At 44.2% G+C, this 72,089-nt stretch overlaps 1 pseudogene; it reads left to right on the top strand.

Moving 5' to 3' along the window:
* Positions 1 to 32,271: 32,271 nt before the first annotated feature.
* On the top strand, positions 32,272 to 32,424 carry LOC120942171 (annotated as a pseudogene).
* Positions 32,425 to 72,089: the final 39,665 nt, after the last annotated feature.

Genomic DNA, 72,089 nt, shown 5'->3' on the forward strand with positions numbered 1-72,089 from the left:
TTATGCGGGCGTAACGTATCTAATATATGCTACGCCGACGCAGCGCAGAGAGGCAAGCACTGGATTCACAAAGCACTTGCTCCCACTCGCTCTTAAAGATACGCTGGGTTTCCTTGGTGTAAGCCAGAGTAGGTGGAAGTGGGCGTGAGCCATGCTAATGAGGCGTGACCCCATGCAAATGATGGGCCAAGCGCCATAGAAGTACTTAAAATGAACGGCGCATGCGCCGTTCCGTGGCCGCATCCCAGTGCGCATGCGCAGAATCACGTCGGAACTACTCCCTAAGATACGCCGGATCACTGCCTACGACGTGAACTTAATTCTATGCCTAGTCATATTAATGTACAACGTAAACGACAAAAGATACGACGGCTTGTGTTCCCTGGTCCATACCTTTGCATGGGTTGCACCTCCTATATGGGGAATAACTTTACGCCGGATGTACGACTTACGCAAACTGCGTATATTATGCGCCGTGCGCAAGTACGTTCGTGAATCGGCGTATCTCCCTCATTTGCATATGTGCATAGAAAATCAATGGGAGCGGCAAATGCACCCAGCGTAAATATGCGCCCACAATACGTCGGCGTAGGAAAGTTACGTCGATCGGATGAAGCCTATTTTCAGGCGTATCTCAGTTTATGGGCACGGCGCATAGATACGACGGCGCATACTTACACTTACGCGTTGTATCTCGAGATACGTCGGCGTAAGTGCTTTGTGAATCCTGGCCTTACTGTTTAGAATGTTCAGATCGTGTTAGGAAATTTTCTCTTCCTGTTTAATACTGAGTGTGATGTCTGGGCACACAGCCAAGATGGCTAACATTGCTGATTGGAGGAAAGGCACACACCCCCTCTCATCATAGGCAGAGACTCTCAGAAGTGTTTTGTAACAGGGCCACCTCCCTGCTAATCTATTTATAGCAACCTCCCCTGACAGAAATTTCAGGCTGTTTTTATCTGATGTGTCTGAGAATTTGTCAGGAGTTACCAGGCTAATAACAGAGGAATTGTTCAGGAGAGAGCTGAGAGATAACAAAATACTGCAGATATATGTGCCCAGCTCAAATTTCATGAATTGGGTTTACATCCACTTTAAGGTTTTCAAATGCCAGTCTGTACCTGATCCACTTATCTGTTTGTTCATGATGTCGCGTTACAGTTTTCCCAATGTACCTTCAATGTTTTATCCTTTACCATAAAACTAGAGTTGGCTGACAAGTTTTAATCCCGCTAATGCAGTTTCTGTGATTCGGCATCTGTCCTAATAAGTTATTTCTTGTAATAATATTTTTTTAAATTGTGATCATTGTATGTCTAAATTTTTGAAGATTGGCTTCCCACACAGCCTTAAAGGGGTTGTAAAGGTAACAAACATGTCATAGTTACCTCCACTGTGCAGCTCATTTTACACAGAGTGGCCCCGAACCTGGTCTTCTGGAGTCCCTCGGCGGCTGTCTCGGCTCCTCCCCGCAAGAACTAACCACCATCATGCGAGCAAGCTCACATGGTGATTAGTTTCTTAAGGGCGCGCTCCCGTGATACAGCCGGCGGCTATAGCCGCTCAGTGTATCACCTGGTCCCGCCCACCGGTGCATCGTGTCATTGGATGTGATTGACAGCAGTGGGAGCCAATGGCTGCGCTGCTTTCAATCAACCAATGAATGAGCCGAGAAGCCTGGCTGAAAAGGCAAAGTGTTCACAGTGAAATGGAGGGAGACACATGTTTGGGGAGATGGAAAGGCTGCTCGCCCCGGAATTGCATGGAAGAGAGGGTTCCCCATTGGGGCTTTTAGGCAGCAAGAATTTTTTTTTTGTGAATAACGTTGTTGTATAAATGATTAGAATATTAATAATAATTATTATAAGTGTTCACAGTGCGGGACTTTCGAGGGGTCAGGTAAGTAAACGGCGGGGCTGGGGGGCCACTAATCGCCGGATGTTTTTTCACCTTAATGCATAGAATGCATTAAGATGAAAAAAATTCTAACTTTACAACCCCTTTAAGTATTAAAGGCAAAATTATTTTTTTGTCAAAAATAACATATAATAATGTCATACTTACCTGCTCTGTGTAGTCGTTCGTCCTGGCTCCTCCCTCCTGCCCCCAGAGCAAGGAGGTTGCTATGGGGGCACCCAGAAAGACTCGCTCCTGAGCCGCTGCTCTGCATGTCCATTCAACCATAGAGCCGAGGCTCGGCTCAGCCCTGCCCCCTCTTTCTCCTCATTGGCTGTCTGGCTGTGATTGACAGCAGCAGGAGCCAATGAGGAGGAAAGTCCCCGAGAGCCTGCTCTCATGCACATCACTGGATCGAGAGGGAGCTCAAGTATTAGGGGAGACTGCGGCACACAGAAGGTTATAGAATGCATGAAGGTAAAAATCCTTCAGCCTTTAGAACCACTTTAAACCCCAAACCAAAAATGTAATTGTAACGAACCTATCAACTATTCTGCCTGGACATCTAGAATAATCCTCATGCAGTGAGGCCTACAAAGGGTAAATTGTAGAGTGACTCTTTGCCTCCTAAATTCTAATGCCCCCCTTTCTTCAGCTAATTGACTCTCCTTTGTGTAGTTAACAGCCTCCTGTCAGGTGTATGCTAATGGGATTGTCTGTGAGTGTGTAATTGTTCTAAAGGTTAATTGAATTCTATTGAGAAAGGAATGTGTCTGATCAGGTCATGTTAAGTGGGTCTCGGGTCCGAAACGTCTAGAGACTGATTAAGTGATTAATTCAAGGAGATGTCATTATTTCAAAGTATCTGTATTGAAGCCCCCACACTGTGTGAGGGGGGGCGGAGATTGTCATTGTTCCTGTAACAGTTTGTAACCACATATAAGCTAGGTGTTGTACCATTAAAAGTTTATTTTTTGACCCTTCAAACCGCAGCCGCGTCTCGTTCTTGAAAGGGGACTCTCTCTCTCTCTCTCTGGATCTTGGGGATGGGATGATACCGGCAACTTGCCAGGGAAAAGGACGTCTCCAACGGCTGATACCCTCTCACTAGTCGGGTAGCCGTTACAGTAATGTAGCGCTACTCCTGCAGGAGCCTCTTGAATAATTGTGCCCACTCACCAGATCCCGCGATCAAGGCCCAAAGGGAGATATCCTGGTAGGCAGGTTCTTCAAGTACACCAACGACTACCTCACAACCGGAACGCTTCACACGGTCTGTACGGTGCGCCTGGAGATGCACCTGGAATCCCCCCCAGGCAGGATGTCCTCCACCGGCCATGGATTTGTGGGAGGATTAGCACACCTACCCGGGAAGGCAGCCCCTCTCTCCTGGGTCCGGTCTTCTCCCTTGCCTCATGGTGCCTCCCTGCTCCCAGGCACCCTCTAGCTGGAAGATTTCTCCTCTTGTCCCTGTGGGCTGCTGGGGTGTGTAGTTTTCCCTCCATAAATGATAGTTGGGCTGTCTGTGTTAGGGACTACATGCTCCTTGATACTTTATTCCTCCTGTGCTGGAGTCCCGTTGGTTCCCTCCCCCTGCCAATGAGGAAGCAGAGGAGGAAGCAGAGTGAGCTGCTCTGTCTGGGAGTGTTCCTCACTCACTGCACAGTGGGAGGAGGAGAGGGAGGGAGGAATTCCCCCGCAGCTGCTGACAGGCACACTCTTCCTGCATGGAGCATAGGAGTGTTTGTGCCAGCCCCGCGGCAGCCGGCGAGAGGTGCGGGGCCGCGGGCGGGTTGAGTGGCACCAACTACAGTAAAATATTGCAGCTTACCAGTCAATAGATGTGGTGGCTGTGTTTGTTTTCTTTTCTTCTTTTACTTTTTTCCTGTTTTCACATGGTGATCTGGCCAGTAACACACCTCCTGTATTAGAGTGCCTTTACTCTGGATGAAGGAGAACAGGGGACACCATAGTCAGCAGGAATGAGTTGTATTCTGACATGTTTTGCACTAGGCACAGCGATCAAATAATCTCTGAGAAAGCGCTGTGTCTAGCACAAAACATGTCAGAAGAGAACTTGTTCCTGCTGGCTATTTTTAATAAAGGAAAAATATTATTTGCATCTCATTGTGTAGTATTACTGTTGCTGGTACAGTTAAAGATATTCAAGAGGTTTTACTAATGCTTTATACAGGGGGAGAGATTATATGGTTGCCTTACTAAAGTCAAATAGGCTGTTCACTTTGCAAGAGAATTTTCCCTTAGCTTATTTTTACTTGCACATGATTAGATGATGGAAGTCAGCAGAGCTCATTTACTAAGCTAATGGAAAATCATCTTGCAAAGTGAACATGCTATGTACATTTATCAAACCAACTCTTATGTCTCTCTCTCTAGTACAAGGGTCTCCAAACTGCGGCCCAAGGGCCAGATGTGGCCCTTTGCTACTCTTTATCCAGCCCTTGGAGCACAATTCCTCCCACTGATATAACGCATTTGTCCCACTGACACCAACAATGGGGCACTATATTTTCCACCGATCCCAATGATGGGATACTATACCTCCTACTAATAGGGGGAATACACCTCCTCCTATTGGCTACCAACCCTAAGGCCATAATTATTCTCACTGATGCTGGGCCCGTGACATTTTCTGCCCCTGCTGGCCACAATCCGGCCCTCCTAAAGTCTGAAGGACAATAAAGTGGCCCTTTGTTTGAAAAGTTTGGAGACCCCTGGTCTAGGAGGTAATAAAGGCAAATAGGCAGTTTTGCAACAGAATTTTCACTTGACTTGGTGAATAAGTTGAAACGCTGCTGATTTTCATTATCCAATCGTGTGCAAGCACAATGTGTTTTTTGTTTTGCTTGTCATTGGGCATTCTTTACAAAGTCAATTTTAAGGAAGTGCACTGCAGCATGTCAATGCAGGTAACATAGGTTACTGTGCATGTGTTAACAGAATGGCCTGGTTGACCCTGTTTAAAAATGTGTGATTTTCTCAGTTACTCATTAGCCTGCAGCATTAGGGACAATTTGGCATTGATAAAAATAAAAACAAGAAGAATAGAGGCAGACCACGGCTTTGTGACTAATATTCAATTGGTTCTTTGTTGAGCAGAACGTCCTTATGACACCTCCATCTAAGTATGTCAAACACATGCACATGACTTCACTTTCTCATATTACTCTATAAAGTCTTATATGAGACCTATACTCCAATAAATGTTGTTGCTTCTCACAATCTTTTGATATGAGTCTAACATCTTGAATGTTATGGTCTAAGTTTACTCTAAGATAACAAATGTTTGCCACATCCTCCATGTAATATGATAATGATTACTCAGAAACACACATTTTCTGTATAATGTCTTTCCTACTACCAGGACCAGAAAATAACATTTTAATAATAGTTTACAAGAAATGATTGTTTTGTTTTATCCACCAGCAGGTGGCGCTTTAGATTTGTTTTAACATTTTACTGTATCTCCTTACCTCCTTTGTTGTATAAAGCCTCCCGATCCCTATGAAATTCTCAGTACCTATAAGTATGGACAGGGCCACTGATGAAGGGGTAGCACCTGCCCTCCTCAGGGCCTTCTTTAACCACTTGACCACCAGGCACGTAAACCCACTTAATAACCAGACTAATTTTCAGCTTTCGGTGCTCTCACAATTTGAATGACAATTACTTAGTCATACAACATTGTACCCAAATGAAATTTTCGTCCTTTTTTTCACACAGATAGAGCTTTCTTTTGGTGGTATTTAATCACCGTTGGGTTTTTTATTTTTTGCGAAAAAAGACTGTAAATTATGTAAAAAAAAAGATTTTTTCTTTGTTTCTGTTATAAAATTTTTATTTTTTTTATTTTTTCTTCATTCTTTTGCATAATGTGAAATATGAAGTTACGCCGAGTAAATAGATACCCAACATGTCACCCTTCAAAATTGCACACGCTCGTGGAATGGCGCCAAACTTTGCTACTTAAAAATCCCCATAGGCGACATTGCAGGGTATTGTGGGGTATTGCAGAGTATTGTGGGGTATTGCAGAGTATTGTGAGGTATTGCAAAGTATTGTGAGGTATTGCAGAGTAGTGTGGGGTATTGCAGAGTAGTGTGGGGTATTGCAGACTATTGTGGGGTATTGCAGAGTATTGCACAGTAGAGTAGTCTTAGTATGGGGCAGGGATGGTTGAGCAGGGATGGATGGCTGGATCTGTGACTGCATTTGTCACAGATCCAGCCCACAGCACTCGTGCTGCATCCGCTCTCTCCCCTCTCCTTTCACACTGTACCTTTCGGTACAGAGAGGGGAAGGAGGAACCGGCGTCATCACATGACGCCGGTTTGTTTAAAAGTGATCGCTCCATCATTGGACAGAGCGATCACGTGGTAAACCACCGCTATCAGCGGTGATTTACCATGATCCGTGATGCGGACCCGGCAGTCACGGACATTCCCGTGTGCGCGCCCCAGGGGGCGCTCGGGAGCGGGATTCTGGGAGGACGTCCACGGACGTCCTCCCAGAGTTAAGGAACCGCCTTGTAGACGTCTTTTGTCTATAGGGCTGTGAGTAAGTGGTTAAAGTGGTGTTCCGGCCTTGAAAAAAAAAAAACAGATACTGCAGCTGCTGGCTTTTAATAAATGGACACTTACCTGTCCTGGAGTCCAGCCTTGTCGGCACCCGCAGCTGCTGTTTACATCAGCTGTCAGGTGCTCCGTCGCCATTGTGGGTAGGGGAACCCGACAGTGTAGCCTTTTGACTTCACACCGGGAACCCTACTGCGCATGCGCGAGGCCCTGCTCCTCTCTCCTATTGGCCTGGCGGCCAGGAGAGAAGGAGGGATCACGCAGTCACATCACAGCCCTGCGGCAGGGACTCCTGAAAGTGGGAAACAATACCTGTCATAGACAGGTACCCTCCCCCCCCTCCCCCCGAAAGGTGCCAATTGTGGCACCGGAGGAATAAGATGAGCGGAAGTTCCACTTTTGGGTGGAACTCCGCTTTAATGTTCATTGGATCCTGGGCAAAAAAAATCTTGGGGCCCCCATGCAATTTTGCTCTCCACCTGCTCTGAGACATACAATAAATATCAGCTAGACTTAAAATCAGTTTACTATATCAGATCAGGCAGTGATTGTGATTGGTTGCCAGCATATCATTACCACATTGGTTGCTAGAGGTTACAAGGACACATTAGGCCTCACTGATTAGTTGCTAGAGGTTACAGCACATGATTTCTTCTTGTTGATTGGTTGCTAGAGATTACTGTACAGTAATACTGCCCACTGATTGGTTGCTAGAGGTTACAGCACATCATCTCTACACTACAGAGGGGCATGATTTATAAATGAACGCCGCCAGCCTCAGTTATTTACATATGAATGCTTCCGTTATTTACAAATGAATGACGGTTATTTACATGAAAACACAGGGTCTGCAGAAAAGTCATCTGTACACAACAATAGGACAGCATTAGTAGCAGCATTCACACTGAGATGTCAGGACACAGAAAAGGACTAAAACTTCAAGGGACAAGGGAATTTAAACTGGGATAGTTGGCAAGTATGAGGCAGCTGCCTGAATCCAGTGATCACTGGAATCAATCTCCCTGTGTTTACACATTCTTCAGTTTATAAATGAACAGGGAGCCTCTGTATAGAGTGCTTCTTGTCCATTCACTCTGCACCTATCGCTGCAGAGAAAGGATTGAGGAATCTGTGTCCTCAATCTTTCTTTGCTTCAAAAGTGAGGCGTTGGGTGTCTGTTATAGACCCCTGATATTTCACAAAACTCCACAGGGCTGTTTAAAAAATGTAAAAAATAAAAAACAAAAATTGTTAAAAAATAAATTAAAAAAACATAATTAAAGCGGCGTTCCAGCCGCTAAAAAACTTTTTGTAAAGAAGTCAGCAGCTACAACCACTGTAGCTGCTGACTTTTAATAAGCACACTTACCTGTCCAGGGAGCCTGCGATGTTGGCCCTCCGAGGATCGGAGGATCGGATCGGCTGCCGGCACCATCATTCCAACTAAGAATGACCGGCAGTGGAGCTTTGCGTCTTCACTGCCAGTTTCTTACTGCCAATGCGTGAGTCGAGCGGCACTTTGTGAATGGCAAGCTTGTCTTCTGGGGGACACACAGGTCCCAGAAGACAACGGGGGAGCTTGCTGAAGAGGAGGATGTGACTTTGTGGGTCACGGCCCTGCTGGATCAGAAGTACACTCGGTACTTCCAAAAAGGGAAGAAAAAAAAACAAAAACATTTTAATAGCAAAAAACAAGTAGCCAGATTCAGGTAGATGTGCCTAACTTTAGGTGGGCATAGCGCATCTCATATACGCTACGCCGCCATAAGTTAGAGAGGCAAGTACAGTATTCACAAAGAACTTGCGTCCTACTGTAAGTTACGGCGGCGTAGTGTAAATGGGCCAGCGTAAGCGCGCGTAATTCAAAGTAGGCTGTAGTGGGCGTGTTGTATGGTAAAGAATCGTGACCCCACGTAAATGACGCACCTAACGAACGGCGCATGCGCTGTCCGTGGACGTATCCCAGTGCGCATGCTCATAATCACGTCGCAAATAGTTAATGTTTTCGACGTGAACGTAACCTACGCCCAGCCCCATTCTGAATCGGCTTACGCAAACGACGTAAACAACGTGAAATTTGGAGGCTGTTCCGACGTCCATACTTAACATTGGCTGCGCCATCTTTTTGGTGGTTTATCTTTACGCCTGCAAAATGCCTTACGTAAACGGCGTAGCTTACTGCGACGGGCGTACGTACGTTTGTGAATAGGCGTATCTTGCTCATTTACATATTCTCGGCGTAAATCGACGTACACGTCCCTAGTGGCCAGCGTTAATATGCAGCTAAGATACGATGGCGTAGGAGACTTACGACGGTCTTATCTTAGCAACAGAGAAGCGTTTCAATTTGAGCATACGCTTAAAGATACGACGGCGCGGATTCGGACTTACGACGGCGTATCTACTGATACGCCGTCGTAAGTCTTTGTGAATCTGACTAATGGTGTTGAGAGGTGGTCTTTCATTTAAGAGGCTCATTCCCACAGGTATTCTGGCTGCATGAATGAAAGGTTTTGGCTGGAGCTGCCTGTTATGCCTTGTACACACAATAGGTTAGTCTGATGAAAACGGTCTGATGGATTTTTCCATCAGTTATCCGATGAAGCTGACTGATGATCAGTCGTGCCTACACACCATCAGTTAAAAAAAACTATTGTGTCAGAACGCGGTGACGTAAAACACAACGACGTGCTGAAAAAAATGAAGTTCAATGCTTCCAAGCATGCGTCGACTTGATTCTGAGCATGCGTGGATTTTTAACCGATGGACGTACCCACAGACGATCGTTTTTTTCTATAGGTTTTTCATCCATCAGATAATTTTAAAACAAGTTCCTATTTTTTTAACCTATGGATAAATAACCGATGGGGCCCACACACGATCGGTTTGGTCTGATGAAAACGGTCCATCAGACCGTTGTCCTCTGGTTAACCTATCTTGTGTACGCGGCATTAGGCTTGGTTTGCAGTTCCTGTTGGCTAGGCTGTATGGGGTCACATGATTTATAACAGTAGCCCAAAGTATGGAGGAACATGTGGCTCTCTCTGGGCGCACAAACAACCAATCGCCAGGTCTGCGTGCCATCATGGGGAGATTATTTGGCAGTGTGTTATTTGACTTGGGCAGAGCTTTTTTTCTCAGAAAATAGGTGCAGGAACTCAACCACCACCCCGTTTAGTTTTTACAAACAGTAGAAGGGTCCTCAAGGGGCATTAAATACCAGGATTGCATAACATACAGAGTGCAGAGTTCAGGGGGTTACACACAGAGTGTAGTGTCACTTGTAAACACAAAAACCGGACTTCTGTGTTTACAAGTGATTGTGGTGAGCAGGCACCAAAGGGTCTGAGCCAGAGGTGGTGGAACTGAGTTCCCCCAAGTTCCCCCTAAAAAAAAGCCCTGGACTTGGGGCTCCAGCAGACAAACAATGATGCAGAGGAGAATTAGGGAGGTGAGTATTAGCAGCAGCTGCTGTCAAGTGAAAAAAAAATTAAAAAAGTTTTTTTTATCAGTTTACTGGACAACAGAACTAGCTAAGCAGTGATGGAGAAATATGGTTTGTATTCTGGAAAAGAAGCAGGCTCATCTGATAATTTCCAGGTGACCCCAAGATCCATGGAAGGGATCCTTCCTAGCTACAGTAGCCAACTAATTCACTTGCAGCCTGGAGTCGCTGTTTATAGACGGTGAAGCCTTGGCATCCATAGCAGGATGAGAAGCCATCATTCATAGTTATGAGATTTGCACTGTTCAAGCTCTCCTTGGTATATTTACATCATCCATCTAGCACATGCAGTGATGAAACAGACATATTTTACCATTATCATAAGGGGATGTTTATTGAAGCCGTCCATTGTTGAACTCATGAAGTTGGCAAACATTCAATAGCTCTCTCTAGCTAGAAGGTACTACCATTTAAAGCAATGAGTTCTGAAAGTCAGCCTTCTAAGCATTCTGTGCTGCCTTCAGATTTCTTGGTTCATTTGAGCAGCTCTAGTCACTACATGCAATATAATTATTCCAAGCCATTGAATTCTTAAACTACCAGTTTCATTAAATGCCCCTTGTCAAACACTTTGGCACGTCATTTATTTTACTAATTTAGTATTGTTGACACTTTTTCCAGTGTTTTTGCAGAACTCAGCACCATTCACATCAGTTAATTCCCTAGCAGAATTAATGGCTTATGCCGCGTACACACGATCATTTTTCGGCATGAAAAAAACGTTGTTTTTCAAAAACGTCATTTAAAATGACCGTGTGCATTTTTTAACGTTGTTTTAAACAATGTCGTTTTTCGGGTTGTAAAAAATTATCGTGTGTGGGCTAAAACGATGTAAAAAAACAGCGCATGCTCAGAAGCAAGTTATGAGACGGCAGCGCTCGTTCTGGTAAAACTACCGTTCATAATGGAGTAAGCACATTCATCACGCTGCAACAGACAGAAAAGCGCAAATCGTCTTTTACTAACACGGAATCAGCTAAAGCAGCCCCAAGCGAATGGAACTTCCCCTTTATAGTGCCGTCGTACGTGTCGTACGTCACCGCGCTTTGCTAGATCATTTTTTAAAAACGATGTGTGTGGGCAACGTTGTTTTAATGAAGAAGTTGGGAAAACGTTGTTTTTTGGACATGCTGAAAAACAACGTTTTTTGTCATGCTGAAAAATGATCGTGTGTACGCGGCATAAGAGCTCATGTACAGTACATAGGCACTTTTTAGCTACTACAGAGATAGCCGCTGTCTGCTGGGTCCCATGTAGAGCAGCTGCCCTGCTGCAAAATGAACAGAGGGGGGCGCTGGCTCGGCTCACAGAACACCTTTTTGATTTGCTCAATGAGCACAAAGCATACTCTGAACAAGGTGGAGATAGTGATGTCACCACTCAGCCTCTCTTTAGCATCCAATCATGGAACGCCTTGCATTCATTGTAAAAAGGATTTCTATAAATGCACTCCCTGCCGAGCAAGCAAACCACTGTGTTTACTATGCAGCCGAGTAGCCATTCAGCATTGGACCCGGAAGACAGCGGCGAGTAATGTAGTAGCGGTGACCGCTTTCGCAGTGGTCCCACAGGTATGGCATATTTACATTGGTCCATTTAATCTTTTCCCACTTAAAGGGTTTGTAAAGGAATTTTTTTATCTTAATAGCTTGCTTTACCTTAATGCAGTGCTGTTTTCATGTCCTCATTGTTCGTTTTTGCTCTCAAGTTGCTGTAATTCTTCTCTGATCTCCACACTTCCTGGTTGTCTGTTTCCTGATAACCACAGTGCTGGGAGCTTTCTCTCTATGGTCACTAACTTCAAGGAGGTGTGATTACTGTGTATATAAAACCCCTCAGCACCAATCAGTTTCATTTTCCAAACCATCACTGCCCTGTATTGGCTCTGTGGCTCTGTACATCACAGAAGCAGGAAACAACATGCAAAAACAAAAAACTAGAAACTGCAGGTACATTATATGATTGATTTGTATCTATTTTTAATAATTTTTAAAAGGAATCAGTTAACTATTATGTCTCTATACCCTGTAAACAGTCATTTCAGCAAAAACTGACATTTTAACAGGGGTGTGTAGACTTTTTAAATCCACGGAATATGCATACGGTTGGTGGGAAAGGATTAAAGTTATTTGAGTCCCAAAAACTAAATTAAAATAAATTGCACCAGTCCTTAGATATGAAATAGAGAGAACAGTGCGCATACCCCAAATTGATAAACCAGAATAAAGCTGCGACTCAAAAATGTTATACAACATAAATAGTACAAAGAAAAAAGCTGGAGTCGCGCTGAACAATTAGAAATATCTCAGTGAAAAAATATTATGTGTAGAAAAATTATTTCTGTAATGATGTAAAGATGCAGTCCAAAGTTAGTTCAAAAAAACAAAACTTTTCTTGCACAGAAAAAACGATGCTCAGTCTGTGTAGTGTGAGGCCTAGTACACACGAGAGGATTTATCCGCGGATACGGTCCACCGGACCGTTTTCGCTGATAAATCCTCTCGAGGATTTCCGAGGATTTAGATCCGATGGAGTGTACTCACCATCGGATCGAAATCCGCGCCGAAATCCCATCGCGATGACGTGTCGCGCTGTCGCCGCGATGATGACGCGGCGACGTGCGCGACGCTGTCATATAAGGAATTCCACGCATGCGTCGAATCATTACGACGCATGCGGGGGATTCATTCGGACGGATTGATCCGGTGAGTCTGTACAGACCAGCGGATCAATCCGTTGGGATGGATTCAAGCGGATAGATTTTAAAGCATGTCTTAAAATTTTTATCCGCTGGAAATCCATCCCAGGGGATAAAAATCCGCGGAAACAGATCCGCTGGATTGTACACACCAGGGGATCTATCCGCTGGAGCCGGTCCGCGGATCAATTCCAGCGGATGGATCCTCTCGTGTGTACGGGGCTTTAGAGACCACTGCTGCAGTAGATGAAACAATAAGCAGGTCACCCAAACAACAATACTGACCCTTACCAGAATCAATGATCCCAATGGACCAAGTAATGCAGGAATAGTCGCAATGTAGGGATGGATGTATCACACCAACCGACGGGGTCCTCAATAGCCACTGATCGCGTCACAGGGCATCCAAAGAAAAAAAGCTCACATAGTGTAAAACCATAAATCAAAACACATAGGACTACACCCAGTGATTGACTGACGGACAGTGTGAAATGAATAAACCACCACCACCAAATACACTGACCCTTACCGAACCAAAAGATCCAAATCAGGATCAGATAGAGCAGGGAAGGTACACTCCAGCATGGGAGATAGAAGGGTCTTGAATATGTGGATCCTCAAGGTCACCAATGGAGTTGCGGGATAGCTATAAATAAAAAAGACTCATATAGTGTAATATCGCCAGATAATTTAATAAAAAGTAATCGGATACACTTACAGTTAGGAAGATTTAAAAGAGCATAAAAACCAAACAGCCGGCCGGCATAGCAGAACGAGGATTCGTCCTCAGCGTGCGGTGACGTCAGAACGTCGCCTCCCAACGTTTCGTCTGAAGAGACTTGGTCAACTAAAATAAAATAAATTGCACCAGTCCTTAGATATGGTTAAATTGTTTTTTTTTCAGGCTTTTTTCACTTACTTACGTAGGGTTTCATGGCCATACAGCATGCAGAGCCTATCTCAGAACCCGCTGCTGCTGCTGCATATAGCTACCCATTGAAATGAATTCGAAGATGTGGCTGTATGCTGCTTTGCACCGGGGGTAGTGCAGAGCATCTGCCTGTCCATTAATGTATATTTGCATTCAAAACATATGCTAATGCAAGTGTGAGTGCTTTATGCTACCCTGGTGCATAACCATGCACAGGTGTACGTGGCGCCAGAAGATGCCAAAAAAGGGATTATGCAGGCTTTGCACACTGTACGGTTCCTGTACACCTGTGAACATGAAGCCTCATCCTTGGAATAACAAACTTTCTGTCCATGCCTGGCTACGCTCACTACACTACACTACTGTGTCTATGGAGGTAGCTGTGTCTATGGAGGTAGCTGTGTCTATGGAGGTAGCTGTGTCTATGGAGGTATCTGTGTCTATGGAGGTATCTGTGTCTATGGAGGTAGCTGTGTCTATGGAGGTAGCAGTGTCTATGGAGGTATCTGTGTCTATGGAGGTATCTGTGTCTATGGAGGTAGCTGTGTCTATGGAGGTAGCTGTGTCTATGGAGGTAGCTGTGTCTATGGAGGTAGCTGTGTCTATGGAGGTAGCTGTGTCTATGGAGGTATCTGTGTCTATGGAGGTAGCTGTTATCACCAAGGCTGGACTACAAACCTATCTCTCCATTACATGGGGATGGGGAGAGTAATCATTTAGCAAGATAACATTGTTTTTTCTTTCAGTTCAGCTCACAGGATGTGACATGGACCTGACATTTCTGGTAAGATCACCAGGTATTTTTTGTACTTGTTGAAAATGTTCTTAAAGCGGGGGTTCACCCTTGCGGTGTACTTACGGTTTAATCCGTAACTTTCGTTTCAGACTCCGGCCGGGAAATGGGCGTTCCTATGAAGAGGGGTACATGATTGACGTCCAGCTATGGCGCGTCATGCCTTCCGAAAAAGCCGAAATAGGACGCTGACATATATGGCGCCTGCGCAGTCAGCTCCTAGTCTGTGCGCAGGCGCCGTATAGCGCCGTGAAGAGCCGAGTCCTACTCCAGCTATTTTCGGAACGTGTGGCACGCCATAGCCGGCCGTCAATCATGTTCCACTCTTCATAGGAACGCCCATTCCCCGCGGGTGTCTGAAACAAATCTTACGGATTAAACCGTAAGTACAGCACAAAAAAAATAAAATAAAGGCATACTTTAGCTGACGCTAGTATGCTGGATGGCATGGTAGAAAGTTAATTTTTAGGGTGAACCTCCGCTTTAAAGGGGGGTTCCACCCACGATTTATTTCTTTTTTTAAATTAGCAGCTGCTGACTTTTAATAAGGACACTTACCTGTCCTACTCGCCCGCAATGTCAACCCCCCTCCCCCCCCAGGCCGATCCCTCGATCCTAGCAGCTCCTGGCGCGGCCATCCTCAGTAAGGCTTCACTGCCCGTTTGCTACTGCGCATGCGCGAGCCGAGCGGCTCTTTGTGAATGGGCGGCTGCTCCCTGGGATACACACAGTTCCCAGAAGGCAGCGCGCCCCATTCACCAGAAGACACCGCGACTAGGACGGAGGAAGAAGATCCACCGCAGATGATGAAGAGGCGGATTGCGGACTTCCGCATAGCAACCGCTATTTCTGGTAAGTATATATAAAATAAAATCTATTTTTTTTAGGATTTTTGGTGAAAACATTTTTTTCAGGGTGGAACTCCACTTCAAGCCTGAAAAATGAAAATGAATGCAGCCACCACATCTTAAGACAGGTATTCTACAATATATTATTTTTTATTTTTTTTTCGGGCCCTTGGGCAAAGGTTTTCGCTTTCAAAAGGTTAAATGGAAGTACAGATTCCCATTAAGCGAGAAATAAAATCACGTAGAAGAAATGAAACAGGAACTTTACATTTTCTCCCATAATCAAATATGAAACAATCTGGGAAAGGCCTGAACTCTAAATAGACTTTGTATGAGTAAGCACATTGCCAGAAATTGTTTGAGCATTTTAGTATTCATTTCCTTTTCTGCTGTGGAGGTAATTGCACCTTGCTCTGGGAATCTTGTGTTAGGGGATGTTCAGCCTGCGGTGTTATCAATCTCAATGCTACGTTGTTCTCCCTGTCAGGCCTCGTACACACGACAGAGAAACTCGACGTGCCAAGCCCGTCGAGTTCCTCGTCGAGTTCCTTGTTGAACTTGTCGAGAAGCTCGGCAGGCTTGCTTTGCGTACACACGTAACATACCAAAATCTGGTCGTTCTCCGGCGCGATGACGCTCACGACGTATGACGCGACTATAAAGGGGAGGTTTGATTTTGTTGGCGCCACCCTTGGGGCTCCTTTTGCTGATTCCGTGTTTACGCGTGTTAGTAAAAGTTTGGTGAGTGACGATTCGTGCTTTTCAGTCTTTGTGCTTTCAGATTGATCTCTGCCGTTCAGTTTGTACTTGTGGGGGTCGTATCTAGGCAATCGAGACGTGCGGTCAGGTCGTATTGTTTTACATTGCGGTCCTGTCCCCGCGTTTTTCATTGTCAGGGTCGTTCTTCATAGGTCTTGCTGTTCTTCACTGCGGTCTGTTTAGTGCAATTCTGATTTGTCGTTCGTAACTAGCCTTGTAGCCATGTTGCAGGCACCTAGTCGTCGCCGACTTAGTGCTAAGCATCTTCTGTGTATAGGTCTGTTTGTTTATGACCTAGATGATGAGGAGTTCATGAACAGGAGGAGGACGCGTTCATGGACCAAGAATTGGTTGCTCCGTAGGAACCAATTCTCTCACATGCCTTTGCTGCGGGAGCTTCAGGAAAATAATCCTGTTGATTACAGGAATTTCCTGAGGATGTCTGATCCCGTCTTTCAGCACCTGTTGGCTTTGGTGTCCCCCTATATTACCAGGCAGGACACCGTTATGCGGGAAGCCATCAGTGCTGAGCAGAGGCTAGTTGCCACCCTCCGTTATCTGGCAACTGGGAGAAGCCTTCAGGACTTAAAGTTCTCGACGGGCATCTCCCCCCAGGCTCTGGGCCTCATCATTCCTGACACCTGCTCTGCCATCATCCAGGTTCTGCAGGAGGAATATATGAGGGTAAGTTTTCTCCTTTAATATCACATTTTATGTCTATAATGTATGCTAATGTCTTGTAGTTATCTCCTCCTTCCCTAATTACCATGTCTGGAATATGCTGTGAATGTCCCCTTTGCCCCCATGCATGCTGTAAACTTTGATGCCCCTTTTTTGGCCTACATGCATATTTCCCATCACTTACCTCCCCAGCATGCTATCCTGGGCCCCAACCTACCTAGTCTAGTCACTTCCCAATGTATTGTGTTATATCCATTGTAATGTCCCCCCCCTCCCCTCCCCTCCAAAATGTGTTGTAAAGTCTATGTTCACCAATAATCATAATTTTAAATTTTTTTAGTACTCCCAAACTCATCTAGCCCTCCCCTCCAAAATGTGTTGTAAAGTCTATGTTCACCAATAATCATAATTTTTAATTTTTTTAGTACTCCCAAACTCATCTAGCCCTCCCCTCCAAAATGTGTTGTAAAGTCTATGTTCACCAATAATCATAATTTTTAATTTTTTTAGTACTCCCAAACTCATCTAGCCCTCCCCCAAACTTGGGCACTGGCCCATCAGAGGGGGTGTTTAATGTGTTAATTGTCTAAATATATTTAGATATAATATGCTAGTTCCCAGAAATGTTAGAATGCTTATAATGTCTTTGTATAATCTGCTTGCAAGGTTATGTGGCTAATTTTTTCATTTTTTATTCCCCAGCTTCCGTCCACACCACAGGAGTGGCAGTCTGTGGCTTTGGACTTCCAGACCCGATGGAACTTCCCCAACTGCGGGGGAGCCATCGACGGGAAGCACGTCCGCATCGTGCCTCCACCCCGTTCAGGATCCCAGTTCTTTAATTATAAGGGGTTCAACAGTATTGTGCTGATGGCGGTGGTGTCAGCACAGTATGAATTCCTTTTTGTGGATGTCGGGATGAATGGACGGATATCGGATGGGGGAGCCTTCAGGCAGACGGAGTTTGCGCTTCGCCTTCAGGATGATGATCTGTCATTGCCACCGGATGACCAGAATGTAGAAGGCCTGCCATTTGTTTTCCTGGCTGATGAAGCGTTTGCCCTGGGACCCCATCTTATGAGGCCATTCCCTCAGCGCACCCTCACCCCAGAGAGGAGTGTCTTTAATTTCCGGCTGGGCCGAGCACGCAGAGTGGTTGAGAACGCTTTTGGCATCATGGCCAGCCGGTTCCGCCTTTTCCTCACCTCTCTCCACATGGCGGAATATAAGTGGAATACTATTATTTTTGCATGCTGCATTCTCCATAATTTTTTGCGGAGACAATCTCCAAATTATATGGCCCTGGTTGGGCCTGAGGCACAACTTTTGGCTCCATCAGAAACTTTGGCGGGCCTTGAAGCTGGCCACACAGGACTGCCCCCCCAGAGTGCCCGTGAAGTCCGGGACAAATACATGGACTATTTCATGGGTAGGGGGGCAATACCATCTCAAGCAAATTTGCCATAATTTTATCTTTCACCAAAATAAATCATAATCTTTTTTATAAACTTGTTATGTCTTGCTTGTGTTGCTTGGAGTTCTTTACTAAGTGTAACTAAGTGTATTTTCATTATCAACTAGCAAACATTTCCCAGGTGACCCCCAAACCAAATACATAGAAAATTTAACGTATTTTAGGAAAAACACCACACACTTTTTTGATGTTCAAAAGCTCTTTATTTTACTAATTTTTTTTTTGGTTTGTTTTCCAAAATACCCTACAAAAATATTTATTATTTTTTTCTCATACAATATACAATCATTTTTGTAATTTTTCTGGTTTTTTTTCTCATACAATATACAATAATTTTTTTATTTTTTCTGGTCTTTTTTCTCATACAATATACAATCATTTTTGTAATTTTTCTGTTTTTTTTTCTCATACAATATACAATCATTTTTTTATTTTTTCTGGTCTTTTTTCTCATACAATATACAATCATTTTTGTATTTTTTTTGGTCATTTTTCTCATACAATATACAATCATTTTTGTATTTTTTTTGGTCATTTTTCTCATACAATATACAATCATTTTTGTATTTTTTTTGGTCTTTTTTCCATTACAATATACAATCATTTTTCTATTTTTTTTGGTCATTTTTCTCATACAATATACAATCATTTTTGTATTTTTTTGGTCTTTTTTCTCATACAATATACAATCATTTTTGTATTTTTTTTGGTCTTTTTTATCTTAATAAACATTAAAATCTGGTTATTTTATTTTTTTGTATTTTTTTTAATTAAATAAAGTCTAAAATCTGGTTATATTATTTTTTTTTTTTTTTTTATTAAATAAAGTCTAAAATCTGGTTATATTATTATTTTTTTTTTTTTTATTAAATAAAGTCTAAAATCTGGTTATATTATTTATTTTTTTTTTTTTTTTATTAAAGAAACTGTCAAATCTGGTTATATTATTTTTTTGTTTTTTTTTTTAATTAAATAAACAGCAAAATCTGGTATTTTAAATTTTTTTTTTTTTTTTTTCTGATTCAGACTCTCCCCAAAACATCTAGTAAATTTTTTAATTTATTTTCCACCCTCCTTGTTCTTTCGTTAATTTTTCTGTTGGCCAGATGTATCTCCTCCACCTCTTCTCTGCAGGCCCATATTTCTGAGATCACCATCTGTTTAGTATGCCTGTCCAAGCCACCACCTGATCCTGAAATGTGGGACAAAACAATTTTTTAAAATTAGGCAGGCCTACATCTACATTACCTGAAGCTGGGTTAGTTATATGTTACTTTACCTGATGTGGTGGCAGGCTGCGCATCATCACCATCCCTCGGGGGTGTGGCTTGCTGGACTTCTTGCTCCCGTGTTGAAGCTTCATGACGCCCTACGAGAATGAAGAAAATGGAAACAGGATTTTTATAGCTTATAGGCCTGAAAGAGGAATATGATTCACTTTATACAATTTCTGGGACTATTGATGTTTTGAAAAACCCCTCAGGGCAAAACACAGGATTGAAGGCATTCACAAAGATCATGACAAATCTTTGAGCTTTGGTCTACTTTTAAACATGTAAGCCAACCAAGTATACACTGGATCACCTCACCTCTGTGTGAACCCCAAAATGGGTTATTAAAGGGGACAACAATTATGCAAATGAGTCCACATGTGTCACCGACTGCTGAGCAGACTCTCCTTTTACTGTATATTTAATTTTTTTAAAAAGTTTTGTGGTTTTAATAGCACATCTACATAATTTTCACGATTGATCTCACCACAATTTTTTAAAAATGTCATAATTTGTAGGATTTTAAACACAATATTTTGTCGTTCCGAATGGACGTCCAGTTTGACGACAAATTCTTGTGCATAAAAAAATATTACAGTACAACCTGAAATAAAAAACACATGGCGCGGAACAAATCTTACAAAATATATAACAAACTTACTTCTTCTAATCACTCTCCTGATCCTCTTCATTTGTTCCGGCTCACGTTTTTTAAGGTCACACCACCTTTTCCGGATCTGTTCCTTGGACCTTTTCACCCCAAATTTCTGATGGAGACTCCTCCTCACCTTCTCCATTATTTGGGCCTTGACCTTATTAGGGTACTTATATGGCCCATGCCTCCCATCGTAGTCCTCTGCCTTGAGGATGAGGACCATCTCCACCATTTCCTCAAAGGTCATGTTGGAGGCCTTAAAACGGATTCGCCGTGCTGCCATATTCTCCATGTGCTTCCAACAAAAAAAAGATGGAAAAGGGGCGGGGAAAATACGACACCATGAACGTCAGGGGCGGGGAGACGTGCGTAAAGTCCCACATGCGCGTGTATAAAGGGCTACCACGTGAGTAAAAGGGGCGTTCACAGTTTGTGGAAGACGGCGGAGATAACGATCGGGTCAAAGACCGGTATGTAACTACATTTTACATGTTATTCTTGATTGAATGATTTTGTGGCCTACATCTTAGGTTCATAAATTAAAACATAGCTAGTTTGAAATTTGAAGGTAATGGTCCGCTATAGTGCCGTCGTACGTAAACAACGCTTTGATTATGCATTTTGATCCAACTACTGTTGTGTGGGCAATCTCGGTTCTCATCAGGATGTCTTCTAAAAACAAGTCGGTTTAAACATGATGCAAATGGTCGCTTTTATGTCTTGACCAAACTATATCGGAGTGCTTTTCTCTAACTAACGTTTCATACACAAATGAGGATGAGATCTGGCTTATTAGTTCGACACAACTGGTCATCTGTTTCCTAGGAACTGACCCAACATGATCTGCTGCCAATTCATCCTTGTCGTTTTTGCGACGGAAGATAAGGGGCGGGGGGGAAACATCATTTTTTTTTAAGCATGGGCAGATGTCGTGTGCGGAGTGTATATAAGGCTCGAACACATGTAGCGTCCATACGACCGGGTTGCGTAAGAAAGACGTTTGAACGACAAGCGTGTAGGTATGCTTCGAACTTGGGACAGCAGTGGCATATTCAGGAAAGACAGACATTTAAAGGAGCAATAAGACAAAATTGTTTGGGGCAGAAATAACTAACTTTACATTATATCAGTCTTGATTTCATGTCCTCTTTGTCCCTTTTTGCTTTTAAGCAGCTGTAATCCTTTGCATAAATCATCACTTCCTGGTTCTCTGGCTCCCTCTCAAATTTATCAGGGGAGCTTGTCACTGTGGTCTAAGCTGTGTGTCTAAAAATCCACCAAAACAATGCTAATAATTTTAGAAATTAAAATATGCCCTGCTTTTATTTTTTTTGGGTTCTGTGTGTCTCTTTACTTCACAGAAACATTAAATAAATTTAAAACCAAAAGTGAAACTAGAGGCACATTATATGTATGCACTTGTATGTCTCTAGACACTGTAAACAGTCATTTCCTCCAAAAATATAGTTATCCATTAGTGACCCTTTAAGGGCTAGCTTGTGAGAAAGAGTAATTGACTTTATAGATTGTGTATTGACATTATTTTTTTAACCTTGGTTTTGGACAGGAAAAGATGAATCTCTTTAACCGACCAGAATTCTTGGAGATCTTCATTGATCGGTGGCAAGAACTTCCTGTTCTGTGGGCCACCAAAGACCCCATATCTAGAAATAGAGAGTTGCGCAAAACTGCACTGGAGAGCCTGCTCCCACTTGTGCGGAGACAGGTGGGGTTTGATGTGACAACTGACCAGTTGGAGGTCAAAATTGGGACCTTGAGAGGCACCTACAGGAAGGCACGCAACAAGGTCTTGGCTTCGATGAGGTCTGGAGCTGGAGCAGGGCGGGTATTTAAACCCAAGTTGTGGTACTACAGCAAACTGAGCTTCCTGGATGAACACCTGGAGGTAAGGGAGTCACTTTCTAGCCTTCCCCCCAGAAGCCACAGAAGGTCCAGCCTTCCCTCCAGCCAACCTGCTGCTCCCTCTGCAGATGAACCCTCTCAGCAGCCTTCCATCCTGGATGAAGATCCGGATTTGCCCAGCTGGAGCCAGGTATATAGTACTTTCAATGTGCAAATGTGTGGTGTTTAAATGTTGTTAAAGAGATGTAAATTAAGATGTTAAAGGTAAAAAAAAATTAGATCTAAAAGTGTTATACCGAAAATTTGTCAGTATTGGCCATGAATTTTTGTGGTGTGATTGACCATAAAACATGGGTCAGAATGATTGGCTTAGCTAAGTCGTGACTAAAAATAATGCAACAGTCAGGAGCTTAAATAAATAAAACAAAAAAATTTTTAAATAGTAAAACTGTACTTTTTTCCATACACAGGACGAGACCAGGCAGCAGGAGGATCAGGAAAATGCCAGGCAGGAGGAGGACAGGGTGAGTGGCTTGGAGGAGGCTGCAGGCCCAAGTATCTGTAACGTGGTGGCAGGCCCAAGTGGAGCGGATGAGGTGGCAGGCCCAAGTGGGTTGCACGAGGTTGCTGGGCCAAGCACAAGATGTCAGGTGTCTCCTCTTCGCCTGCGTCCGAGAAGGCAGGTGAGGGATACAAGGGTGCGTGACGCCTCACTAGCCCTCATTCGGGACGCCCATGCAACCCTTCAACAGCCTCCCACTGCTCAGGAGGGATTTGTAACAGTGGTTTTGGCCAAAATGTCAGAAATGACATTAGACCAACGCCTCCTCTTTGAGGGACTCCTCATCACCCTCGCAAATCAGGGGGTGAGGGGTCTTCTCACGGAGGACACTGTGATTTGCCGCCATCCCCATCCTCACACACCACATAACTCCCAAGCTCCCCCACCTTCTTCTTCTTCTCATGCTCCTTCTCAAGCTCCCCCACCTTCTTCTTCTTCTTCTCATGCTCCTTCTCAAGCTCCCCCACCTTCTTCTTCTTCTTCTCATGCTCCTTCTCAAGCTCCCCCACCTTCTTCTTCTTCTCATGCTCCATCTGAACATTCTTCTTCCTCTTCTTCTCCTGCTCCTTCTGAACATTCTTCTTCCTCTTCTTCTCCTGCTCCTTCTCAACATTCTTCTTCCTCTTCTTCTCCTGCTCCTTCTCAACATTCTTCTTCCTCTTCTTCTTCTACTACTCCTCCTCCTTCTACTCCTCCTCCTTCTACTGCTCCTCCTCCTTCTACTCCTCCTCCTTCTACTCCTCCTCCTTCTACTGCTCCTCCTCCTTCTAGTGCTCCTTCTACTGCTCCTCCTCCTTCTACTCCTCCTCCTTCTACTGCTCCTCCTCCTTCTAGTGCTCCTTCTACTGCTCCTCCTCCTTCTACTCCTCCTCCTTCTACTGCTCCTCCTCCTTCTAGTGCTCCTTCTACTGCTCCTCCTCCTTCTACTCCTCCTCCTTCTACTCCTCCTCCTTCTACTACTCCTCCTCCTTCTACTGCTCCTCCTCCTCCACCTCCTCCTCCACCACCGTCGGCTACTCATCCTCCACCACCTTCGTCTACTCCTCCTCCTGGCATGAGTACTACCCCTGTGGCACCACCTCCAGCCAGGCAGAAGAGGAAGGCTGCTGAGAAGGCTGCAGAGAAGGTGAAAGAGCAGGCTGCAGGGAAGCCACCAAGGAAGGCCTTGAAGAAATCCAGAAAGTGACTCCCTTACTTCCATGTGGTGTACCAGAGTTCAGGCTGCTATAGTACCACAACCTGGTGACATCTGCCTGCCCTGCTCCAGTTTCTGACCTCGGGGAGTCCAAGACCTTGATGCGTGACTTCCTGAATGAACCTCTCAAGTCCCCATTTTGGCCTCCAACTGCTCACCAGTCACATCAGGCCACACCTGGCTGTGCACAAATGGCAGCAAGCTCTCCAGTGCTGACTTTTGCATAGTTAATTTATTTTTATAACCAAAATAAATGGTACATTTTTTTTTTACAGTTCATACTTGTCCTTGTATTTTTTTACATTTCAATTTTGCAAGTGAGAAGGCAGGTTCTTATTTTTTAAAAATTGGATATAAGGTGTAATTTGAAAGGGACACATGAGATAAGACAAAGCAATAAGGTTTCTATGGGGGGAACTTGACATTAAAAAAAAAAAAAGGATTTGCATTTTTTTAAAATTTAAAATTAAGGTGAATATTAAAAGCAGGATTTAAAACACACGACCAAAATAAGGTGACAATAAAAAAAAAAAAAATATTGAGACCAGTAAGAAAAAGGTTCCACCTAATTTTAAGGAACTCTGTGTGAATATCTTAAAAAAAAAAATTATATTGCTGTTTTGTGCCCTTACAAAAAATTGTGTAAAGCGCTGCAAATAAACGATTAAATAATGTTGGAAGCGACACGAATGTGCTATCTCCATTCCAAACGCTAGTTTTACCTATGTTGGTCTCCAGTGTCTAAGTTTTTGACAGGTTTCTTAGCATACACACGACCGAGTTTCTCGTTTAAAAAACAGCCCGATGAAGAACTCGTCGAGCCAAAATCCACTGCCATCGAGAAAATAGAGAACCTGCTCTCTATTTGCTCGACGAGTTCCTCGGCGGCTCCATCGGGCCGAAAATGTACACACGACAGAGTTTCTCGACAGAATCCGGCTCTTCACCGAGATTCTCGACGAATTCTGCCGAGAAACTCTGTCGTGTGTACGAGGCCTCAGTCCCATCACAGTTACAGAATGATACAAGCTAGTCACTCTTCATTCGGGATGCACCGATATCATTTGTTTTACAGCGAGTCGGAGTAATGAGACTTTTTTTTGTATTTGCCAATACCATTTACCGATACCTGCTGGCAACTGTTTTGTTTGCACTTCAGCTGCCAGCAATGAAAAGTTATTTACAAATTAAATTTATTTTTATTTTATTTTTTATTTTGTGAAACATGGAATTATATGTTATAGGTGTAAAAATATTAATGGGCAAAGCAAACGATTTTTTTTTTTTTAAATTATTAATAGTTTATAAAATAGAAGTGACCAAAAAAAAAAAAATAAGCAGGAAAATATTACCGTATTTATCGACGTATACTGCGCACTTTTTTGCCCTGAAAATCAGGGCAAAATCGTGGGTGCACGATATACGCCGATACCCGCTTCCCGCACCAAGTTTGAACCACTGCACCGGCATATACCGAGTGCAGTACACTCGGGCAGGCTCGGCTCCTCTCGTGGACACGTCCTGGACGTACAGGACGCACAGGACGTGACCGCGAGAGGAGCCGAGCCTGCCCGACTATACCCAAGTGTACTGCGCTTGGTATATGCCGGCGCAGTGGTTCAAACTCGGCGCGGGAAGTGGGGATCGAGCGGCGGAGGACACCACGATGGCCGCAGAAGGACGTCGGACCCAACGAGGAGGACACCACCGAAGCCGCAGGCGGACGCCGGACCCGACGAGGCCGCTGATGGACGCCGCGCAAGACACCAAAGCTGTAAGTACTAAAATGTTTTTTTTTTACAGGAATGCGGGTCCACATTAGGGGTGCGCGCTATACGCAGGAGCGCGCAATACCCCGATAAATACGGTAACTTAAATTTAGAAGGAGAATAATGAGTTAATTAAGGCTGATTAGAGTAAATTCGGGACTAACAAGGGGTTAAACAAAGAACATTTAATTTAAAAAGAACAACCTTTTTTTACTTGATGGGTTGCTTTAACCCCTTGCCGACTGCCGCACGTCTATATACGTCGGCAGAATGGCACGGCTGGGCAGATCGACGTAAATATACGTTGCCTGTAAGGCCTAGAGGTTTGCGCACACACCCGCCCGAGCTCCGTGAGTCCCACGATCGTCTCACAGAGAGGAAGAACGGGGAAATGCTAATGGGCCTGGGATGATGGCTGTAATCCCAAGGTACAGTGCACGCTCCCCAGATGAAAGTTGGTGCAAGCAGCGCAGATCAATAAGGTTCTGGCAGAAACAAAAGGAAAGACATTGGTCATTAATTCATAAAAAATTGATGATGCTGAATAATCATTAGGACAAAAAAAGAGGGTGAATCTCACTCATGGGGACATAGACGATAATACAAATGTAACAGAAACCATTCACCATTCTAAAAACAAAAATATGTCTCAGCTTTAGAAACACTAGCAGTATTAGACTGTAAAGCAAAATATTAATAGTACAAATCCCTAAAGTGATTGTAAAGGCAGAAGGTTTTTTTATCTTAAAAAGTGAATGTAAACCCCCAATTTTTTTAAGTTTTTATGTCACAATGTAGAGAATACGATTTCCTATCATCTGTGCCCAGTCTTGCCACACAGAGTTAATCCAGCGCTGAGCAATCCTCTTTTTATTGTTCAGTGAAATAAAACAGACTTCCAGATAAAGACCAAAGTCCTTGCTTGAGTGACAGGTTATTTACATATCTCGTGCACTAGCTTGCAGACAAGCACAGCTTCTTGTCTATGTATATTCTGATGGCTGTTTACACTGAACTGAGGATCACCCCATATTTTGAAAACATGTAATCAAAACACAGGAAAGACAGCCAATCCTGGGAGAGCTGGACGGGAGAGGAGAGGAGGAGGAGGGGGGGGGAGGGGGGGTGATGTGAATTGTGCACTTTACAGAAGCTGTGTATGTCTGCAAGCTAGTGCACGAGATATGTAAATAACCTGTCACTCAAGCAAGGACTTTGGTCTTTATCTGGAAGTCTGTTTTATTTCACTGAACAATAAAAGAGGATTGCTCAGCGCAGGATTAACTCTGTGTGGCAAGACTGGGCACAGATGATAGGAAATCGTATTCTCTACATTGTGACATCAAATTAAATAAATAACATTTTGGGGGATTACATCCACTTTAATGCATTCTATGCATTAAGATAAAAAGCCTTCTGTGTGCCTCAGCACCCCTAAAACTTACCTGAGTGCCATCTAGAGTCACAGATGTTGCACGAGAGACTCAGCTGCCTGGGACTTTCTTCCTCTTTGGCTGAGACAGCAGTGAAGCGCCATTGGCTTCTGCTGCTGTCAATCAAAGTCAGTGAGCCAATGAAGAGAGAGAGGGGGCGCAGCTCCGTGTTTGAATGGATACATGGAGCTGTGACTCAGCTTGTCTGCCCCCCCCATATCAAACTGCTTGCTGTGGGGGCACTCAACAGGAGGGAGGGGCCAGGAGCATCGAGGAGGGACCTGAGAAGAGGAGGATCGGGGCTGCTCTGTGCAAAAAATAAGAGACTTTAGTATCACTTTAAAGCAGAGCTCCACCCAAAATGTGAAACTTTGCTTGTTTGCACCCTCTCGCCCTCCACTGCCACACTTGGCACTTTTTGGGGGGAAGTGGGTACAGTAATCTGAGCCAGAAGTTCGGCCCCCTCCTCCTTCCCCCTCAATCTTCTGTGATACATCACAGTCCCAGAAGACTACAGGGGCCATTCACAAGGTGCAGCGTGATTCGCACAGTCACAGTAGGAAGCTGGCTGTGAAGCTTCAAGGACTCGGAGCGTGGAGGACAGTGCAGAGACAGATAAGTGCCGGGCGGGGGGGGCACACTGGCAGCATTTGATGGGGCACAGTAGTGGCAATTGAGGGGGCACACTGGCGGCAATTGATGGGCACACTGGCAGCAATTGATGGGCACACTGGCGGCAATTGATGGGCACACTGGCGGCAATTGATGGGCACACTGGCAGCAATTGATGGGTACAGTAGCTGTGTTTGATGGCACAGTGGTGGCAATTTATGGGTACAGTGGCTGTGTTTGATGGGCACAGTGGCTGCTCTTGATGGGGTTTTTTTTTCAGTTTGTTTATGCCCCCCAAAAATTTTGAGCACCAGCCGCCACTGACGTCATTTCATTTTATGGGTGCAATATATTTTCTATCAGGACAATTATGTTAATTTCCCTGCTCTATATTAAAACCATTTGCAGCGCACTTACCTAGAGACATCAATTCTGATAGATCTCGGCTTTCTTTAATTACATATGATTGCTTCGTACATTTTCTCTTTGTTCACCCAGGAAGCTCACAACAGAGATTGCTCCCTAATTTATTTTCTTTTTATCACCAAAGGAGGATAATTATTTAATTCCTCCAAGACAGCAAATTGTTTTGCAAGGACTCATTACTTATTAAACTTTAATCTCTTTCCTCTGGGTTTCTGCTTTGAGTAAAGTGACAGTATATGAGAGATCGATGTCAAGGACGTTCCGCCATGACCGGCCGCCATTGCCTACAGTGAGGAAACTCAACATGCTGTTTCCATATCTGTTCTCTGGCTCCATGACATGCTCTGTCAGTCTTCTTTATTTATTTAAGATCATTCATAGAGGACAGCTCAGCTCCCAGGAGCTCATAACTCTGCTGTCTTCCCCTTTGTCATGTATATATCCCCATCACCTTTCTCCTATGTCAGATCTGACACAGAAATCACTGTCTACAACAATCTAAGCTCCCTGCCCCATTGCATTGTGGTAATCTGAATATGCAATCTCATCACACATTCACGCCACGCTATATTCATATAAAGTTGACCTAACATCAAATATATTTTTTCATCTCAAGTGTGTGCATTGTAAGTAATGTGCAGGGTATGTATTTATAAAAAAAAAATGCAGCGCTATATATTCTGTGAAACTACATGCACTTCTGTTCTGTTTTTAACGAGAACAAATCGATTGTTATTAGGCTTTTTTCTCTCCAGGTTGAATGTTTTTCGGAGTGAGTGAGTTAGGAAAATACTGCATTATGGGCACTAGATGGAGCTGAGGATATTTAGGGGTAGATCCACGTACATCAGCGCATTAATCCGCCGGGCGTAGCGTATCTAAGATACACTACGCCGCCGTAACTTTTTTTTTCAAATCCACAAAGAATACGCGCCGTAAGTTACGACGGCGTAGTCTATCTTTGGCGGCGTAATGGCGCGGCATTCAAATCTCTGTGATGGGGGCGTGTTTTATGTAAATACGTCGTGACCCGACGTAAACGACTTTTTTTTTAACTGCGCATGCGCCGTCCGTGGGGGTATCCCAGTGCGCATGCTCGAAATGAAATCGGAACAAGCCAATGTTCTGAGACGGTGACGTCATTCTATGCAAATCCCTATTCGCAAACGACTTACGTAAACGACGTAAAAAATTAAAAATGCGAGGCGGGAATGACGGGGAATACTTAACATTGAGTACGCCTCATAATAGCAGGTTTAACTATACGCCGGAAAAAGCCGAACGCAAACGACGTAAAAAAATGCGCCGGCCGGACGTACGTTCGTGGATCACCGTAACTAGCTAATTTGCATACTCCGCGCGGAATTCGACAGAAACGCCACCTAGCGGCCGCCGAAAAATTAAGACGTACGCCTGTCGGATCCATCCGAGATGCCGTCGTATCTTGTTTTGTAGATACAAAACAAAGATACGACACGCAAAATTTGAAATTACGCGGCGTATCAAGAGATACACCGGCGTAATTCTTCTGTGGATCTGGCCCTTAATTCCTATGATCGTCAACTCCATCTAGTAGCCAGAATGCTGTATTTTCCTGATTCAGGCTCGGTTCACACTCGGTTCACACTGGAACAGTCTGAGGATTGCACAGGAGCGCTGTGCGTCCCCATTCTCCGTTTTTTGCCTGAATCTTTGCCTGAATTCGGCCCTGAAAGGGAGTCAAAGACGCACAGTGCAGTGCGCTCCACAGCCGCAACGGAGATATGTGAACTGGCTCCATAGAGAACCGGACACATTCTCCTGATATGCGAATCTAATTCGCATAGGTGTGAACCCAGCCTTAGTCTGTGAAGAACATTCATCCTGGAGAGAAAATAGCATAACAACATTTAAATTTGTCCTCATTCACACAGAAATAATGTATGTAATGCTACCCCCACACTATTCTAGCCCCTCTGACATACCAGGTTAAGCGTAAAAGCAACTAAACACAGTGAAGTGCAATAAATAATTCCTGTCACCCAATAGTGCTACCATCTTAAAAGCAAGCACCAAACCAGTTAGCAAGAGTAAGCTTCATGTATCATGTATTATTACTCGGTAAGGTTGATAGCCAAGCAAGTGCAAACAGATCGGCAATTTTGGTAAAACATTTCTGCTTACAGGATGGTTAATAATAAAAAGCTAAGTAAAAATAACATGTAATGCCCAGGCTAGCATAGCAGTAGCAGCAATACCTGAAATGCAACAGTGGGCAGTAATGAGCTTTGAACTATAAATACGGCAGCTACACGCCCAGTGTACACTAATGGTGATGGGGGGGGGGGGGGGGGATCTAGGACTTAACCGACTGGGCAGGCACAGTCAGAGCTTAATAAAAAAAAGGAAAGGAAAAAAAAGGAAATGGGGGAATTGAGGGAAACTTGTAGGATGAACAAAAGGGGCAGTCCTTAAGGTTAATCTTCTGCCAGCTAACGTTGGGGCCCTTCAATTGAACGTTGGTACACTTATGTAAATTCTGGTAAGTCTGCGTGCAGTAAAATGGTGAAAGGTGCAATTCGGTTCCATGCACAGTAAAGTAAAAGTGGGACAAAGGTAGAAATGATGCAGTATGACCACAGCTCAGAGTTGGTAAATGTGTGGTAAAGGTTCAATGGTAACGCAGTACAGAATTTCTGTAAAGAGATGCAGGCTGTGTGCTCTAAGTGTCCTGCTCTCAGCAACATGATTCCTGCTAACAGTGTACAAATGGCCCAGTGGCTCTCTCACCAGCTCCTGGAGGTAGCGATAGGCTCTCGTGATGGAAGGGGGCCCCCTTGGCCTGGTTTTAGTGCCTCAGCAATCATATCAGCTGGAGTGAGGAATCTGAGAAATGCTCTGGTGCTGCTGGTCAAATCAAGTCAGCATTTACCCACAGTAATTTATCTGCTGTTTATTGCTTTTCAAAGAGTGGTAGAGCCATTGGTCGCCAGCGTTAAAACATTATGCATGTCACTTCCTGACTCAGGGGTTTTGGGAAAAGATCCTGGAAGGAGGAAGTGGAGAGAGAGAAGGTCTCAGACACATGTCATGTTCCTGCTACTAATAACAGATCAGAAGAGACGATTATGCAAATATTTGCATGTTTATTGTTTAACCTCAGCTACCCATAGCTTCATGGGTGTATTGCTTGACAAATACAGTATCTGTACTATTACTATCTCACATGCACAATGCCAGAACTAGGACTGCGTTCCAGACTGGTTGGGTAACAGATGATAGGTCTTTGCATCATCACAGATCTTGTCTTCAGGTCTCCTACACAAAGAGAAACACTGCATCATCCTCAGGGGCTCTTATAATGGGACTTTGCTGCATCATTCATCTGGAAGTACTGTATCTCTATAAATAACTAGATAAACCCATGTTTATGTACATAATTCCACCAGGACTCCTATCGTGCCCTTTGCTGACCCAAAAAAGAGAAAAGAAAAAAAATGCTCCCGCCATCCACCTAGTGACGTCATCTGGTGGCACCGCCCCCACTTGTGATGTCATAGACCAGTGTATGCTATGGACTGGGGGGGGCGCCATTTTTTTTAAACTATTTTTACCAGCAATTTTTTTTTTATTATTCAACTGTCTGCGGGGAAGCTTATTGACAGCTGATGACTCATTGGCTTCCTGACCCCGCTCCTTAAAAAGCAGCTTTTACTACACCCTGATTGGGTAAAGCTTTGCCCAATCAGGGCGCAGAATGCACTGTGCAGTGCAGGACATTTGGGTGTTCCCCAAACAGGTTGAACAGCCAATGTTCGGCCCAAGCATGAGTTCGCCCAACTCTACTTATAACCCTCATCTCCATAACATAGGGGGGATGTTCTGTAGTCCAAACAATGTAACAGAAAAGATTATGCAGCACAGGCAGAGAGGCAAAGATCACAGGAAGTTATTCATTTATAAGATTTCTGGAAATATTGGCCAGTGTTATATTTTATTTGTCAAACGGGTAAAACAAACTTGCTTTCAATGGTAAATTTAAAGCAGTAATAATCCCCAAACTAATATTGTATTATATTGCATGTAGCGCACCCCCTAAGGCAGTGATGGCGAACCTTGGCACCCCAGATGTTTTGGAACTACATTTCCCATAATGCTCATGCACTCTTAAGTGTAGGTGAGCATCATGGGAAATGTAGTTCCAAAACATCTGGGGTGTCAAGGTTCGCCATCACTGCCCTAAGGGATCGGGATCCCCCACCCTGCATAGCCGGGCACACCAAATTTCCACACCGAGTCAGAGTGACTTTTTTTTGCGGGATATAACTTACCTGGCAGGGGAGACACCATGATTATGAAGGTGGTTCTCCCAGGGCAAGGCATGGCTATTGCACACTCTAGGCCGTGCTGATCGTGGTTGTCTTCCCTGCCGCTTCTCTGCCTTTTGGCTGGGACTGGGTTTGGTATCTGTCCTTATCAGTTGTCAGCGGAGCGCTGAAGCACCTCCTACATGGGGAGGGTGGATGCAATCCAATGACGTCATTGCACCTGGAAGGATGGTTTCAGCAGGGACTACGCTGTGCTGCCCGACAGAATACTGGGGGCCGGCCCATGGTTGAGTCTGAGCCATCTGGAAGGGTGCTCCTGGTGAGGATGGGTGCTGTGCTCGGTCTTGGTCTTTTTGCCGAGTTCTAGTCTGGCCTTCTGCCCGCCGGGTTGGCTGGCAGGGGTGGAGGGCTGCACTGGCCGGTCGGGGGGTCGGATATGGAACGAAAAGCCTATGGTGCATGTGCCCCTGGAGTGGCAGTCCAGGGGTATCTGAAGATCACTGTGTGTGAGGGACACATTGATTTAAGATACCACGGTCACTGCACCAGATACACGCTTTTTTTAGCACCTGCCTCCTGGGCCGGGCCTTTTGGCTAGGACCGGAGGAATTTTTTATTCCTGGCCGGAGGGCCTGGTCATTGTTTCACCACAATGGCCACTTCTTTCACTCTCCTCTCCACTATCCCTTCCCCCACTTTATTTTATTTAAGCCTGTGTTTGTCACTTTTTTGTCTTTTTTTGTTGTGCATGTTTTGTCACTGTGTGATTAGTAGGGTGCGGGTCCTCGGGCCAGCCCTGAACGTCTTGGGAGTGGGTGGACATGGCCTTCTGGCTTAGTTCGCCTGCTCTCATGGGGTCTCCCTTCGGGGGAGCCCCACCTAGTACTGGGAGGGTTCTGTTTCGGCAGTCCCTCCGAGGAAGTTGGGTCCGTGTCGGCTTCGGTTGCTCGGACCACAGTACCTCAGTCCCCGTCTGGAGCCTAACGCCCCGGGGGATCAGGGTTTGGGTCCCTCTTCACAGGAGGACCACTTGACGTTGCACCCGTCTGCACGTTTTTGTGAACACTCTTTATGTGTGTGCACATTTTTTCTGCACCGGGTGGAGTTTTTTGGGTGTGTTCACACGCCATAGGCTTTTCAAAAAAAAAAATAACTTGGATAGGGATGGAAGGTTATGGGATGCCCAATTGACTTCAAACAAACTTTAGGGGAAACTCTTTCTATATACAATCCTATATACAGATCTTCTAATTTCTCCAGCACACTCTTGCTTGCAGAACCCAGCTATGTCACCCTGTAGTAATTTTGTAGCGAAAGCCCATTACAGGCAGGGACTGCAACCCCTACACTTGAGAGCAGATAGGGTGACACAGCTCACACTTTCCCAGCACTTCTCCAGATGACTCTCGCCAGCCCACCCGGCTGACATTCAGGAGATCTCCCAGACATGATGACCTGCTCCTACTGTCCTCTCTCTTGCTTTCGTGCCTCCAGGAAGGGTTTACTTTGTGTTCTGTAGGGGGAATCTTCCAGAACCCCACCCCAAACTAGGGGCACACTCAAGTGCTCCCAACAGCCTCCTCAGCACTCCATCTCCATCTTCCACCTGACTGTTCTGCTGGCATGACTCAAACCTATTTATGAGTTGAGCTGCCCCCTTCTAGACTCTTTTTGCTGGGGATTGGCCAGGGTTCTCATAAATATGCATGACAGTCCCTTCTAGCTTCCACCCAATACATATAGAACCTTCTCCAAGGTTCCAGAAAACAGAGGGAGGCATCAGAAGGGCTGTCAGATGAGTCATCCAGCCTCCCTGAGTCACTAAACCCTGACCCAGATTCAGCCCAGGTCTGGTTCTCAGTCAAGCCAATTTGCCTACACTAACAACTATGTACACCTAGAAGACTAGCTAGAGGGTGCTACATGCAGCTTATTAATCATTAGATGCAGTGGCTGCATCAGTTTTCTTTACTTTGGCATTTCTCCTCTGTTTTCACCTGGTGATCTGGCCAGTAACATACCTCCTGTATTAGGGAGATTCAAATCTGGAGGAACAAGAACAGGAGGCACAGCAGACAGCAGCGTTGTCAATCTGGGGGAGGGCAGTTTTAAATGTATTAGCAGATTTAGATACACCAACAGATTGAAGCCAATCTCCAGCTCACACTTTATAATCAGTTACAGCAAACTGTTTTTTTTTTCCTTTTTGGATAAAGGCTTTACCAGGGGCGGACTGACCATTTGGGCACTCGGGCACTGCCCAAAGGCCCCATGCCACTAAGGGCATCAGGGTTGCCAGCCTCAGTAAAACCAGGGACAGTATGTAAAAATTGTGTTTTTTTTAACATCTGTCCCTGAAATGTCCCTTACCGACATCCTTTTGGTCTAAAAATCCCAAGATTATAGCTGCCCCGCCTCTCCAGTACATTTTCAGTGTGTGTATGTGTATTCTGTGTGTATGTATACTGTGTGGCCCCATAATCTATTGCCTGGGGGGCCCATAATATCCTCTTGCCTGGGGGCCCCATAATCTCCTATTGCCCGGGGCCCCATAATCTCCCTGGGCTTTACATTAATAAATAGAAGCTGACCATTTTAATTACCCCTGCCAGTGTTAAGTGGTTTGTTTCCATGTAAACAGATACATCCTGCCGGAGAGCTTGTGCTGCGAAAATTAATACTCACTGGCTGGATTACCAGATGAAAATAGCAGAAAGAAAGCCTAAAAAAGGAAACTAATTCAGACTTCACATCTGATGCCGCGGCCCGTGTACACACGACCGTTTTTCGGGTTGTAAAAAATTAAGTTTTTTTTATGTCTTTAAAAACGATCGTGTGTAGGCTCCAGAGCATTTTTCCCGATGTAAAAAATGACCATTAAAAATTTTGAACATGCTCTAATTTGTTACGACGTTTTTAACGTTGTCGTTTTTAACGTTGGAAAAAAATGGTCGTGTGTGGGCTTTAACAACGCGAAAAAGCAAGTTATGAGACGGGAACGCTCGTTCTGGTAAAACTAGCGTTCGTAATGGAGATAGCACATTCATCACGCTGTAACAGACTGAAAAGCGTGAATCGTCTCTCACCAAACTTTTACTAACACAAAATCAGCAAAAGCAGCCCAAAGGGTGGCGCCATCCGCATGGAACTTCCCCTTTATAATGCCGTCGTACGCGTTGTACGTCACCGCACTTTGCTAGAGCATTTTTTTTTTTCACGATTGTGTGTAGGCAAGGCCGTTTTAATGATCGGGCTGAAAAAAAAAATTTTCTAGACCAATAAAAACGTCATTTTTTTACAACCCGAAAAACGGTCGTGTGTACGCGGCATAAGAATTGGTAAACTGCAATGTAATAAATGTTTGCTTTTGGGTTTAATACTGCTTTAACAGACCAAAAGGGAGTACTTAAGAAAAGGTATTTGCAAGGACCTGCATACACTTTATTCAATTTTTTATTATTTTAAATGAACACATAAAAGCAATAAATATTGTTTTATTGGCCTTGAATCCAGCGTTAAATATAGTGAATCAAAATCACAGTTAGATTTAAAAATCTGAGAATTTTAGGTTTAACCAAATGAGAATGATTTCATTATAAGTAATTTGATTTCTAACATTAGATTAGTGAAGTTAAAGCATAAAACAAATCAGACTGGTCTGTTCCGTTGCTGGTTGTACTTGATCAAAATGGCAAATTCCTGAGTTGGGTGTAGCAGGTCTCAGCCTGGAGAATATACAAAACAGGAAATCACTGATGAGCATATACAGAATACACATGAATCACATTTTATCTTCCATAAAGAATGTTTAGTCTGAAGTTTGTCCAGTATGCAGTGCCCTTCTCTCCTGATGCTTCCACAAGAGATGACTCCTTGAACCAGTGGAAGACTTAGGCCTCGTACACAGGACCATTTTTCATGTCATGCAAAAAACAACGGGCCAGATTCAGCATTGAATTACGCCGGCATATATATAGATACGCCGCGTAAATTCAAAGCTGCGCCGGCGTATCTTTTTTCTGTATTCAGAAAGCAAGATACGCCGACATTAGCCTAAGATCCGACTGGCGTAAGTCTCTTACGCCGTCGTATCTTAGGGTGCATATTTACGCTGGTTGCTAGGTGGCGCTTCCGTCGTTTTCCGCGTAGAATATGCAAATGACCTAGATACGCCGATTCACAAATTTACGTACGCCCGGCGCTATTTTTTTACGTTGTTTACGTTAGGCTTTTTCGGCGTAAGGTTACTCCTGCTATTAGGAGGCGCACGCAATGTTATGTATGGCCGTCGTTCCCGCGTCGAAATTTGAAAAATTTACATAGTTTGCGTAACTCGTCCGTGAATGGGGCTGGACGTAATTTACGTTCACGTCTAAACCAATGACGTCCTTGTGGCGTACTTTGGAGCAATGCACACTGGGAAATTCCACGGACGGCGCATGCGCCGTTCGGGAAAAACGTCAATCACGTCGGGTCGCCATGAATTAACATAAAACACACCCCCTCATCCTCATTTGAATTACGCGCGCTTATGCCGGCCCCATTTACGATACGCCGCTGTAACTTCGGAGGCAAGTGCTTTGTGAATACAGCACTTGCCTCTCTAACTTACGGCGGCGTAGCGTAAATACGATACGCTGCGCCGCCGTAACAATGCGCGCCCCTACCTGAATCTAGCCCAACATTTTTCCCGACGTGATTTGTCGTGATTCCTCTCAAGCCTGCCTTGCATACACACGTTCGTGAAAAAAAAAAATGCTCTAGCAAAGCGCGGTGACGTACAACACGTACAACGGCACTATAAAGGGGAAGTTCAATTCGAATGGCGCCACCCTTTGGGCTGCTTTTGCTGATTTTGTGTTACCGCCTGTTAGTAAAAGTTTGGTGAGAGACGATTTGCGCTTTTCAGTCTTCGTGCTTTTCAGTCTGTTACAGTGTGACGAATGTGCTATCTCCATTACGAACGCTAGTTTTACCAGAACAAGCGCTCCTGTCTCATAACTTGCTTCTGAGCATACGCGTGTTTTTTTCCCACTCGTTAAAGCATACACACGACCATTTTTCACGACGTGAAAAAGAACGACGTGAAAAACGACGAGATAAAATAGAGCATGTTCTAAATTTTTAACAGGCTTTTTTGTTGTCGAGAAAAATGCTCTGGAGCATACACACGACCGTTTTTCACGACAATTAAAACAATTGCATTTTTCTCGTCATGAAAAACGGTCGTGTGTACGCGGCATAAGGGACACTTGCAATGATTAGCGATATTTTATATTTAAAGGGGTTGTAAAGGAAAACGTTTTTTCACCTTTTTGCATTCTATGCATTAAGGTGAAAAAACTTTCGACTATACCGCCCCCGACCCCCCGTTATACTTACCTGGCCCCACGAAAGTCCCGCGCTCGGCCCCAACATCCTCTTCGCCGCTGTATTGAAAGCAGCGCAGCCATTGGCTGGCGCTGCTGTCATCACATCCAATGACGCGGCGCGCCGAGGGGCAGGGTCGAGTGATACAGTGAGCGGCTATGGCCCTAAAGCCTCTTACACGCAGTTCGATTGTTGGCAGGGGATTGTCTGTTGAGAGACTGTTGTCATAAAATCTTACCGTTAGTACGCTCCTTTTGACAATTGTTGTCCAACTTTCGTGTTTGACGTCTGATTTTCGCATTGAAATTTTTACACTGTCTCTTCAAATACATTTTTTTAAATTTTTTTTATCAGATGCTTTAATAAGCTGGTAATGGCAAGTTTACATATGACTGAAACCAGAAGTGACAAAATACTCATTACTCCTCTATGATCTCTATGGTAAGCCAATAAGAACCAACGGCTTCCATCCTGGGCACCCCGGTGGGATGGGAGAGCCTAGTAAGGCTTTTTAGCCACTAGAATTGCTTTTACATTATAGAAAATCGCTGGCTGCAGCAGGTCCTTAACCACTAGAGGCCTGCGCTATAGCCGAATGATGGCAACAGCGAGGACCTGAAAATCCAACTGGACGTCAATTGACGTCCGCCCCTTTCCTCGTTCCCCACGCGCGCTCCCGAGCGCGCAGCGGGGAAACTCTGTGCTGGCCGTGTCCCTTGGACACAGCCAATCACAGATCGCCGTGAACGGCCAATCGGAGTGGCCGTTTGGTAGGCGATCTGTGCGGCCAATGAGAGATGATCTCATATGTAAACATATGAGATCATTTCTCATTGCCGGCTCTCACAGAGACAGTGTCCTGTCAGGGGAGAGAGGAGACCGATCTGTGTCTCTTGTACATAGGGACACAGATCGGTCACCTCCCCAGTCAGTCCCCCTCCCCCACAGTTAGAACACTATGCAGGGTACACATTTGACCCCTTCCTCACCCCCTAGTGTTAACCCCTTCAATGCCAGTCACATTTATACTGTAATTAGTGCATATTTATAGTACTGATCGCAGTATAAATGTGAATGGTGCCAAAAATGTGTCAAAAGTGTCCGATGTGTCCGCCATAATGTCGCAGTCCCAATAAAAATCGCAGATCACCGCCATTACTAGTAAAAAAAAATTATAAAAAATAATAATTCTGTCCCTTATTTTGTAGGCGCTATAACTTTTGCGCAAACCAGTCGCTTATTGCGATTTAAAAAAAAAAAAAATATGTAGAAGAATACGTATCGGCCTAGAATGAAAAAAATGTTTTGTTTTTTTTAAAAAATTGGGATATTTATTATAGCAACAAGTAAAAAATATTGTATTTTTTTTCAAAATTGACGTTCTTTTTTGTCTATAGCGCAAAAAATAAAAACTGCAGAGGTGATCGAATACCACCAAAAGAAAGCTCTACTTGTGGGGAAAAAAGGACGTCAGTTTTGTTTGGGAGCCACGTCGCACGACCGCGCTATTGTCAGTTAAAGCGACGCAGTGCCGGAAGCTGAAATTTCACCTGGGCAGGAGGGGGGGTATATGTGCCCAGTAAGCAAGTGGTTAAGTGGTTAAACAAATGGGGCCACACCGCAACTGCCCTGCAATCATGTGTAATTCAAATGTGGTAAAGTGGCATTTATGGGGTTAAAACAAGCAGTGAGACAGTGTCATATTGCCTCATCACCACCTGTCAAAAACCTTTGGAAAGCAATCCACCGCAGATTGCTTTTCAGAGGTGCTGCAATCTTAGCCGCACATCTAAACCTAGCCTACTAATAATTTTGCAATCTCTTTTGGAGACAAGGAATATCACACTGCTGTATGCACACCTAGAGAGCGGATCAGAGCAGCTTATCATACAGACAATAAAAGGCAGGATATGGTTAATACTAACTACTCAGCAGCTTTGCTATTTTAGGTTATATACAGTATACATTGCTTTGAATAAGAATGACTGCACATACACAGAGTAATTAGACAGTAATGACCATTCTCTGCTGAGCGTTCCTCTGCTGGGAGAGGTGCAGGCCACATGGCAAAGACCTGTAATGAGATTTCAGCATCCTGTTGGACCGCTGCCTAGACCTGCAAGTCAACAGCATGGAGGAAGGTCACCGGGTTAGCCCGTGGAAGAGTTGACAGCGCCACTGACACTCCCAACTTTGTTTAGCTGGAATGGGATATGACATGAAAGTAATGTAATTATGAACCCTTACATTGCTTAAAATTTACCATGTTCTTGTTGCAAAGCCTGACATGTCCCATGAAAGGCAGATATAGAAGATACAAATCATGGAAACTGTATATTTAGTAATAAATAATTTAAATAATAAATAAATAATTTAAAGCATTTAAATGCCACTTACGTAATTACCCAAATTTCACGTAACCAGTTCCCCTTCAGAGGATTTTTAAAATTTTCTTGCACATATTAAAATCTACATTTTGGCTATCAAAATATTTATATGACTTGTTAGGGTTACAAGGTCTCAGGTGTGAATGGGGAGCAGGTGTGTTACATTTGGTGTTATCACTCTTATGCCCTGTACACACGATCGGAATTTTCGATGGGATAAAATCCGATGGAATTTTCCATCGGAATTTTGTTCAAGCTGTCTTGCATACACACTGTCAGACCAAATTCCGACCATCCAAAACGCGGTGACGTAAAACACTACGACGAGCTCAAGTTCAATGCTTCTGAGCATGCGTCGACTTGATTCTGAACATGCGTGTTTTTTTTTCCGTCGGAGTTCCACACAGACGATCGGAATTTCCGATAGGATTTTTTTCCATCGTAAAAAAATAAATCATGTTCTATTTCTAAACTCAGATGGAAAAAAGTATGATGGGGCCCACACACGGTCGGAATATCCGATGAAAAAATTCCATGTGACTTTTTTCATCAGAAATTCCGATCTTGTGTACAAGGCATTACACTCTCATACTGGTCACTGGAAGTCAGATTGTAGCAAATGTCCTATACATTTAACCACTTAAGCCCCGGACCAATATGCTGGCTTAAGACCCAAGGGGTTTTTACAGTTCGGGACTGCGTCGCTTTAACAGACAATTGCGCGGTCGTGCGACGTGGGTCCCAAACAAAATTGGCGTCCTTTTTTCCCCACAAATAGAGCTTTCTTTTGGTGGTATCTGATCACCTCGGCGGTTTTTATTTTTTGCGCTATAAACAAAAATAGAGCGACAATTTTGAAAAAAATGCAATATTTTTTACTTTTTGCTATAATAAATATCCACCAAAAACATATATAATTTTTTTTTTCCTCAGTTTAGGCCGATACGTATTCTTGTACCTATTTTTGGTAAAAAAAATCGCAATAAGCGTTTATCGATTGGTTTGCGCCAAATTTATAGCGTTTACAAAATAGGGGATAGTTTTATTGCATTTTTATTAATTATTTTTTTTTTACTACTAATGGCGGCGATTTTTTTCGTGACTGCGACATTATGGCGGACACTTCGTACAATTTTGACACATTTTTGGGACCATTGTCATTTTCACAGCAAAAAATGCATTTAAATTGCATTCTTTATTGTGAAAATGACAGTTGCAGTTTGGGAGTTAACCACAGGTGGCGCTGTAGGATTTAGTGTACACTGTGTGTGTGTTTACAACTGTAGGGGGGTGTGGCTGTAGGAATGACGTCATCGATCGAGTCTCCTCTATAAAGGGGATCACTTGATCGATGCAGCGCCATAGTGAAGCACGGGGAAGCCGTGTTTACATACGTCTCTCCCCGTTCTTCAGCTCCGGGGAGCGATCGCGACGGAGCGGCTATAAACAAATAGCCGCGCCGTCATCCCGGATCGCTCCCCGAGGGAACCCGACCGCCGCGTGTAGCGGGGGGGGGTCCCGATCGGACCCCCGACCCACGTCTAGGCAGGGACGTACAGGTACGCCCATGTGCCTGTACGTGCCATTCTGCCGACGTATATGTACATACGGCGGTCGGGAAGTGGTTAAGAACCGCGGGCCCCATGGTTGTGTAGCAAAGTCCTAATGCCCAGCTGTCCTCCTTTGGCTACTGATCCCAGCACCACCTATTCAGGCACTGCTAGCCCACCTGGCTGCAGCTGTCCCTTTCTCTAGCCCTCTTGGCTAAGCTTCCACGGTCCTCCTAGACTGACTCTGCATCCATCTCAGACTACTCTCACCCAGTTCTCTCAGACTGCCTCTCAGTCCTCCCCGACTGTAACACTCACCAGCCCACCTGGTTGTCTTATCCTTGGAGATCTCCTGGATGTGCTCACTGGCTACTGCTGTCCTCACACCTGCTCTCGTGCCACTGGACAGGATTCCTCCTTGAGATATTTGAGGGACCCTCCTGCAGCCGAGCACCTAGGCCCAAGGTCAAGGGTCCGGCAACAGCCTCCTAGAACAGAACTTCATCTCCAACCAAAACTATCCTGCCCACTGGGCTGACCCAGAGTATTTAAGGTCGTCAGCCCCCTTAAATACCCATCCATTGGGGATTGGTCAGCGCTCATGAATACTCCAGGCAACCCCTCCTAACCTCCCTCTCATTTTTCTGGAAGTTTTCCACAAGTTTCAGAAGTAGGGGGAGGTACCAGAGATGCTGCCTGCTGTACCATACCAGCCTTCCCTGACCTAAACATTTGACCTATTCTAACAAAAAAAAACGTAATACTACCTATTCTAGCACACTAGAGGGTGCTACGGTAGTATCACTGTATTAATATACCCCAGTTGAAGTCTGTTAAGATGAAATGCGTAGGGTAAATACGTTGGCTCCAGCCACCTTAATACTGCGCCTTTGAAATTTCATTTAACCTTTTTGGAATTTGAATTTTTTTATTTTTTTGTTTGAAGTTTTTATTTGGATGTTTTTTCTATTCAGTTGTTTTATATTTGATTCGCATTTGGCTGTGGAGAATTTTTTATGGGAATAAATTTTACCTACTTTTTTATGCTATGAGGTGGTATCCTTTTTTCCTTTCTCTATTTACCATATACCATTGTTGGTGAGGCGGAAAACGACTTGGATTTCAACCATTTACATCGTATGGAGATCGAATGTTGTACGCATTGGATAGTGTATGTAATACACCATTGATCCACTAAGGAGGAATCTGAATTGCCTATTAGGATTTCCGCCGAAGCATTGATTTAGCTTCCCATGCTTATAAGATCCACCGCCGTATGGTGAGCTGGATCCATGCTGTCTGGTAAGAGTACCCATCTTTATCCCCCATTCAGATGGTAAAGGCACTCCCGGGTGTTTTGTCAACTCACACTGTTTTTATCTTATGTTGAAAGATTATTGGACCATTTAGCCTATTTGTATAAGCTGTGAGGACACCTAATATTCCAACGTTGTGGAAAATCACATTGCTCACTTTTATTGGTTTTATTATATACAAGTTTAAGGATATTTATATCCACTTTTTATGGATTATCACATTGTTCACCATTGTTGATGTTTCACATAATTTAATTTCACATGTGTTTTCCGATTTGTAAATATCTTATCACACATTTGTGGTACACAAAAATATCACAGTTTTCCTCTAAGGCAGTGGTTCTCAACCTGGGGGTCGGGACCCCCTCGGGGGTCGAATGACAATTTGCCAGGGGGTCACAGGATCCTGGGCTGTTCCTGAGGCCCACGCTGCTCTCTCAGCCTTTTGCGACCGCCTAGCTGGGCTGTTCCTGAAGCCCACGGCCGCCCACTTGGCATCTTCGCAGCCGCCCATTCAGTTCACAGCAAGGTTGGGGGGCAGAGACTAGAGGTCGGCTGACTGGTGAGGAATGTGAAGTGGGAGGGGCCGGAGGAGACCCTATCTCCTAATTTTAACATAGGTGTCACTGCTACGAGACACCACAAAGTTGGAGACACAGTGAACCCAGAGATACAGTGAGTAACTACTCATCCCAACCCCCCCCCCCCCACAACAAGAAAAAAGAAAAGGAAAAATAGAGAATACATGGAAGGGAGAGGGAAAGAGGAGGAGAAACAAAAAAAAAGGGAGAGAAAGAATAGGAGAAAGAACAAGAAAGACTGCTAGAGAGAGGGATGGGGGAAGGAAAAAACAAGAAATAAGGATAGAGAGAGATAAAAGGCAAAGGAAGGAGGACAAAGAGAAAGTGTGGTACATCCTAAAATGTACCATAAGGGGTTTCAATACTGTACGAGTGGAAGGGACCCAGGGAGCGCTAAATGTCCATGGGTTAGGGGTGAAAATTACTTGTCTTGCCTTGAGTGCTGACAACCCACGCTAAAAAAATAATTTCACTGTTAGGGGTCCCCACATCTTGGGAAATTTTATCAAGGGGTCACGCCACTAGAAGGTTGAGAACCACTGGTCTAAGGGATGTTCATATCCTATGAGGTCTTGTATGCTGTTTTAGGAGAAGAAATAATTGCATAATATATACATTTTCTCTGTCACAGTAACAGCATCACACTTTTATTATTTCACTGTATTAATGTCACTGGTGATGTCAGTGGCAGTCAGATCCCCCCCAGCATCAGTTAGAGTCAGACTGCCCGCTGCAATATCGCAGTCCCGTTATAAGTTGTTGATCACCACCATAAATAGTATAAAAAAAAAATATTCCAGTATCTTAGTTAATACCATAGATTGTAGGCGCTATAACTTTCACGCAAACCAATCAATATACACTTGTTGGGATTTTTTCAAATCAAAAACATGTAGCAGAATACATTTTGGCCAAAATTTTTGAAGAATAAAAAATGTTTTACATTTGTATTGGATATGCTTTATAGCAAAAGGTAAAACGTTTATCAAAGTTTATTATACTTTTTATTTTTTTGTCCGCCTTTTATATCCCAGCGGTAATCATATACCTAAAGAACGCTCTATTTGTGTGAAAAAAATTATAAAAAATTTCGGTACAGGGTTTGCGCAATTGCCAGTTAATGTAGTGCAGTGTCAAATAGCAAAAATTGGCCTGGTTATGAAGGGGGTAAAATCTTCCGGGTTAAAATGATTAATGTTGTGACTCCCACAGGAATTTCAATCCAGGCAGAAATTTTAATGTTCACATATAAGCAATACCAATGAAAAGGCTCCTCTATCAGCTAAAATGACTTTTGGCGAAGGAGTCTTTCAGTGGCTCAGTAAACACTGGCCCAGATTCAGCTAGAATTTGCCCCTTTTTTACGGAGGCACAGGGCAGCGTTTTTGCCCTGCGCCCCCGCAAATTATCTGCGCTGCGCGCGATTCACGGAGCAGTAGCTCCGTAAATTCCGTGTGCGCTCTTTAAAATTGCCCTGCGTAAGGGCGCCTAATGTAAATGATCCCGTAGGGGGCGGGAATCATTTAAATTAGGCGCGCTCCCGCGCCGAGCGTAGAGCGCATGCTCCGTCGGGAAACTTTCCCGACGTGCATTGCGGCAAATGACGTCGCAAGGACGTCATTTGCTTCAAAGTGAACGTGAATGGCGTCCAGCGCCATTCACGAATCACTTACGCAAACGACGTGAAATTAGAAGGGGCAGCCTTACGCTAAAGACGCCGTACGGAAACTCCGTAACTTGCGTACGCAGGGCCCGCGCAACATTGTGAATCGGTGTTAGTATGCAATTTGCATACTATACACTGAGCACAATGGGAGCGCCCCCTAGCGGTCATCGCAAGAATGCAGCCTAAAATCTGCGTGGCATAAGAGCCTTATGACACGCAGATTTTAGGCTGCAGTCGGCGTTACGATGTTCCTGAATCAGGAGCATTCGTAACGATGGAGCAAGTCAGCAATTGCGCTGCGTAACCTATGGTTACGCAGGCGCAATTGCTTCTTGAATCTGGGCCACTGCTGTTAAGTGTGAAAGAAGCCCAAACATGTTTAGTCTCATAGTTTCAGCAGAAGATTGCATCAGAGCTCACGTGTCCTATAGACATTACAGAGCCTGTAATTCCACTGCTACGCCACTGAGTGTTATTTACCTGCTTTATAATTTCCTCATATCTTGTGGCAAGTTATAACCAAGGTCCTTACACAACACTGTATATTTTATTTTCAAGTGCTTGGTTAGACATCTAGCACTGAGTCATAATTGTAGTTTATAAAGGCAGGGCACGTTGGATGCACCCATACTAATCTCAGATGACTAGGAGGAACAGTTTCATGATTCGGTGCTATATTTAGCACACTCTGTGGTTCTTTTGCAGAACCTGACCTGAAGAAGTTTAGGGTGCATTACCTTCCCTGCATACAACATGTGTTTTTAAATCAAACTGTTTTTTATTTGTATGAGCCATTCTCTGCTTCAATGCAATATTGGTTTGAGAGAGATCTCTAGTCAATAAAAAATCATGGGCAGCCTATCATGTTTATCCTCAAGTCCAGAATGATCTTTTATATGGACATGCACACTATATGGGAGGTAGAATCTCGCGCCAAAAATTATATAAATGGAAAACAAAATAAATAAATAAATAACCTGAGCTGCTGTCCCAAAAATTACAATGATATGTATCAACGTGAATATGTGAAAAAAGCGTACGCGCTAGGAATATTGATCATCTGAATTAGCTAAATAAATAATTAATCAGCAAATCAATAGTGAATAATCAGCAAAAATACTTAATCATACATGGTGAGAAAAAACAATTAAATTAGTGGATAGTGAAATAATATTGATAATAAAGAACTTATGAAATAAAATAAAATAAAATAATAGTGTCCATCAGAGTGCAAACTCCTTGTCAGGGAGATAACATTAGCCAATAATGTGCAATAAGAAAGTCCAAACGGTGAATATGCTTGCAAGATGTTTCCACTTATTCTGTGCAGACTTCCACCTCAAGAAGAAAAAAGGAAGAAATAATCACCGCAAAAGAAGTGCTCATGGATGGCACCTTACCAAAAGATGTTGACCTCTTTAACTAAAAAGAGGTCAAATAGGCATGGGTTATCAGTGCTGCCCAATAGTGCCACCCATCAGTGCTGCCCATATGTGCTGCCTATCGAAGGCCATCAGTGCTGCCTATCGGAGGTCATCAGTGCCGCCTATCAGAGGCCATCAGTGCCACCTATCAGAGGCTACCAGTGCCACCTATCAGAGGCCATCAGTGCTGCCTATCAGTGGTGCTCATTAATGCTGCCCAATAGTGCCACCTATCGGTGCCCAAAAGGAAGACTCCATTTGTGTGAAAAAATGGACAGAAATGTAATATGGGTACAGTGTTGCATGTGTTGTCATTTAGAGCCTAGGTTCACACTGACTGTGGGAAATCGCACAATTTCATTCCCGCATGTCAGTCCCGACTTTGTAGGGTGATTTCAGAGACATCTGCACAGATGTCAATGGAAATTACACCCTGAAGTCACCAAAAGTAGTACAAAAACTACTTTTGGTAATCAATGTGACGCCACAAATGCAGCGTCGCACCGATTTGGATGGTGCCATTGCTGGCATGTGCTGCCGATTCGCATGCGATTTGACATGTCAAATCACATGCTAAATCACTCCAATGTGAACCAGGGCTCAGTATGAGAGCACTGAAAGCTGGAAATTGTGACAGTGCCTGGCAGGCAAGAGGTTAAATGATAGGCTAAGGGTGAGGGAGAAGGGGAGAGTCTGGTCACAGCTCACTCACTCAGACCGTTCCAGCGGATAAATCCTCTGGCGGATTTTGATCTGATGGTTGTACTAACCATCAGATCGAAATCCGCGCGTAATCCATCCGCGGTGACGTGTCGCGCCGTCGCCGCGATGATGACGCAGCGACGTGCGCGACGCTGGAAGATAAAGACTTCCACGCATGCGTCGAATCATTACGACGCATGCGAGGGAGAGGAGCGGACGGATTGATCCGGTGAGTCTGTACAGACCACCGGATCAATCAGCTGGACAGGATTCCAGCGGATAGATTTCTTAGCATGCTAAGAAATTTTTATCCGCTGGAAATCCGTCGGCTGGAATTTTTTCCGCCGATAAATGTCCGCTCGGACGTACACACCACCGGATCTATCCGCTGGAACTGATCCGTGGATAAATCCCAGCGGATAGATCCGGTGGTGTGTACGAGGCCTCACTGGCTGTCCGCATCTTCATGTTGTGACATTGTGATTTGCGACTGCCCGCAAATTCCCTTCACAGCACACGGCTGCATCAAGTGTGGACGGGCACAGGGAGAGAGGGGCAGGAGAAGGCTGAACTGATCGTTTCCCATTGGTGGAGAGGAGGGTGAGGGCTGTGCTCTGTAAGAACAGAACACTCTCAGCCCTGTGACAGGTGCAGCTAACATCCCTGTCACAGGGCACATCGCTGGATCACAGCTGCAGCGTGGGATGGAGGGATCAGTTCAGTGCAGTCTCTCTCTCAGTCTCACTGACTCTTCTCTGCAGCCAGCCCATGAGTCACAGAGATGTACGGTGCTTGTGCCCTGACCCTCTCCTGACGTGCCACATGACCTTCCTACAACTCCCACAATGCAGCGCGGCAGCAGCCAGCCAGCCAGCCAATCGGCGGCCGCTGCTGCCGAGTTTTAGCAAAAAAAAGAAAAAAACAGCGTTGCGGACCACGGCCTTTTTTAATATAATGTGAGTGGCCTGGGGGGCAATCTCCACTTTTCCACCTGGCCCAGTCCGCCCCTGCTTGCGGGGGTTGTGTTGTGTTCTGTTTTTCAGATTCCGACCTTCGGTTCTCTTGGATGAGAGTTAGTAGAGGTTTCATCTGTGTGCATTCGCGATTTTTTTCGTGCAATTTTGTTCGTTTCTGAACGTCTGTTCGTCAAGCAGACATGTTGCGCAATGGGGTTGTGCTAACTTGACCCACCAAAAAAAATGGAAATATGTTTGATTCATATAACCAAAATACACAAATCCAAAGTAAAGACATTTGTTTTTACTCCGTCAGTATCACCAGCAAAGCAGCTTTTAGTATTATGACATTATAAAGAAGAAGAGAATGTGCGCTGCTTTTCTTGATTTCAGAACTTGCCGCGTCACGAATGTGCTCTTTCAAATACAGAACGCTTCCGGCTGGTCTTTGCTTCTGAGCATGCGCATTTGTACTTTGTACAAAAGTCCGATTGCTTGCTGTACACATGGTCGGACTAGGCACCATCGGACTCTTGTTGACGTAAAGTTTGTTCATTTGCAGACCGAACTTTTTGTCCGATGAAACCCAAAAATGTTTGTCCGATGGAGCGTACACACGGTCGGACTATTTTGAAAACGTGCTCATTTTAAAGTTTGTTGGCAAAAAGTCAGACCGTGTGTATGGGCCTTAAGACTAACTTTTTTAAAGCCATGCACTGCAATGTATACCATGTTCATTGTTGGGCTCTGCACTTTGGGTACACTGACTGCTAATGTAACAGCACTTTGGGGTGTCATTCAATATGCGCACAGGAGTGCACAGATTACCATGTGTTGAAAGTAATACACTTGTAAAAACTTGCATTCTGTGCGTTAGTGCAACACATAAACTTAAATAAGCCCTTAATTTTACCTTTTGAAGAATTTTTTTTCTTGGGTGCAATTTGTAACACAATGTATTATTAAGAGCAAATTTGTAAAAATGAAGCTATTGTGTGGCCCTCTGACATGTTTGGCGCTGCACTTGAGGCCCCCTGTATTTACTAAGTTGACCATTACTGTTTTTGTCTATATAGTGTACTGTATGCGGAGCACTTCTAAAGGTTAAGGGGCACAATTACTACCCTTTTCTTATCTTTGCATAAATATTGAGAAGGAACATTTTCTTATTTCTACTACCCAGCAGTGCATTCTTTACAAGGCACATGCTTTTTTTCATTTATTGTTAGAACATTGGTAACAATTACATTATGACAATTGGTGGAAGGGGTACAATGGAGTCATCAAGAACTGGGAGTGACGGAAACCGCAATACACTAGAGGGGTTTATGTTAATGTTAAAATCACTGTTATAGGACTAAATGTACAGTATGAATTGCCTACATACAATTGTGGCAAATTATATTTTCTAATGAATTGAAAGCCTGGAATGCCAGGCTAAACTACAAGAGCTGTTTTCCTTATTAGCTACACCATTCTAAACAATTGTTGTTTGAGAAATAGCATTGGGAACCAGTTACCACAGCATAGTGCCCTGGATCTGTATGTTTCAGTCCCAAGGTCTCAGGCCTCGTACACACGACAGAGAAACTCGACGTGCCAAGCCCGTCGAGTTCCTCGACGAGTTCCTTGTTGAACTTGTCGAGAAGCTCGGCAGGCTTGCTTTGCGTACACACGTAACATACCAAAATCTAGTCGTTCTCCGGCGCGATGACGCTCACGACGTATGACGCGACTATAAAGGGGAGGTTTGATTTTGTTGGCGCCACCCTTGGGGCTCCTTTTGCTGATTCCGTGTTTACGCGTGTTAGTAAAAGTTTGGTGAGTGACGATTCGTGCTTTTCAGTCTTTGTGCTTTCAGATTGATCTCTGCCGTTCAGTTTGTACTTGTGGGGGTCGTATCTAGGCAATCGAGACGTGCGGTCAGGTCGTATTGTTTTACATTGCGGTCCTGTCCCCGCGTTTTTCATTGTCAGGGTCGTTCTTCATAGGTCTTGCTGTTCTTCACTGCGGTCTGTTTAGTGCAATTCTGATTTGTCGTTCGTAACTAGCCTTGTAGCCATGTTGCAGGCACCTAGTCGTCGCCGACTTCGTGCTAAGCATCTTCTGTGTGTAGGTCTGTTTGTTTATGACCTAGACGATGAGGAGTTCATGAACAGGAGGAGGACGCGTTCATGGACCAAGAATTGGTTGCTCCGTAGGAACCAATTCTCTCACATGCCTTTGCTGCGGGAGCTTCAGGAAAATAATCCTGTTGATTACAGGAATTTCCTGAGGATGTCTGATCCCGTCTTTCAGCACCTGTTGGCTTTGGTGTCCCCCTATATTACCAGGCAGGACACCGTTATGCGGGAAGCCATCAGTGCTGAGCAGAGGCTAGTTGCCACCCTCCGTTATCTGGCAACTGGGAGAAGCCTTCAGGACTTAAAGTTCTCGACGGGCATCTCCCCCCAGGCTCTGGGCCTCATCATTCCTGACACCTGCTCTGCCATCATCCAGGTTCTGCAGGAGGAATATATGAGGGTAAGTTTTCTCCTTTAATATCACATTTTATGTCTATAATGTATGCTAATGTCTTGTAGTTATCTCCTCCTTCCCTAATTACCATGTCTGGAATATGCTGTGAATGTCCCCTTTGCCCCCATGCATGCTGTAAACTTTGATGCCCCTTTTTTGGCCTACATGCATATTTCCCATCACTTACCTCCCCAGCATGCTATCCTGGGCCCCAACCTACCTAGTCTAGTCACTTCCCAATGTATTGTGTTATATCCATTGTAATGTCCCCCCCCCCTCCCCTCAAAAATGTGTTGTAAAGTCTATGTTCACCAATAATCCTAATTATCTTATTTTTGTACTCCCAAACTCATCTAGCCCTCCCCTCAAAAATGTGTTGTAAAGTCTATGTTCACCAATAATCCTAATTATATTTTTTTTGTACTCCCAAACTCATCTAGCCCTCCCCTCAAAAATGTGTTGTAAAGTCTATGTTCACCAATAATCCTAATTATATTTTTTTTGTACTCCCAAACTCATCTAGCCCTCCCCTCAAAAATGTGTTGTAAAGTCTATGTTCACCAATAATCCTAATTATATTTTTTTTGTACTCCCAAACTCATCTAGCCCTCCCCTCAAAAATGTGTTGTAAAGTCTATGTTCACCAATAATCCTAATTATCTTATTTTTGTACTCCCAAACTCATCTAGCCCTCCCCAAAACGTGGGCACTGGCCCATCAGAGGGGGTGTTTAATGTGTTAATTGTCTAAATATATTTAGATATAATATGCTAGTTCCCAGAAATGTTATAATGCTTATAATGTCTTTGTCTAATCTGCTTGCAAGGTTATGTGGCTAATTTTAGCATTTTTGCTTCCCCAGCTTCCGTCCACACCACAGGAGTGGCAGTCTGTGGCTTTGGACTTCCAGACCCGATGGAACTTCCCCAACTGCGGGGGAGCCATCGACGGGAAGCACGTCCGCATCGTGCCTCCACCCCGTTCAGGATCCCAGTTCTTTAACTATAAGGGGTTCAACAGTATTGTGCTGATGGCGGTGGTGTCAGCACAGTATGAATTCCTTTTTGTGGATGTCGGGATGAATGGACGGATATCGGATGGGGGAGCCTTCAGGCAGACGGAGTTTGCGCTTCGCCTTCAGGATGATGATCTGTCATTGCCACCGGATGACCAGAATGTAGAAGGCCTGCCATTTGTTTTCCTGGCTGATGAAGCGTTTGCCCTGGGACCCCATCTTATGAGGCCATTCCCTCAGCGCACCCTCACCCCAGAGAGGAGTGTCTTTAATTTCCGGCTGGGCCGAGCACGCAGAGTGGTTGAGAACGCTTTCGGCATCATGGCCAGCCGGTTCCGCCTTTTCCTCACCTCTCTCCACATGGCGGAATATAAGTGGAATACTATTATTTTTGCATGCTGCATTCTGCATAATTTTTTGCGGAGACAATCTCCAAATTATATGGCCCTGGTTGGGCCCGAGGCACAACTTTTGGCTCCATCAGAAACTTTGGCGGGCCTTGAAGCTGGCCACACAGGACTGCCCCCCCAGAGTGCCCGTGAAGTCCGGGACAAATACATGGACTATTTCATGGGTAGGGGGGCAATACCATCTCAAGCAAATTTGCCATAATTTTATCTTTCACAAAAATAAATCAGAATCTTTTTTATAAACTTGTTATGTCTTGCTTGTGTTGCTTGGAGTTCTTTACTAAGTGTAACTAAGTGTATTTTCATTATCAACTAGCAAACATTTCCCAGGTGACCCCCAAAACAAACACATAGAAAATTTAATGTATTTTAGGAAAAACACCACACACTTTTTTGAGGTTCAAAAGCTCTTTATTTTCCCAATTTTTTGTTTTGTTTTTTTTTCCAAAATACCCTACAAAAATATTTTGTCTTTTTTCTCATACAATATACAATCCTTTTTGTAATTTTTTTGGTCTTTTTTTCTCATACAATATACAATCATTTTTGTAATTTTTTTGGTCTTTTTTCTCATACAATATACAATCATTTTTGTAATTTTTTTGGTCTTTTTTCTCATACAATATACAATCCTTTTTGTAATTTTTTTGGTCTTTTTTCTCATACAATATACAATCATTTTTGTAATTTTTTTGGTCTTTTTTCTCATACAATATACAATCATTTTTGTAATTTTTTTGGTCTTTTTTATCTTAATAAACATTAAAATCTGTTTTTTTTTTTTTTTTTTTTTTTTTTTTATTAAATAAAGTCTAAAATCTGGTTATATTATTTTTTTGTATTTTTTTTTATTAAATAAAGTCTAAAATCTGGTTATATTATTTTTTTTATTTTTTTTATTAAATAAAGTCTAAAATCTGGTTATATTATTTTTTTGTATTTTTTTTTATTAAAGAAACTGTCAAATCTGGTTATATTATTTTTTTGTTTTTTTTTTAATTAAATAAACAGCAAAATCTGGTATTTTTAAAAAAAAAAAAAAAAATTTCTGATTCAGACTCTCCCCAAAACATCAAGTAAATTTTTTAATTTATTTTCCACCCTCCTTGTTCTTTCGTTAATTTTTCTGTTGGCCAGATGTATCTCCTCCACCTCTTCTCTGCAGGCCCATATTTCTGAGATCACCATCTGTACAGTATGCCTGTCCAAGCCACCACCTGATCCTGAAATGTGGGACAAAACAATTTATTTAAATTAGGCAGGCCTACATCTACATTACCTGAAGCTGGGTTAGTTATATGTTACTTTACCTGATGTGGTGGCAGGCTGCGCATCATCACCATCCCTCGGGGGTGTGGCTTGCTGGACTTCTTGCTCCCGTGTTGAAGCTTCATGACGCCCTACGAGAATGAAGAAAATGGAAACAGGATTTTTATAGCTTATAGGCCTGAAAGAGGAATATGATTCACTTTATACAATTTCTGGGACTATTGATGTTTTGAAAAACCCCTCAGGGCAAAACACAGGATTGAAGGCATTCACAAAGATCATGATAAATCTTTGAGCTTTGGTCTACTTTTAAACATGTAAGCCAACCAAGTATACACTGGATCACCTCACCTCTGTGTGAACCCCAAAATGGGTTATTAAAGGGGACAACAATTATGCAAATGAGTCCACATGTGTCACCGACTGCTGAGCAGACTCTCCTTTTACTGTATATATTTAAATTGTAAAAAAAGTTTTGTGGTTTTAATAGCACATCTACATAATTTTCACGATTGATCTCACCACAATTTTAGAAAAATGTCATAATTTTTAGGATTTTAAACACAATATTTTGTCGTTCCGAATGGACGTCCAGTTTGACGATAAATTCTTGTGCATAAAAAAATAATACAGTACAACCTGAAATAAAAAACACATGGCGCGGAACAAATCTTACAAAATATATAACAAACTTACTTCTTCTAATCACTCTCCTGATCCTCTTCATTTGTTCCGGCTCACGTTTTTTCAGGTCACACCACCTTTTCCGGATCTGTTCCTTGGACCTTTTCACCCCAAATTTCTGATGGAGACTCCTCCTCACCTTCTCCATTATTTGGGCCTTGACCTTATTAGGGTACTTATATGGCCCATGCCTCCCATCATAGTCCTCTGCTTTGAGGATGAGGACCATCTCCACCATTTCCTCAAAGGTCATGTTGGAGGCCTTAAAACGGATTCGCCGTGCTGCCATATTCTCCATGTGCTCCCAACAAAAAAAAGATGGAAAAGGGGCGGGGAAAATACGACACCATGAACGTCAGGGGCGGGGAGACGTGCGTAAAGTCCCACATGCGCGTGTATAAAGGGCTACCACGTGAGTAAAAGGGGCGTTCACAGTTTGTGGAAGACGGCGGAGATAACGATCGGGTCAAAGACCGGTATGTAACTACATTTTACATGTTATTCTTGATTGAATGATTTTGTGGCCTACATCTTAGGTTCATAAATTAAAACATAGCTAGTTTGAAATTTTAAGGTAATGGTCCGCTATAGTGCCGTCGTACGTAAACAACGCTTTGATTATGCATTTTGATCCAACTACTGTTGTGTGGGCAATCTCGGTTCTCATCAGGATGTCTTCTAAAAACAAGTCGGTTTAAACATGATGCAAATGGTCGCTTTTATGTCTTGACCAAACTATATCGGAGTGCTTTTCTCTAACTAACGTTTCATACACAAATGAGGATGAGATCTGGCTTATTAGTTCGACACAACTGGTCATCTGTTTCCTAGGAACTGACCCAACATGATCTGCTGCCAATTCCTCCTTGTCGTTTTTGCGACGGAAGATAAGGGGCGGGGGGGAAACATCAATTTTTTTTAAGCATGGGCGGATGTCGTGTGCGGAGTGTATATAAGGCTCGAACACATGTAGCGTCCATACGACCAGGTTGCGTAAGAAAGACGTTTGAACGACAAGCGTGTAGGTATGCTTCGAACTTGGGACAGCAGTGGCATATTCAGGAAAGACAGACATTTAAAGGAGCAATAAGCCAAAATTGTTTGGGGCAGAAATAACTAACTTTACATTATATCAGTCTTGATTTCATGTCCTCATTGTCCCTTTTTGCTTTTAAGCAGCTGTAATCCTTTGCATAAATCATCACTTCCTGGTTCTCTGGCTCCCTCTCAAATTTATCAGGGGAGCTTGTCACTGTGGTCTAAGCTGTGTGTCTAAAAATCCACCAAAACAATGCTAATAATTTTAGAACTAAAAATATGCCCTGGTTTTTTGTTTTTTGGTTCTGTGTGTCTCTTTACTTCACAGAAACATTAAATAAATTTAAAACCAAAAGTGAAACTAGAGGCACATTATATGTATGCACTTGTATGTCTCTAGACACTGTAAACAGTCATTTCCTCCAAAAATATAGTTATCCATTAGTGACCCTTTAAGGGCTAGCTTGTGAGAAAGAGTAATTGACTTTATAGACTGTGTATTGACATTATTTTTTTATCCTTGGTTTTGGACAGGAAAAGATGAATCTCTTTAACAGACCAGAATTCTTGGAGATATTCATTGATCAGTGGCAAGAACTTCCTGTTCTGTGGGCCACCAAAGACCCCATATCTCGAAATAGAGAGTTGCGCAAAACTGCACTGGAGAGCCTGCTCCCACTTGTGCGGAGACAGGTGGGGTTTGATGTGACAACTGACCAGTTGGAGGTCAAAATTGGGACCTTGAGAGGCACCTACAGGAAGGCACGCAACAAGGTCTTGGCTTCGATGAGGTCTGGAGCTGGAGCAGGGCGGGTATTTAAACCCAAGTTGTGGTACTACAGCAAACTGAGCTTCCTGGATGAACACCTGGAGGTAAGGGAGTCACTTTCGAGCCTTGCCCCCAGAAGGCACAGAAGGTCCAGCCTTCCCTCCAGCCTTCCCTCCAGCCAACCTGCTGCTCCCTCTGCAGATGAACCCTCTCAGCAGCCTTCCATCCTGGATGAAGATCCGGATTTGCCCAGCTGGAGCCAGGTATATAGTACTTTCAATGTGCAAATGTGTGGTGTTTAAATGTTGTTAAAGAGATGTAAATTAAGATGTTAAAGGTAAAAAAATATTAGATCTAAAAGTGTTATACAGAACATTTGTCAGTATTGGCCATGAATTTTTTGGTGTGATTGACCATAAAACATGGGTCACAATGATTGGCTTAGCTAAGTCGTGACTAAAAAATATGCAACAGTCAGGAGCTTAAATAAAAAAAAAAAAAATTAAAAAAAATTAAAACTGTACTTTTTTTCCATACACAGGACGAGACCAGGCAGCAGGAGGATCAGGAAAATGCCAGGCAGGAGGAGGACAGGGTGAGTGGCTTGGAGGAGGCTGCAGGCCCAAGTATCTCTAACGTGGTGGCAGGCCCAAGTGGAGCGGATGAGGTGGCAGGCCCAAGTGGGTTGCACGAGGTTGATGGGCGAAGTACAAGATGTCAGGTGTCTCCTCTTCGCCTGCGTCCGAGAAGGCAGGTGAGGGATACAAGGGTGCGTGACGCCTCACTAGCCCTCATTCGGGACGCCCATGCAACCCTTCAACAGCCTCCCACTGCTCAGGAGGGATTTGTAACTGTGGTTTTGGCCAAAATGTCAGAAATGACATTAGACCAGCGCCTCCTCTTTGAGGGACTCCTCATCACCCTCGCTAATCAGGGGGTGAGGGGTCTTCTCACGGAGGACACTGTGATTTGCCGCCATCCCCATCCTCACACACCACATAACTCCCAAGCTCCCCCACCTTCTTCTTCTTCTTCTCATGCTCCTTCTCAAGCTCCCCCACCTTCTTCTTCTTCTCATGCTCCTTCTCAAGCTCCCCCACCTTCTTCTTCTTCTTCTTCTCATGCTCCTTCTCAAGCTCCCCCACCTTCTTCTTCTTCTTCTTCTCATGCTCCTTCTCAAGCTCCCCCACCTTCTTCTTCTTCTCATGCTCCATCTGAACATTCTTCTTCCTCTTCTTCTCCTGCTCCTTCTGAACATTCTTCTTCCTCTTCTTCTCCTGCTCCTTCTGAACATTCTTCTTCCTCTTCTTCTCCTGCTCCTTCTCAACATTCTTCTTCCTCTTCTTCTTCTACTACTCCTCCTCCTTCTACTCCTCCTCCTTCTACTGCTCCTCCTCCTTCTACTCCTCCTCCTTCTACTGCTCCTCCTCCTTCTACTCCTCCTCCTTCTACTCCTCCTCCTTCTACTGCTCCTCCTCCTTCTACTGCTCCTTCTACTGCTCCTCCTCCTTCTACTCCTCCTCCTTCTACTGCTCCTCCTCCTTCTACTGCTCCTCCTCCTCCACCTCCTCCTCCACCACCGCCGGCTACTCATCCTCCACCACCTTCGTCTACTCCTTCTCCTGGCATGAGTACTACCCCTGTGGCACCACCTCCAGCCAGGCAGAAGAGGAAGGCTGCTGAGAAGGCTGCAGAGAAGGTGAAAGAGCAGGCTGCAGGGAAGCCACCAAAGAAGGCCTTAAAGAAATCAAGAAAGTGACTCCCTTACTTCCATGTGGTGTACCAGAGTTCAGGCTGCTATAGTACCACAACCTGGTGACATCTGCCTGCCCTGCTCCAGTTTGTGACCTCGGGGAGTCCAAGACCTTGATGCGTGACTTCCTGAATGAACCTCTCAAGTCCCCATTTTGGCCTCCAACTGCTCACCAGTCACATCAGGCCACACCTGGCTGTGCACAAATGGCAGCAAGCTCTCCAGTGCTGACTTTTGCATAGTTAATTTATTTTTATAACCAAAATAAATGGTAATTTTTTTTTTTCCAGTTCATACTTGTCCTTGTATTTTTTTACATTTCAATTTTGCAAGTGAGAAGGCAGGTTATTTTTTTTAAAAATTTGGATATAAGGTGTAATTTGAAAGGGACAGATGAGATAAGACAAAGCAATAAGGTTTCTATGGGGGGAACTTGACATTACAAAAAAAAAAGGATTTGCATTTTTTTGAAATTTAAAATTAAGGTGAATATTAAAAGCAGGATTTAAAACACAGGACCAAAATAAGGTGACAATAATAAAAACAACAAATATTGAGACCAGTAAGAAAAAGGTTCCACCTAATTTTAAGGAACTCTGTGTGAATATCATAAAAAATAAAAATTATATTGCTGTTTTGTGCCCTTACAAAAAATTGTGTAAAGCGCTGCAAATAAACGATTAAATAATGTTGGAAGCGACACGAATGTGCTATCTCCATTCCAAACGCTAGTTTTACCTATGTTGGTCTCCAGTGTCTAAGTTTTTGACAGGTTTCTTAGCATACACACGACCGAGTTTCTCGTTTAAAAAACAGCCCGATGAATAACTCGTCGAGCCAAAATCCACTGCCATCGAGAAAATAGAGAACCTGCTCTCTATTTGCTCGACGAGTTCCTCGGCGGCTCCATCGGGCCGAAAATGTACACACGACAGAGTTTCTCGACAGAATCCGGCTCTTCACCGAGATTCTCGACGAATTCTGCCGAGAAACTCTGTCGTGTGTACGAGGCCTCAGATGTGTTAAAGTATTGAGTTAAGTGAGCGTTTGGATTATGTTAATATAAGGCGGCCATATACATACTGGTACATGTCCCTTTAAAGCAGACCTACAAAGAGTTGTGAATTATTTAGCTAAGGATATTTTTTAAACTAACCCAGTGATTAGTAGGGGGAGGAGTTCAGCTTTAGGGCCCCATGCACACACCTAAGAGTTTTATAGATGGAAGCTGTAAAATGCTCAACATTCAAAATCCAATGGTTTTCAGTTGTGCCTGTTTACACCTTGAGTGTAGTGTTGCTTGAATATTGAAGCTTGTAGCTCAAAATAGTGCTTTTTTTTTTAGCTACAAGCCCCTAGCATTTTTGGCCCTAATATGGGTGAGTGAAAATGCGCAAACATGCATATAAAAACATGTAATAATGCATTATTACACATTTTTATTCCCTAGTAACTAGCTTTCCAATGGCTAAACAAACCTTTTATGCCTCAGACTCCAAAAACGAAAACACCCGAACAAACACTCAAAAAAGATCTGCAGAACGACCACAGACATTCAGACATTCAGCTCAAGTTTAAATGCGGCCTATGGTTCTTGGGTAGTGCACTCAAGTGTTGAAGTTTGGTAGGAGAAGATACTTGGAAAAGTCAGACACTTTCACCATGGGTTCCAAGTAAAATACTGTAGACATGTATTAGGGGAAGAGCAAGCATTGCCACAGTGAGAAGAACTGAGAGACCCACGAGAAGATGAATAGGATGAATAAATACTGTGTGCAAGCATGGGAGAATTATGTTGGCTTCCTGTTGGGAGAATGGTGGCCTTTGAGAGTTTTGGAAATCCCTGAAGCGGAAAACAGGATGAAGAAAGATTTAAAACCTAGGAAAAGAGACTAATTTGCCTTCCTGTTCAAGAGTATTAAGAAAAAATTAATAAAGGGGATTGAGACAGAAATGAAAACAAAATGGAGGTTCCAGTACTTCCCTACTCTATCCAAAGCTAAAGAAGAAACTTTTGGCTTGATTTTATCTTGGATTAGGAGAGATGTGCTCACCTTATATACTATACTGGGTCATTGCTCTTTCCTTAAAACTTTTTTTCTCTCTACAAAATAGACATATTTTTCAGAAATAGACATATGTAGCGCCCTGCTCTTTTTGACCAGGCGCTATTTTCTAAACATAGTGGGATATCTTAACCGTATTCAGTTCAGATACAATGTTTATGGCTAAATTGGCCTCTGCTCCAGCTTTGGTTGAGTTGGTGTATTTCCCACGGTCACCAGCAGGTGTCGCTGTCACTTCTGGTTCGTGATGGAAGGTACAACAAGCCGAGGTGTATTGGGTGTTCTTTCCCAGAAGCTACCTAGTGGGAGGGTTTTACCGCTGGGTGTGCTGGGAGAGGGTACTTAAGGGGCGGACACCATTCTTTTCTCTCTCACCTCGTGGCCACTCTGGCCTAAGGTATGTGACAGCTCCTCTTCTGCCCCGGGGCCTCCTAGCCCGAGGCTTCGTTACTGGAGGTAGGCCCAGAAGCTATTTGGTTCGAGGGTGGTCCTGTGCTGTCTGTCCTGCGGGAAGAAGCCGAGCAATTGAAGGAATCAGGGGAGGACTCATCTTGGAGAGGACACAGCGGAAGGCTGGTATCTCGAGAGGAGCCTGGTGCCTCAATTGGAGGATGCATCCAAACCAATCCACTTCACAGTATTGCCGGGTCGGTTTAAAATACTTCCTTATACTGTACAGTTGTGTTCGCTTTGGGAAATTCTGATTACTGAATCCTGTGGCAGAAGATTGTTCAACAGTTACTATCACTACCAAGTCTGTGGCAGAGACTTATTTTCTTTTTGTCTGTGTATCATCCCGGCTGCTAGGCCAATGAGAGAGGCCTATCCGGGTGAGCAAGATCCAGTGACAGCAAGTGTACCTGTCCCCAGGATCTCAAGTTCTTCAGTGATCTGCGCAAGGTACCTGAATTCCCCTAATCCTCCATCCCTCTTCTGCTAACGTTATGTTTAATAAAAAGCATTGAAAAGACTCAGTGACTGGCCACTAGGGGTGCAACGGATCAAAAAACTCACAGTTCTCCCCCACTGTAATATCCACATATCTCCCCCCCACTGTAATATCCACACCCCGCCACTATAATATCCACCCCCCCCACTGTAATATCCACATCCCTTCACTGTAATATCCACATCCCCCCCACTGTAATATCCACATCTCCCCCACAGCAGTGGCTTCACTAGGGTTGGTGTCACCCAGTGCAGAAAAAAATGGTGTCACCCCCCCCCCACCAACTATAGTCCCCCCTCAGTAAGGCTCCATTCACACCTTGGCGACAAAACGCCCGACGCTCGATACGCTGGAGGGGCGAATTTCCATTGCTGTCTATGAGATGGTTCACATCTCACGCTGAACGCCGAAACGCTGTACGCCTGCCGCCTGAAAACAAGTCCCGGACCCTTTTTTTCAGGCGGCATTGGCGTTGGGCCATAGACAGCAATGGAAATGATTTGTTAAAAAAAAAAGTTAAACGAATCGCGGCAAAATACGCCGCGTACGCGGCGTTACTTGTCGCCTAGGTGTGAATGCAGCCTAAAGAACCCCCTTGGTGCAGACACCCGCATAAAGAACCCCCTCGGTGCAGACACCTGCATCAGTAAAGACACCCCCTCTCAGGCAAGACACCCCCCCTCAGGCAAGATACCCCCCTCAGGCAAGATACCCCCCCTCAGGCAAGAAACCCCCCCCCCAGGCAAGAAACCCCCCCTCAGGCAAGACACCCCCCCTCAGGCAAGACACCCCCCCTCAGGCAAGACACCCCCCCTCAGGTAAGACAACCCCCCCTCAGGTAGTACAGACACTTCCAGCGGTGTGTCCCACGGCTACGTGTGCGGGCTCCTCCTCCTCTGTGGGTGTAAACAGAGGAGAAGGGCCGCTGCCGGGTGTACCAAGATGGCTGCGGCTCCGGAGCTAGGCCAAAGCCGCGGCCTTTCCTAACGTTATGGCCGCGGCTCCGGAGGTAGGCCGAAGCCGCGGCCATAACGCTAGGAAAGGCCGCGGCTTCGGCCTAGCTCCGGAGCCGCGGCCATAACATTAGGAAAGGCCGCGACTTCGGCCTAGCTCCGGAGCCGCGGCAATCCGCGGATCACAGTGTGTGGTGATCCGAAGGGGGTGACCCGTTCGGATCACGGATCACCTGTGATCCGTTGCACCCCTACTGGCCACAGGCCACTGTATTCTATGTAACTTCTTAACCCTAGACTTTGAGCTAACATGGTGAACAGTGGGGTAGCGGCAGACCCAAAAACTTACCAGCAGCTCCTACGTAGGTAGTGCTACACTTCAGTGAGGATTGTAGTTTTGCCTCTGGCAAAGGTTACAGAGAGATGCTACTGGCTATAAGTTCTTTAAGGTCAGGAAAAACTGAACACCTTACTTTGTGTTACAGATAGGACATATGGTTTTTGCTCTCATACCAGGTTTAGATATATGAAGCTCTCCTTTGTGGATTCTCAAGCCCCACGGCTGTTTGCATTTTTAACGCTTCAGCTGGTTAAGCTTCTTCCTTGATGCAGAAAAACAGAATTCCCAGTAACCTGCAGGATTTAATAATTGTCCTCTACATTAAATAAAATTCAAGAGATTAAAAATAGAAATCAGCCCCAAGCACTACTTATGTAGATTTTTTTCTGATCTTTCGTCCATGGCATTTGTGTTTTCCTGACAAGTGCCCCATTAAGCCCTGGTACTGGAATTGCAGTATGTTTACATGTAACGCTAAAACAAGCTTCACAGTGAATGAAATTGTAATGACATATTAGTCTTCACTTATGAAAGAGTCCAAATGAAGATCTGCCTTTGGCATTTTGTGTTGCCCCACAGCAACCAGATTTCTTCTTTCATTCTCCCATATTACTAATGGAGCCACGGGGCGACTGATAATGACAGAAACAAGTTTTCTATTACTTTCATGTATGCTGCACCACATATTGAAATAATGTATAAGTGTATGTATTACCTTTCACAGCACTCCCCTTTACAAAGCCTTAAGGTGGATGTAAACTCCAATTTTTTTTTTGCTGAAACAATTTATAGCTAGATTCAGGTAGAGTTAGGTCGGCATATCAGTAGATACCAGTGGCGGCTGGTGAAGTTTTAGGATGGGGGGGCGCAATACCCCGCCCTTCCACATTTGGTCCCTCCCACTTCTCATAAGCCACACCCCTTATAGAATCCACCACTCCGTCCCCTGTATTCCACTCAATGTCAGGAGTATACAGCTCAGCGTCACAGCACAGAGTATATAGCCCCAGCATCACAAATCATGGTATATAGCGCAGCCTTACAGATCGGTGCAAACAAACTAAAATATGACACTGTTAGTAATGAAGGACTCAAAATGGGCAGGAGATTACCAGAGACTGCGGACATACTGCACAAGATTACCAGAGACTGCGGACATACTGCACAGGATTACCAGAGACTGCGGACATACTGCACAGGATTACCAGAGACTGCGGACATACTGCACAAGATTACCAGAGACTGCGGACATACTGCACAGGATTACCAGAGACTGCGGACATACTGCACAGGATTACCAGAGACTGCGGACATACTGCACAAGATTACCAGAGACTGCGGACATACTGCACAGAATTACCAGAGACTGCGGACATACTGCACAAGATTACCAGAGACTGCGGACATACTGCACAGGATTACCAGAGACTGCGGACATACTGCACAGGATTACCAGAGACTGCGGACATACTGCACAAGATTACCAGAGACTGCGGACATACTGCACAAGAGTACCAGAGACTGCGGACATACTGCAGAAGATTACCAGAGACTGCGGACATACTGCAGGAGATTACCAGAGACTGCGGACATACTGCAAAAGATTACCAGAGACTGCAGACATACTACACAAGATTACCAGACTGCGGACATACTACACAAGATTACCAGAGACTGCGGACATACTGCAGGAGATTACCAGAGACTGCGGACATACTGCAGGAGATTACCAGAGACTGCGGACATACTACACAAGATTACCAGAGACTGCGGACATACTACACAAGATTACCAGAGACTGCGGACATACTGCACAAGACTACCAGAGACTGCAGGAATTACTTGTCCTGCGACTTGGGACTTAAATGTTGCATGACAAGTCGTACCCCATGATTTCCAATGAGAACCGTTCATATCTGTGCGACTTCAAAGTAGTCCCTGCATTACTTTGGTCCCACTTTGATGCAACTTGAGGTCCGTAGACCTCGAGAATACACAGGCATTGCTTTAAGTCACATCAGAATTGCAGTAGAATTGTGCAACTTTCAATCTTTTTTAGCCTGAAAGTCGCAAGATTCTGCCACAATCTTTTGGTGTGATTTTGCAGCGACTTGAAGCAATGCCTATGTATTCTGGAGGTCTATGGACCTCAAGTCACATCAAGGTGGGACAAAAGTAATGCAGGGACTACTTCAAAGTTGCACAGATATGAACAGTTCTCATTGGAAATCATCGGGTCCAACTTATCCTGCAACTTTCCAGTCCCAAGTCGCAGGACAATTTGCAAGCGGGGGGGTGCGGTGGTGTTGACGGCCGATATTTTCCCTGCACATTAAGTATAAAAAAAGTTTTTTTTTCAAAACTTGGGGGGGGGGGGGGGGGGGTGGTCTGGTGGGGTAGTGTTACCGCCTGCTATTTGTGCTGTAATGAATTTTTACATAGAAAAGAAATGTTGTTAATAAATGGGTAAATGAATTATAAAAAAAATATTTTTTTAATAACCGTTATTGTAAAAATCTTTTTTTTATAATTCATTTACCCATTTATTAACAACATTTCTTTTCTATGTAAAAATTCATTACAGCACAAGTAACACTACAGCGGGCGGTAACACTACCCCACCAGACCACCCCCCCCCCCCAGTTATTTAAAAAAAAAACTTTTTTTATACTTAATGCTAAATTCAATCAAATATAAAAAATAAACTGTTAATAAGCTAAATATATTTAACTAATATTAAATTAAAAAAAACATTGATTTGGTTGTTGCCTGGCATTATTTTCGCTGAATATTAAAAAATATAAAAAAAAATATTAAAAAATATATAAAAAATAAATTTGATTAAGCAGGGGGGGTGGAGGGTGGATGCCAGCCGCCGAATATTAGATAAAAAAAGACTTTGAATAAGCGGGGGGGGGGGGGGGGGCGCAGAATATTTAAACAGAAAAAAAAGTTTGAATAAGAGGGGGGGGGGGGGGAATACGCCATACGAATACGACAATACTTTGTGGAAATCGCGGGAGGGGTTGGATGCTGGTGTGAAGCGGCCGCCGATGTATAGACAGGCAGGCTTACCTCTTCCACGGTCGGGCGCACTGAGCGCGAGCTGACCCGACGTCACTTCCTGTATTTCCAGTGACGTCGGAACGAGCACAGAGACGGGCGGGTGCACGCAGACAGTGTATGCACCCGCCCGGCCATAACAAATACACTCCATCGCGCCGGAAGCAAGTGGCGCGATGGAGAACGCCACAAAGGCATATTTTTTTGTGCCAATGTAGCGCCGCGTCTGCAATCCCGTTGCGCCGTCCTATCTTAGGGTGCAATATTTTTTTTTAACAACAAGGTTGGTCTTTATTAAGGCAGAAGTGGTACAGTACAAAGTAAGGGTGCAATATTTAGGCTGGCCGATAGGTGGCGCTTCCATTGTGGTCGGCGTAGAATATGTAAATCACTAGATACGCCTATTCACGAACGTAAGCCCGGCCGACACAGTATAGATACGCCGTTTCCGTAAGAGATAGGCAGCCTAAAGATAAAGATGCCCCCTAGGTGGCGTAGACAATGTTAAAGTATGGCCGCCGTTCCCACTTCAAAATTCGAAAATTTTACGTTGTTTGCGTAAGTCGTCCGTGAATAGGGATTTACGTCATTTACGTCCACGTCAAAATCAATAGGACCATGCGGCGTACTTAGCCGCAATGCACACTGGGAAATGTAGGCGGACGGCGCATGCGCCGTTCCAAAAAAACGTCAATCACGTCAGGTCAAAGCATATTATCATAAAACACGCCCCCTCAGCCTATTTTGAATTAGGCGCGCTTGCGCCCGCCGCATTTACGCTACGCCGCCGTAAGTTAGGAGGCAAGTACTTTGAGAATACAGTACTTGCCTCTCTGACTTAAGGCGGCGTAGCGTAAATACGATACGCTACGTCGCCTTAAAGTTGCGGCGCTCTCTGTGAATCTACCTATTAGAGTATACGATTTCCTATCATCTGTGCCCAGTCTTGCCACACAGAGTTAATCCAGCTCTGAGCAATCCTCTTTTATTGTTCAGTGAGATAAATCATGACAAACAGAGAAAAACATTGTCAAATTCTCCCCCTTAATGTGAGTGACAGGTTATTTACATATGTCATGCACTAGCCTGAGACAGGCATTATTTTTTAATTCCCACCCCCGCTCCTTTTCTGAAGTCATGTGGTTACTTTTCTGGATTTTGACTGGATGTTAGTGATCATAGCATAATTCAGTGTAAGGAATACACAGGATAAAATGCATGTTGACAAGGGGAGTTTAGAGGTGGGCGGCGAGTCTACTGACATCACGACTCCACCCACGAGCTCCAGACAACAGAACCACCCACAGAATCTGCAGTTTTTTAGTTCTTATAACAGACAGAGGGGAGACATTTGAAAGGTAAGGATACATGCATTAGGCATCTATATCCTTATAGATCAGCACTATGGCAGTAGTTTAGAAAGGATGAGAGCGGCTTTACATCCACTTTAACTTGTTTTTTGCTCTAGAACAGTGATTTCCAAACTGTGACCCTTTTTTGTCTTTATTTATCACTTGGGATAGGGGGCCATATTCTCATACATTTCAGGCGGCGGAACGTATGTACTTTACGTTACGCCGCCGCAAGTTTAAGTGGCAAGTGCCGGATTCCCAAACCACTTACCTGTGAACTTGCGGCGGCATCGCGTAAAGTCCACCCGTGTAAGCCATCCTAATTCAAATGATCCAGGCAGGGGGCGTGGATCATTTAAATTAGGCGCGCTCCCGCGCCGATCGTAATGCGCATGCTCCGTCGGGTAAATTACCCGACTTGCATTGCGCTAAATGACGTCTCACGGACGTCATTTGTTTTGACTGTAATGTAAATGGCGTCCAGCGCCAAATTACGGACGACTTACGTAAACGACGTTCAATTTTGAAATTTCGACGCGGGATCGACGGCCATACTTAACATTGAGTACGCCACCTAGGGGGCATCTTTATCTTTACGCCGCGTATCGCTTACGGAAACGACGTTAAAACACTACGGCGGGCAAGCGTACGTTCGAGAATCGGCGTGAGTAGTCATTTGCATATTCTACGCTGACCGCCACCTAGCGGTCAGCGTAAATATTGCAGCCTAAGATACAACGGCGCAGGCTGGTGTATCTTAGGCATGTTTAAGTGTATCTCAGTTTGAGAATACACTTAAACATAGGAAAGGGACTTACGTAGGCGTATCTGTTGATACGCCTACGTAACTTGTTTAAGAATATGGCCCACTGTTCCTCCCACTAACTAATTATAAAGCCCCATTCCTTCCACCGACCCCAACAGTGGGACACCAAAGATAGAGCACTATTCCTCCAAATGACACCAATAATGGGGCACTATTCCTCCCATATATATATTAAAGTCAGGTCACCAGGCTGGCTATGCTGTGTGGAACATCTCAGAGCTCACTGGACAGAAATATGAATACTTTGGCATGTAAGACAACCTTCACATATACGTTTCAACTGGCTGCTTGAAGTTCAGCTAAAGCAGTACTATAACGTCTAAAAGATGTTATTAACCACTTAAGCCCCGGACCAATATGCAGCTAAATGCCCAGAGGTGTTTTTACAATTTGGCACTGCGCTGTTTTAACTGGTAATTGCGCGGTCATGCAATGTTGTACCGAAACGAAATTTGCGTCCTTTTCTTCCCACAAATAGAGCTTTCTTTTGGTGGTTTTTATTTTTGGTGCCATAAACAAAAATAGAGCGACAATTTTGAAAAAAATGCTATATTTTTTACTTTTTTTTATAATAAATATCCCCCAAAAATATATAAAAAAACATTTTTTCCCTCAGTTTAGGCTGATACGTATTCTTCTACATATTTTTGGTAAAAAAAATCGCAATAAGCGTTTATCGGTTTTTTTACTAATGGCGGCGATCAGCCATTTTTTTCGTGACTGCGACATTATGGCGGACACTTCGGACAATTTTGACACATTTTTGGGACCATTGTCATTTTCACAGCAAAAAATGCATTTAAATTGCATTGTTTATTGTGAAAATGACAGTTGCAGTTTGGGAGTTAACCACAGGGGGGCGCTGAAGGAGTTATGTTTCACCTAGTGTGTGTTTACAACTGTAGGGGGGTGTGGCTGTAGGTGTGACGTCATCGATTGTGTCTCCCTATAAAAGGGATAATACGATCGATGCAGCCGCCACAGTGAAGCACGGGGAAGCCGTGTTTACATACGGCTCTCGACGTTCTTCAGCTCCGGGGAGCGATCGCGAGGGGGCGGCTAGAAACGAATAGCCGCCCCCTCATCCTAGATCGCTCCCAGAGGCTTACTGACCGCCGTATGTATCGGGGGAGGGGGGCCAATCAGACCCCCGACCCACGTCTAGGCAGCGACGTGCGGGCAAGTATATGTACATGCGGTGGTTGTTAAGCGGTTAAAAATGATCGTCAGTTTCTCCTGGATTGGAAATTTCCTTTTTACCATTTCTGAGTATATCATTAAGGCCCATACACACGATCGGACTTTTCGACAACAACGGTCCAACGGACGTGTTTTATCGGACAATCCAACCGTCTGTATGCTTCGTCTGACAATTGTTGTCAGAATTTCCACGGACAAATGTTCGCTGTGCGTGCTCTCAAACTTTCCGACAATAAATGTTCGATGGAGGATCATCCGATCCTAAAATCCAAAGTACAAACACATGCTCAGAACCAATGCTAAACATCAGAGAACAATAGCAGAAGTTGCCCAAAGGGTGGCGGTAAAGAGCTGAAAAACCACATGGTTTGGTGTATGTTGGCTGAAAAGTTCACGGCCAACGCCCTTCGGACCAAAATCCACGGAAAAGTAAGTTGGAAGTCCGATCGTGTGTATGAGGCTTAAGGGGAAGATTAGGGATAGGGGTGGTAATACGTTACAGGTCCACTTTGGTCAAGAATAAAGCTGAAAGCACACTCTTCCCTATTTATTTTATTGATAAACAAAAGCAGAAAAAAAAAAAGATTCCCTTTCTGCAACCCCCAAAAGTAAATCCATTTCTAGCTATGCCGTGATTGTAATCCGAAGTCAGGGTACCCTGATGTTTAATATGATTTGCTAAGCAAAATCTTCATATGCTCAGTAACATAGCCTGCCTTTGGGCAATGACAGCACAGGATGGTGACATATGGACTGCTTGCGTCTGCTTGCAGGAGGAATCATATCTTATTTGGAACACAGCGCGTGTTAAAGGTCAACTAAATATACATTTCCACTTTGATTTTGTAAATGGGGGATTTGGAAGAATTTGCAATAGATGTGGTATGAGAATTGCAAATACAAGTATGTAATTGTATGTACAGTATATAATGGCAGCTATATGGATACATTAACGTGCCTATTTGAAAACACCATTAAAGTGGTTGTAAACCCATTTTTTTTACTTTTGCCTACAGGTAAGCCTATAATAAGGCTTACCTGTAGGTATAAAGAATATCTCCTAAACCTGTACGGTTTAGGAGATATTCCCCTCACAATGCGCCACTGATTGCAGCGGCGCATGCGCAGGGGGGATCCTCGGCTGAAGGGCCGGCCTTGCAGGGTTAAAAAAAAAAAATGTATATGTGGGCTTACAACTGCTTTAACTGGAGGGTTAGGAGGGTCCTTGCTGGCATTAAAATTTAAATTTCTGAGGAGAGTTGAAGTTTTACAGGTATATTTTAAACCGATATGTGGCACATTTGTTTCTTTTACTTATTATTTAGGTGACTGGACATATTTATTGTCATGCTTGCCCCCTTCCTTGCACTACAGGAGAGTCAGGACGCCCGCTAACACACAGCTCCTTTCTCTATCTGCAATGTAGAGAGCGTCCTGACTCTCCTGTAGTCCAAGGGAGGGGGCGAGCACGACACTCCACACCACGGAGAAAGCCTTGCATTACTGTGTGGAGTTACAGACAGAAGAACAGGAAGTGAGGATTTCTCAGAAGAAATAAGGACATTTAAAAGCAAAATGATAGGATGAGGTAAGTGAAGGAGGACTGCACTAAGGTAAAGGAAGCCATTTAGGAAAACATTTTTTTACCTTTACAACCCCATTTAAGGGGTTTATTTAAGCTAGTGCATTGTTGTTTCATTTATCTTTTCCTTCGATTTCTCTCCTAAATGTTTTTTTTCTTTGTCTGAATTTCTTACTTCCTGTTCCTCCTCAGTAAGGTGTTCTGCCTGACCAGGGCCGCCATCAGGAATTATGGGGCCCCTTACACAGCTTCAGGCATGGGCCCCCTGGAGCAAAGAACTGGGGGGGGGAGGGTACTGCCGCCTCAAATTAAGAAGCGGGGGGCCTGCCACAAAGTGGAGGGGGGGCTGCGGCCACGAATTGAGAAGCAGGGGGGGGGGGGGTGCTGCCACTGTGAACTAGGAATTGAGGTCAGGGGGCTTTGGGTGTTGACGAACTAAAAAAAAAGTGGTGGGGTTGCCCTGGGGACCTCTGGGCCCTTTAATAAAAAATAAAAAATAAAAAAAATAAAAATATATATATATATATTTATATATATATTAGGGCTGTGCGTTAAACGCGATATTAACGGTGTTAACGCAAACCCATGTTAACGCCGTCAATATTTTTATCGCGCGATTAACGCGGGAGCGCTTGGGGTGGACGTACAGAGTGTGCAGCGGCGCGGCGCGGCTTACCTTCTCGCTGGATTCACAGGCAAGTTACTCACCTTGTCCCTGGATCCAGCGATGCCACCCCGCTGTGTGATCGAGCGGGTCCTCCTCGCTTGGCGGGTCCTCCTCGCTCGATTCACAGTGTCTGTGTGCCGCCGATCTCCGTTCCCTGCGACGTTACGACGCACGGGAGCGGAGAACGGCGCCAAATTCAAAAAAGTAAACAAACACAATACACACAGTATACTGTAATCTTATAGATTACAGTACTGTATGTAAAAAATACCCCCCCCCCCTTGTACCTAGTGGTCTGCCCAGTGTCCTACATGTACTTTTATAAAATAAAAACCTTTCTTTCTGCCTGAAAACTGTAGATTGTCCAAAAGTGTCCCTTTATGTCAAAAATGGTTTTAGATCAGCTAGAAAACAGCGATCATAAATTATAATCACTTGCAGAATTGTGCGATATTTGTGGGGAAATTCGTCATAAATTAGATAGATTAATCGTGAGTTAACTATGACATTAATGCGATTAATCGCGATTAAAAATTGTAATCGTTTGACAGAACTAATATATATATATATAAATAAATATTTTTGTTTGATTATAAAAAAATAAATAAAAAAAGGGAGGTTGCCACACGGGGCCCTGGGGACCTCCGGGCCCCTGGGCCCTTTTAAAAAAACAAAAAAATAAATATATAAAAAATAAATATTTTTGTTTGATTATAAATAAGCAGGAGCAAGGAACAGTCAGCCAAAAAACAAAAACAAAGAAAGTTCAAAACGGGAAGGCCCTAAGCATCAAGAGCACCACTCACTCCAACTGAGGGAGGCCTCTGAGGCGGCAGGGCGACGTCTGCGGCCTACTTTTTGTCAGCGGTATTAGTCAGGGAGGGAATAGTACCCTGCCAGCCAGGAAGTTCAGGGGGAGAAATGCTGACATCCATGCAAAACTTTTCCAAGTCTTCTGGAAAGCGGAGGATTGCAGTCTTACCATCTCGATGGGCAATGAGAGCCGAAGGGAAGCCCCAGCCATACTTGATGGACGCGGCTCTAAGCTTCTCCGTTAGGGGTTCCAGTGCCCTGCGGCGATCCAGTGTTTCCTTGGCGAGGTCCGGGAAGAGGGACAAGGATGCGCCATCAAAGTCCAAGGAGGCAGATTCTCTAGCTTTGCGCTTTATGCGCTCCTTCTCCTCGTAGTAGTGGACTCTACAGATCACATCTCTCAGGGTGTCCGAAGAGAGGTTGCGCGGACTCAATGCCCTGTGGGAAGTGACCTTTTGATGTCACTTCCGCCCTGCTATGCTATGGGGACGGGTGGGGGCCATCTTGCCCTCACTCATATCCCAGCCGAGGAGAGGAAAGGACCCGATCGCCTCCGCCGCTGCCGACGGCTCCGGCAAGCGGCGGAGGGCGCAGG

Source organism: Rana temporaria, chromosome 5, assembly GCF_905171775.1.
Source record: "Rana temporaria chromosome 5, aRanTem1.1, whole genome shotgun sequence".
NCBI classification, from domain to species: Eukaryota; Metazoa; Chordata; class Amphibia; order Anura; family Ranidae; genus Rana; species Rana temporaria.